This window comes from Temnothorax curvispinosus, unplaced genomic scaffold (genome assembly GCF_003070985.1).
Source record: "Temnothorax curvispinosus isolate PA1 unplaced genomic scaffold, ASM307098v1 QBEX01010053.1, whole genome shotgun sequence".
NCBI lineage: Eukaryota > Metazoa > Arthropoda > Insecta > Hymenoptera > Formicidae > Temnothorax > Temnothorax curvispinosus.
In genome coordinates, this window is record NW_020219833.1 from 175,925 (window position 1) to 245,456 (window position 69,532).

A 69,532-nucleotide genomic window follows, 5' to 3' on the forward strand; every position below is an offset into this window, starting at 1 on the left:
CTCTCTCTCTCTCTCTCTCTCTCTCTCTCTCTCTCTCTCTCTCTCTCACTTTTTTTCTTGTTGCTCCGGTTCGCTTAATTGCTACTCTCTTGCACTATATACATACGACTCTCCCGAAGAGATACGCGGAGGCATCATCAATTTCGTCACGTGTCGTTACCTGACGCGCGATCAAGTTTCTTGATGGTCATCCCCGGCGCCGCGCTCTTCTTGATTGCCGAAATGTTGGAGGAATCGAAGTGCGAATGGTGCAAATATTTGACGGGAATAAGCTAAAAGCCTTTGTACTATGCCGGTTAGTCTCCTAATCTAATACCTGGTCAAGAGCGGTTTTAATTATTCGCGATAAATTAACAGCAGTATTAAACATGATTTTTCTGAGTTCGTCGAGTATATCACATGTGTTCAAGGACGGGAACCATTGTGACTTTTCTTCGTGGAATTGACTTCCTGTCACTTCTGTACTTTTTATATATCATATGGTACATTAGCCGCCACCGCATGCCGTTTCCTTCTTCAAAAATAAAATCTCAGAAATCGTTATGCACTGTAAAGCGTATTTTCCTTCATGTTCTTAATCTGATCTTCTATCGCCGAAATATTCAAGATGTTTTATTTCGGATTTAATGGTTGTATATATGTCACAATAAATGTGTTATTGCAGTAAATCTATACACTTACTAGTCAATGTATGCACATACATATTGATAGTACAATTTATATGGATATATCTATATATATTGACATACATATTAATAATATAATAAATATGAACAAAAGGTTAAAGCTCTCGAGAAAAACAAGTATACGAAAAATAAGGCAAATGTGAGCTACACACGTTAATCGGACGACGGTTAATATTAAAAATTAATACAAAACTATAGCAAACGTTTCGGCCCCTATTTATATTATATTATATATATATATATATATATATATATATATATATATGTAGAGCAGAAAAATTATGCATTACACAGGGTGATTCAGATATACTTGTATAAACTTTGGGAGTGAGTTCTCCACACATATACAAAAAAAGATGTCATATACACATATGTAGGAAAATGCCTGTGGTTTATAAGTTATAATCGAAAGATCACATTTCAGGTTTGCACATTCGCCTGACCTAAATCCATTCGATTTTTATCTTAAAAGCCTTTTATGCAACTAAAATTGCAAATAAATAGATCCTTCACCAACGCATTGTAGATGCCTGCGAAATCATCCGCAATAATCGTGGAATCTTTGGAAGGATGTGACAGTCCAATCTGACGCGTCTATATGTTCACTGAAGCAGGTGGAGGACATTTTGAGCATTTGTTATAAATTATAAGTAAATAAACAAATGAACTAAGGATGCATTACATTGGTCATGTATCATTGTAGATGTATTTTGTCAGTTTTTGTCGAAAGTAATCTTTCAATTATAACTCATAAACTAGGCATATTCTAAACATATGTGTATATGACATTTTTTTCTTGTTTATGTGTGGAGAACTTACTCGCAAAAGTTTGTGCGAGTATTTCTAATCATCCTGTATATGTTACATACCTTATATACCAAATATGTTAATATAATGCATAATTTTTCTGCTATACTTATATATTATATTATCAATATGTATGTGCATGCATTGGCATAAGTGTAGGTACAGGGGAGACCGGGGCAAAGTCGTCACTACAATTATCTCGAAATCTATGTATTGTGTGAACTCGCCATTAATATTGTAAACGCTACTTGTGGTGCCCACGTGACCAACGAAGTTTAGTGAGATTATACGCCATGTTGTAATTTTCATTAAGACAAACGGAGGTCAAAAGTGAAATTTTTTGCGCGTCGAAAATTTTTAATATCTTAAATATTATTGTGTCTCCGAATTTCGAGATAAGTGATTTTGAAGATTAATGCATGCTGAACACGAATCCAGTAAAATTTTTTTATTTTCGTTAATTTCTGATATTTTATGAGCGATTAAACTTGAAATCTGTGTCCGCGGCAAAGTCGTCAACAAGCCATATCATGGAGGCTTCGGGCGAAAATCAAAGTCAAAGAAGCAGCAGTGGTCGGATTCCGGCGAGGACTTGGATAATATGTGCTGTGTGTGTGCTTAGAGGTGACAGAATAGAACTGACGAGAAACAGTGCATTTCGTGCGAGCGTAGGGCACATAAGTGTGTGCGCTTTTCTTGTAATTATTTTCCGCCATCGTGTTTTTAATTAATGTTTCCATTTTTCTATTAAAAAATAATTAATAAAATGTATCCTATCATTTTTCATGATTGGAATTATAAACTTTTATTTAAAATCCAGTCTAAGAATGAATTGACGACTCCGCCCCGGCAATTTTGACATTTTAATTTTTGCACCTTTGTCGTTTTTACTCTATACCGATTGAACAAAGCGACGTAGACCAAAAATGCGCTTATAAATTTTGTAGCCAAGGGTTCACCCTTTACAACGGTATACCACATTTTACTAAAATTATTTGTTTTGTTGTTAAAAATAGGCACCGAAAAAATAGTGACGACTTCGCCCCGGTCTCCCCTACATTTACTGAATTAACACATTTGCTGTATGTCTTATATCTTTATTATATGTTTAAATATATATTATTGTGTATCTTATTAACATTATATGATATGATGAATAATTAACAGTAAAGACTTTTTAATCGATCTTACTGACTATAATTTTTTAATCGTATGACAATACGACCATTAGTTTTGGTTAATTAATCATTAAGACACTGAGAAAAGAAATTTGTCAAACTCAAGAAATATTTAGTCCGATACGTTCAACTAAACATTTTAGTTAGTTAACTAAACGAAAAAAACTAATATTCTTCCAAATAATTATGACAAAATATATAGTCTCCTATTCGTATTATACTAAATATCTTGCGATTGACAAAGACCTTACCTTGTTTAACGTCAGTTGGAGATTTCTGATGTCTATCAGCCAATCTTCTAGGCAATGAAATTTCTGCAGCATTTTACACGAATTTTACTATCTGCCAGAGACGACCGACACGACGGTAGCGATAGGACTAACCAAGGAAACTTTGTCTGCAACTCTGATTTATAGATGAGCACGGAAAAGCTATTGTGTAACCCTAAAACCTGAAAGATCGTTGGAGTTCGATGTCCAACGGTCACCCCCCAATGGGATTCAGTATGCAGTCCAGATCTATTCCGCAATAACGAGCCATTTAACTCCATTATCGTACGTTACAATCGTACTAAAATTTCTCGAAGACTCAGTTTTGAAAAAAGGCTTCACCCTCATTTTTAACTCAGCGCGAGGTCTAATTTTTCACGACTTTACGTGGGAAAAGGATTATGTTACATTATAAGTCGTTTCCGTTGATGGCACCGCAGAACTTCTTTTGGACTGCTTTCTCATCATTATTAGTTTTACCTGCGTTCCAGGCAACAAAATGTTAATTTTAACATTAAATTAGAAGTGTAATAGCAAACACAGGCATATCTACGCATCGTTAAATGTCTGTCTCATAAATGTTTCATGAGATCACAAATAATTATGTTAATATTCATGTTTGAACTCGCCCAACTGTTCGTCGTTGATGGGATAGTCGATCTTAAAGACGAGCCAGTTATGCATGCATACGTCAACGCGCAAATAGTAATACGATCAAAAATATTTACAGAGAAAAGTAGGAAAATAACATCGGTACATCAGATACATAGAAGTTGGTTGAAGTAGTGACATTAATAATTTCGGAGAAGTGAGGAAAATTATTTTCGCCAATTTTATAATTAGTTCGTCTAATTAGTGATACAACGAGAGCGTTTTGTCCATGGCGATTTAAAATTCTAAAGCATCACTGAAAGTTTTAAATATTTGTTTTTTTCCCGATGCCTGAAAACGGATGGCACCGCTGCACGACGTAAAGATCGAAGCGTGGCCGGAGTGCATACGAGTTATGGTCTGCATCGTAACATCTGCCACGAGGCTAACAGTCTGACAGTCCGACCGCATTTGCGCAACTGTCGCGTCGGCGCTTAGGTCACGAGACAGGAAAACCATTTAGATTCCCGATGATAATTACCGATGATCGATGCTGATAATAATATATATCTTTACGACTCGGACATTGCAGCTCCGTGACATATGACGCTTTCTTCGCCGATTACGTGATACAATAGAAACGACGTAATAGAGCACATCGGGATTTTTCGAATACTTTTTATGCAAATAATCTCGGCAATCTTTCTCCGTTGGATTTATTTTGTTTATTCCTCGCGACCCACATGCCTATATATCACTCTTCAATTTCGACGAGAAAGAAAGCGTGGGGTGGTTATAAGATCTCGCGACAAGAGAAGGGCTGAAAATGTACGACGGGTGTCTAATGGTGTCATTTGAGATCATAATGGACAGTGTCCGAGAATAAAGGCTTATTTTTACCGCTAAGAGACGAACTCGCGTTATAACGCGCAATAAGAAATAAAGGCAGCTTCTATTATTGTACAGCTGTGAACATCGACTACGGCTATTTTTTTCTCTCTCTTCCTCTTTCGCGCCGGAGAAAAATCGGCGCTTCGGCGCTGCGGGCCGAACGTCGACGGCGCGAAACGCGGTCTGCAACCCCGACAAGTGGTCTCCATTTCCATACGTTCACCGCGGCGCACCGCGGTCGAATGTTTTCCCTTCAAGTATGGTTTCCATCACGGCGAAACGTGCGAGGATAAAGATATGTCCTGACTTCCTGCGCGCCCCGAGGCTTCTAACCAACCCGCTTCCTTCGCGTATGGCCCGAGTCCTTTGGCACTGCCCCGTGTTTCCCTCGGACACTTTCCTTCCTTTCCTCCTTTTCCTCTCTATTTTTTTGTCTTCCTCAAACTGTCGTCAAAGAAATTAGACCTGCGTCGAATTTCGACCATACGAACATCCGGTGGCTACGAAGAGTTACGCCTCTTCGACCAGCTTGCCCAGCCTCGTAGTTACGACATCCCGTTCGATATCGATGAGTATAAAAGATGAATATTGTATAAAAATCGCCGACAAAAAAACCGCTTGGCCAATTTAGCTTAAGTTCAAGTACTAATTTAATCAGTCTATTTTCTTTTAATAAAGTAGGTCACATACGTGTTTATCATCACGCTCGTGAAGCTAAGTAACTTATCACCTTACGGATATCAATTTTCAGATAGTCTTTTCACAGGAGTCGCGTACTTGTCCTATGGAAACGCACAATCGAGCTCCTTCGCCGGAAGACTCGTCTTACGATTTTTCGCGCTAAGGCGATGATATTTCACCAGGGCGGTTGAATGGCCGGTGGCTCCCGTCGTAAATGTAAAGATCAAGTGAGCGAGATTGTCTCCTTTTGCCTTCGCCTCGCAAATTCTCACTCTAATCTGTGAGTAATTGTCCCGGCACAAAGGCAAAAACGGTGCCGAGGCTCGGCGACCTGCCCGCCCTCCCGACAACGTGCCTTTTCCTTTCAATGCATTTTTTTTACTTTGGCGATGAGCTCTGACACCCACGCCAACGATTAATCTTCAATTATAGCGCCGCTGACAGCCACACTCGTAACACTTTTATGACTAGCCAGGAACGCACGGGAATCCAGAACTACTACGTACGATAACATATGAGATTTTTCCGGATGAGAGCAGAATTGGTGGCGTTGCACACCTTTAGTACGATGCCATTTTTAAAATTCCTTCGAGTAGAATAGTCGACTTTTGGTAGAAATATTTAGTTGATACAAGTTTATATTACAATTATAGGTAATTGGTAAATATTTACTTTTAAAGGAACACCTCAGAACAACTTTGACTTTGACATATATTGTCAAACTCATGCTGCTAAACAGTTTTCGCTATAAAAAAGCCGGCGGCAATTGTTTAAACTTTAAACAAAAATTATAAATTAAATAATGATACACACAACTATAGCTGCTTAGAACATAAGATTGCGTACGTTTCCGCAAAAGTTTTCACATTCTTTTTTACTAGTCGGACGATGAGAAAGATCTTTTTGTAATTTAGTAACTGCTTAGGCGGGGAAAAGCCCAAGGGAAAGAGCCTCTCCCTCGCCTCTCTCCTTGCACCCTCCCCTGAAAAAAACTGACCTAACTCAAACTTAATCTTAATTTTAATTTAGAAATAGGTATGGGTAGATTAGTTTTTGGAGGTTCAAGAGAAGGGCTGGAGTCTCTCTCCCATTCACGCGTTTTTTCCAATGTTATTCTCAGTCATAATCCCAAAATATACATACAAAGATTAGAGAAATTTAGATTAAACAATTGCTTTTTTATAGCGGAAGTTGTTTAACAGCATGAGTTTGATAATATAGGTATGTCAAAGTCAAAATCATTCTGAGATGTTCCTTTTAAGGTAAATATATTTATCTTTATACTTAATTAGTTAATTAATTTTAATAAAATTTTACATTATAATTTTAATTAATTTAATTAATACATTTATAATTTACAGATAATTTTGTATTGTTATAAATGTATTAATTAAATTAAGGGGTTAGACCACCTTGGATGGGTCAAAATCACTGTCATTTTTGGAATTTTTTTTTGAAGATATAACAAAATAAATACAAAATTGAAAATAAAACATTTATTAAGTAACTCTTTAAAGAAAAAAAATATTTGTTTTTAAATTTTTTAAATAAAATGGCGGCGCTAAAGCCGAGACACTGAAAGCCCTTTTTTGACTAACATAGTCTTACGGCTGTAGCATTGGACCTAAAACAAAAAATCAAAAATTTTTATTATCTAAATACCAGAAACTGAAGAAGTACATTTGGATATTTTGAAATATTCATTTTTGTGGAAATGGTAAATATTATACTTAAAGAAAAAAATTTTATTTTGTTGCCTAAAAGTTTCGTGCAAAAATATTAATTGCAAAAAAAAATTTTTAATTAATTGCAAAATCTATATATATGTACTTCTTCAGTTTCTAGTATTTAGATAATAAAAATTTTATTATGTATTCAAAAAAATTCCCGAAATTTTGACCCGTTCAAGATGGCCTAACTCCTTAATTAAAATTATAATTGAAAATTCTATTAAACCTTCTAATTAAGTATAAAGGTCATGGCCCCACCAGAGGTCATGGCCCTTTCACCTTAGCGAGGCTACACATTCCTCAAGACTGCTTTTTCGACATGACGCGATAAAAGATGGCGACCCTGTTAAGGGAAGGGTATTATTTCGGGCCTGGCTTTAACAAAAAGTCCTTCGGGGCTCCAGAGACGATCGGGTCACGGATGATCGAAGGATCGCGGAGCAGGTATTGGTTTTTCGAGAAGGTGTCATTTGTATCGAGCGAAAATATGTGGCAACCGACGCGAGGATATTGATGTGCATCAGGAGGGGTTGTCATTGTTGCGCGCCACCCCCTCGAGGCACGCTCATCCGGCGCGGCCCGGAGCCCTCCCCGTTCCTTCTCGCGGGAACGAAAGAACTGCACTTGATATATTGGAACTTTTGTACCCTCTCTGAACGTAGCTTCACGCAACAGCAGCCGGCGTATCCTTTTATATACACTCCGAAGGATCGCGATCGCCCGGATAACTCACCTGCCCACCCCCGATCCTCAAGGAAGTCGCTTCGCCAAAAAGCTCAACAGCGAATTAAGTTTACATCGTAAAAAGCGTTGACTGCGCTCCTCCGCGTGTGTCGTTTCTTCTTTTTTTTTTTTTCTAAAAATAAAATGGCGGCAATTTTAAAGACGTGAGGTACTATTAACTGAAATTCAGTAGCGCGATCTATATAGAATACGGAATAGGATTCAAGAGAGAATAGTCATTGGACCAGACCACCGCGGTAGTTCCCGCTTTGGCAAATGAAGCCTACATCTACTTTTCCTCTTCAGATTAATTCCGTCTCTTCGCTTTATGTTCGGCTGCCGGCAAAGAGATAGAGACAATAGCGAAAAAGATCGCCACGTGACTAGTCGGAATGCCGGCGCGTGAAAAATAAAGAAGGAAAGGTAGGCGAACTAGGGCACGATGAGAGAACTGTAAATCATTTCCAAGATCATTACGGCTTGTTCTGGCTCACTCCTCCCGTACGTTATGGTGGCGGCGTTCGATGAAACGAAGGCAACGGCGGTTTTTGCGACGAGTGCTTTAACGCCGGCATAAAACGCATCGTTAACTCTCGAGGGAAAGGGACCGAAGGGAAAGATCGAAGGAAGAGAGAGAGAGAGAGAGAGAGAGAGAGAGAGAGAGAGAGAGAGGAAGAGAGAGCGCCACCGCCCTTTCCACACCACACACAGTCTTTACGCGGCGTGGCGCTCACCCCCACCCACACTTGCTGGACGCTGGCCTAATAACTCTCGGCAAAAATGATGGATGTTACTTCGGTGGCCGCGGCGTCTCGGGGCGTTATTATGAGGCGGTTTCGCGAGTCGGCAGAAAATCGTGGAGTCATTCGCAAAGCTTAACGGGAGCCGACCTTAACGGAGCCTCACGGTCGACATATGGCGCCCCGCGGCACCCCGCGATGCCGAATATAATTGATCCTCGCTCCTCCCTCGTGGGCATTTCTGCTCAAAAATTATCGCCGCGAAGGGTCTCGTAGGTGTGGAATCGGAGAAGATAATTAATTTCATATAGGCGGTAGCCAGACCGACCAATTTCGTCAACAAAGGCAGTTACAGAGAAGTAGATAAAGTCATCGACCTTCGTTTATTTATTTAATTATTCTAATTTATATTTATCTGATTATTTATGTATATAATCTTCGATCAGTTTCCCAACCGCGATGAATCCATGATGGTTCTTCAAAATTCACCGATTCATCATCGAAGAGCGAATGTTACCTTCCTCGAGTGTGACGATATCTCTCGAAGCTACGAGAGGGGGGAGAGGAGGGGGGAATCGTGACGATCGTGACGCATAAAGATTTTGAAAGATTCGACAATACGCGATGCAGCTGGCTCCGGGAGCCGTGTGGGTGCGTGCAGATTCGAGTGAGCGACGTGCGTGACGGGACGGAATAAATAAAAGTACGCGCCTCGAGTCGAGACTCTTCGCGACGCGGCGTGAGAGATGCGCATTGTGGCGCGTGCATGGCGAAATTCACGTGTGCTCGATTCATCGTGTTTTCTTTTTCCTCGAGGAGTTTGCTGAGACTTCTCTTCAATTCGGATCGGTCGATTCGTTGATCCGCGATGAAGGATTGCTTGACTTCGCCGTTGGGAGAGAAGACTAGGACATTAATATCGTAACATGAGCTTCAAAATCTGCGGTATAGAACTAAAGACAGGAATTAAAATATATCGTAACTAATAATTGACTTTAGATTCTCGCACATTTATTTCGTTTGTTTATTTTATAGCGCATATCTCTTTTTGGAAAAATCAAGTTTTGAAGTTGAATTGTCCATCGAATGCCACTAATATCACAGCTGTCTCGCTTCATCATCGTCTCGATCATTGTTCCGAGTTTAATCGATAATTATATCAGTCCACTGAACCTATTCGCAGATCTTGCGGAGACCGATGCGTGTTCTTCTGATGTAATGGTGATTATTCACAAGAGAAACTTCGAAAATGACTGGAACACACATCAATAAGCGATGTGATCCAATCTCGGAAGAAGAAAAAAAGAAAAGCTTGAGTAAGATCGCTCGAAAGGGTCGAAAATAGGCAATTATATTTCATTCGTCAATAAGGTCGAAAACGTTTTAGATATATTTCAAGTTAAAACGTCTATCGTCAGTGGGTTGTCTGTCAATCACTCGTACAGTACGGTTGTTGGCAGGTAACTAACCTAATGGAAACCAATCAACGGATTAGCGTGAAAGTTAGAAATAGCGTTCGGCGCCATTCCGCTGGTTCTTCAGGATCGGCGATCAGGTCGAGATCTTGCCATGAATCGCTCCGTCAACTTTCATTCGATGTATAATATGAACATTGTTTTCGATTTACATAGATAAAGGCATGGAAAAGGTTAGAAACCTCTCACACAAAATGGCGTAGTTGCATATATATGTATATATATATATGTATATATATATATATATATACCCTCATAAAATGCACAGTTGTATATGTATAAGATCGCCTGGACTAATGAGCATCTAACAAAGAATAGTCAAAACTTTAGCTATAAATGCTCATTAGTTTTGAGGCCCTGTTATGATATATATATATATATATATATATATATATATATATTGTATGTATATGTATGTATATGTATGTATGTATATGTATGTATGTATATGTATGTATGTACATGTATGTATGTACATGTATGTATGTATGTACATGTATGTATGTATGTACATGTATATGTATGTATGTATATGTATGTATACATATATATATACATAGCATAAGAGGGCCTCAAAACCAATGAGCATTTATAGCTAAAGTTTTGACTATACTTTGTTAGATGCTCATTAGTCCAGGCGATCTTATACATATACAACTGTGCATTTTATGAGGGTTCTTAGACCCAATCATGTTGGAACTCAAAACATATTCAGAGAAACTTTGCTCTTTTGTCTACCGCGGCGACGAGGAACACAAATACGAACTAATTGCGTATCACGATAAATTTTGAACTTACTATTTTGTATTGATATCCCTGAAATTTTTGGTTCTATCTGCAAACTCGCGGACGGAGCGTGCTAATTACGTTTTTGTAGTAAAAAATTGCTATTGACGATATTTCTTAAACCGCGTTTAAAAACCGAGCTTCGTAAGAATATCTTTGATGATATAATAGTGTTTTTCATTTGTCATTAATATACGTACTAACATTTTACTTAATTAATCAGGCTTATATAAAGTTAAAAAATTTAAATTTAAAATATTAAAAATAATTTTGTAGTTCCATATTATAATGTGAAAAGAATTAACTCTCTTTTCAGAATTCTAAAGAACACAATTGAATTATTATCGTCATACATTTGATAAAATTTGTGGATTAAATAAATAATATATCGTGAAAAATGATATGTATAATTCTTATTTCATATCATTATCCTCTACTTAGAATAAAAACATTTTTTTATTTATAGATTATATATTGTATTAATTCTGTATTCCTCGAGGAATACTTATGTAGCATCGAATTGTGTAAAATACATTTTTTCAATTCCTCTCCTTCGTGAAACCTTTTTCTGGATTGCCACATCTTTCAAAAACCATTTATCGGAAAGGAGAGCAACTCAAGCGAAAATAATATACCTATTCTATCCGTTTCGCGGAAGCCATCCCCTTACGAGATTCCTACGCGCTTTTTCAACTCGAGGCATGCCATTCTTTTATCGTTTTTCACTTTATCGTGCTCGAGGACTAATCTTATTTAAATACGCGTTAAATTTTCTAGAGTCTTAGATATATTTGGCTTATTGACATTACCGGAAGAATACCATGCAAAACGATTCTAATTGTAAGTAACGAAGTTCCTTACCTTTTTCCGCGCGGCGCGAAAGTCACGGTGCTCGATCCTGCATGAAATCACGAGCGACTCGAGGAAACGAGAAACGAATTTAATCCGACTCGTCCGGAGGAGTGGGGCCGAGACTTTCGAGAGCAGATGCGTATCCCGGAAAGATCCGAGATTCCAGATATCCCGCCAATTTCTCCTGCGGGTTGTCAATATCTGTAAGGACCACGACAATGGCTGAGGGGTAGAAGCGGCCTCTAAGATACTCGTTCAAGCCGAACAATAACATATTGCAGAATCTCCAGGGCGCACCTACGTGCGTGTGCGCGCCCGTGTGCGTGTATAAACACGCACCCTCGGACGCGCGCGAGGGTGGCGAGCGGCTACGGCTTCTCCTCGCCCGTCCGTGTGCGGTGCGGGTCTTCGTGCCCGCGTGTATATCTCTTTCCGCTCGAGCACCGCTGCCGAGTAACCGTCGCGCATGACGAAGGAACGAGGATAAAACACCCTCTCGAGTTTCGCTACGTACGAGTGGATTACGGCGTCCGCGGTGTTACCGAGCGGCCTTCCATTCCTTTTTAGCAGTCCGCGTACATCCGACAGACTCGGCCGCCGTGACTGGTTTTTTTTATAAGAGAATGATTATGAAACACATGCCGACTTTCAAAGCACTTATCGGATCAAGTGAACGTTCTCTTTTTTTTATGTCGATATATAAAATAATTATATTCTTGGAAAAATTATTGTAGCAAAGGTTGAAGCAACGCTGAGAATATAGCGTTTAATTACTAGCATAGGTAATCTTTTTTTTGTTATTGGTTTTAAGCAATGCAACCTTCACAACAAGGATAATTTTCACAATATTTAAAATCGACTGCATTTTCTCTTCGGCAAGGACGAATGTTTTTAAACGATTATAATGGCATTCATATTCGACAGTTTTAATTGATTTATTCTTTTCAGAAAATAATGGCATTTACATCTGACATTTTTAATTGATTTATTTTTTTCAGAACACAGAGAAAAAAGTTGCCATGAAGCAATCTATCTGCAGAACATGACAGGGTTTAAAAGGTAGGGTTTGTGTTTGGTATGGTATCGCAATACCCCTGCAGTATATATTCCATAAAAACGTTGAACGTTTTACTCTAGTTTTACGTAACTTGCAGATTTATGACCTGGATGCGTTAAGGGTTCTGTCATTCGCTGGCGGAGAGAGAAAGTCCTTGCACGAGATTGCACGCTTGGAATCTGTATCCAACCAACACCGTCAGAATCCCCTAAATCACATGCTTGGAAAATTTACGGCATTGCTCTAGTTTTGGTCACGGAATTGGTCCGCACCTGCATTCCTTGTTTGCTAAACATCGTCTCCCCATGGGGGGTGGAAACCAAGGACGGAATATTTTGAAGCGAGAAAAATGTGATTTTCGTTAAAAAAAGTTGTAGTTTGTTATCACGTCGCAAAGAACTGCTATCGCAAGTTACTCCGCTGTGGTCACGGATATAAGAGAGAAATATATATAGGGCCAAGAGTTTGCGCGATGCCCTTTTTCTTTTTACGCCATACGGTCGCCAGACCGTGTATCAAAAATGTATTACAAGTTTTTCTTTTCGGGTTGTCACAAATTTTGTTCGAAGGTCACATTGACAATGTAAGTGTAGCAAGAGCGAAGATACGCAACGGACTTTCTTCGAGGGATCGTTAAGATCGCGTTCTCGACTCTTCCTCGCGCGCGGAGGAGTAACGAGGAGCTTGTCAGGGGGTCGAGGAAGTCGGAGGCGACGAGAGAAGGAAGGTGCGGAAGAAAAGGGGAAGATTGTTGCGAAGGAAGAAGCCGAGAGTTTAATGATATTCCTGATTACGGCGGCACGTAGAAAGAGAGAAGGAGCAGAGAAACGGAGAGAGACGGAGGTATAGGAGAACAGAGAGGGTAGCGGTATGGAGGAAGGGGTATGATGGTGGAAGAGCGAGTCGGGAGACTGCTCCACCTTGCCGTGTCAACCCCGTATTCATCCGAACCGGCTCGCCCTTCTTCCACCCGCGTTCAACCCCGTCGTCCCCGTGGCTTCTCGCATAAAAAGTATTGATCTGAGCTTCTTCTTGGCCCGTGAGGCTCACGAGCCGAGAGGGTTGAATCTACCCTAACTGCTTGCCCTGCCTTTATATTCATCATCCCTCTAGCGCCCCGAGTGCGGCGACGGCGGTAGCGGCGGCTCTGTCTTCCGAGGGTGGTCGGACTTCCTCCCTTTTTCTCTCTCTGTCTCGCTATCCTGCGGCTTCCTCCCGCAGCCGCCCCCGCGACACCCTTTTTACCTCATCCCTCCTACACCTTCTGAGAAATCCAAGTTGCGTTTCGGGAGAGAAGCTATTTTTTATGCGCGTCTACGTCTCGAATGCCAATGAGTTCCTTCTGCTCCTTTCTTACCGTATCATCTAACGCGCACCCTTGAACTTTAATTAGCATCCCGGGCGGAGGCGGTTGTGGTATTGGTTTTTAGATGAATTTACTTGTTGTAGTGTGAAAAACATTCGTAGAAAGAGATATCTGTTTAGCACAAATCTATATTTCTGTCAATATTTTTAGGAAGAAAAGATTAGAGAAACGCGTTTTTTTCCCACTCAAATTAAAGACGAAATGAATGAATAAAAGACTGGGTAAGAAAGTCAATTCGATTTCACTACGATGGGCCGCGGAAGATGTCGGAGATTTGAAGGATGGGAGAGCAAACAATAATTAGAATCTACAGAAAGTGCATTTGCCTAATTTGTTTTCGCATTCTCGTTAATTCTTTCTCTCTTTTCACTGCGAACAAACTCGATTACTACGAATTCGCATTACTCGCCAATGAATATTTCATCGGTTTTGTCACGGCAGCTGCATTGAACTAACGCTTTGTAGAATCGAGTGTGTCGAAAAATAGATTTCCTAAATATATTGATGCAACTAATGATAGAAATTGATTAATAGAACAATTTTATTATTATTCAGATGTGTCAATAGGGATTTACGTGTTTGTGTAAAGCAAATTTTTTCATTAAATGTGATAATAAATTATGATAATAAAAATACAATACAAGAAATACATTTGCCATTTGCGTTTAAGTAAATTGTTTTTTTTTTACTCAACAAAGAAGGGTTTGCAAAGTTCTATCTTCTATGGCAACCGGATATTATCGATGCAAACTTTTCTCAACTTTCGCACATTGTACCTTAACCCATCGTTCGAAAGATCGGTTGTATTCGAAGATTAACGACGAACCCTTTTTGCTCGTATAAGAGCATCGTGGCACCAATCTGACGTCCGCCCCGGCGCCGACTATGGTATCTCTCAAAACATCGGAGATCCACTTAAATATTTCCGAAACGAAGAATCGTCCGCGAGGCCGGCCCCGAATCCTTTCGAACCTCAATCTGTTGTGACAGGTCATCTAGAATCGTTCTCGTTCTATCAGATTGTATGTACGTTATTTATTTAAGATACATTGTGCCATTGTGCTTTTAATGCATTCAACAAATGTCGCGTGATGAGATTTTCGATATCAAAACGAATTCATTTATGCATAAAAGAGATGTATATAAATACGTGTATGAGGAAAACGATGGAGAAAGAAGCTCGAAATGTGTTTGTCAGTTGTAGCTATACCTTCGCAGGTAGAGTCCCAATGATGGATGCAGACCGCGGGGAAAGTAAAAGTGATGAGGTTTCGAAAAATGACGCACAAAATGAGCCTAATGAAAATTGAAAAACGATTTGTCTTCTGTCGGAAAGATAATCTTCTCTCGTATACGCTTGAAAAATACAAAACGACTCTGCCACCTTAATGATTGTAGTAGAATGGCTTAACATGTTATGCAAGAACGGGAAAAGCATTGAAAAGGAGAATAGTATATTCTATAAAACATAATTGACTCTCGCTAAGATAAGAGATACACAGTAAAAAATTTTGTGTTAAATTTAACACATTCTATACATGTCTCAATTTATCCACTCTAATTTTTATGTTAATTTAACAGAAGGCAAATATGTAAATAAATAACACAAGTAATATGTGAAAAATAAACACAAAATTGTAACACATTGACGCTATCTGGAAGCAAAGTTTATGTTAAATTAACATATTTATAATGTTAAAAATTAAAATAAAATGTTATTTTTAATTAAATGTTATACTTTCTTCTCTTTTTCTTACAGAAAACAGTGATACCTCTTAAAATATATAATATAAGAAATACGTCGAACTCTTATAGAGAGGAAATTAACATAATTAGATGTTCATTTTAACATATAAAATATATCACCAAGAATTCGTGCATTTACACATAAATTGTGTTATTTTAACTTAAAAACGGTGAATATTAACTTAATGCAGAAAATGACAATTATGTTACATTAACACAAGTATATGTTAAAAATTTAACACAAAAATTTCTACATGGAATTCACACATAGAAATCCACACAAAATGTTTTTTACCGTGTAGAACAAATTCCTGTATTTATTGTTTTTAAAATAATTTTTTAATTTTCGCAATTTTTATGGCGATACGTCATGACTCTATCACGAGACTTTATAAATAGAGCGGCATCAATTCTGAGAAAAAGATAATTCGATTAGTTATAGTTCACGCTAGAAAGTAGGATTAGATTTCTCGGGATAAGAGATATATGTCATTTTTGGGGCTTCGGATGTATCGAATATTTTTGATATTCCGGAAAAGTTTTAATTAATTGTACTTATCTTTTGCATCATATAATTATTCTTGCATTAATAACATCAACTGTATAATTTGATGTAAAAGTTAACAAATTATTATCGTCGACGTGAAGACGTGATATACACTTTGCAACAGTATTTTGAGTAGCAGGTAAAAGGCTGTTGCCATTGGACACTGCTCTAAGGAGATAAAAGCAGGGTTTGTTGCTATGGTAACGGGGAAGGGTTAGCGCTCCAACCCCTTTCCGAATTCCGGACGGTGAAGGGTTAATGAGATTGGATCCCATAGTCGGCAAGATCTTCCCCGGCAGACATTTTGTTCCTTTTTTATTGACACCATAACTAACATAGGCTGCGATATTCACTGCCAATACTGAAAATCTATAATGTACATTACGTGCGATAGATTTTTAGTACTGGCAGTGAATACCGGAACGCAGCCATAATATCACGTTTGTTTTGCTACCATGCTACCAACGATTATACTTACGTCAATTAAGTAATAACCAAACTTCCTGCAAGTAAAAAGCATATTATTGATTTATACTAAAGAAATTTTTGCAATGCCACTTTGAACTTCACGGCGATATGTGGATACCGGTCATTGATGTCGAGGTCTCTTCCTTCCGATCGAAAAAAATATTTTCGCCGTGCCCGATTCCAATTGTACCTGCGGCTTCGCTCCTATTCACCCTCTATTTCCGTCTCCCTCTCGCATGACTGCCTTTTGAAGTTACGCGCACGAAAATAGATCGTGGTGTGCGCGATTGAGACGCGCGTGTGCGTGCGCGTGGGTGTACACTATAGGTGCAGGGGGCATTCTTATTTCCATACAAAGACGTACGATTTCACTGGCTCAACCTTTGAAGGACGAGGACGAGGGTTTCTCAGGGTCCTTTCCCTTCTCAGCGCACCTATGACGCCGGCAGGTTGGGCAAGTGTTGCAATTTTTCCGAATGTTCGCCAAAGCCCTGGGAAAATTATGTAAACGTCGCGATTCCCACAATATGTTGAGAGACGGGGACGTGAAAGGGGTGGCGGAGCGCGCGAGCGATCGAAATGCGACGCTGCACCTGACAGACGTCAAACATTTGTAATTTCACTCACAATCAGTAGAAATCTAAAATATTATCGTATATCGTAAAACGATTTATTCTTTGTTCTTAAACTCGTTGTTAATGTGAATCGATAAAAGCATCTCACGAACAGTTTGTGGTGAATCGTATAAATATATAAATGACGAAGTCATAGAAACTGAGCCCGACAGGCAAAAACGTTTCAGACAAAAGTTGTATAGTTTGGAGGGAGACAAATAATGATAAAGTTAATTAAAACAAAACTGATGTTTTAATAAGGTTACATGAAGATTATCATTTTTAACTCTTTGCTACATAGTATTTCTATATGGGACCTACACGGAAAGAATGGTTTTAGGTACTGAAATATCTAAAAATTTAGCTAGATACAGATTTGAGAATAATTTTGTTGCACCATCAAAATAATTATGTAAAACATTCAAACTGATTGCTAAAATGTCAACATTTTTTACAGCATTATAGATTTCCATTATTTTATATTTGCAATTAGTAATTCCAAAAATCCCTATGTAAAATTCGATAAAATATGTTTAACAGAAAAATTTATGGAACAAAGGGTTAAATAGTATAATAATATTTTTTTACACAATTTGACTTTTTTAGTTATTCTGCGAAAGTATTAAAGTAGAATTATCAAAAAATTAATACATAATTTATAAAATATTTTATATTGTGGCATATTTTGATATAAGATACCTTATAAACTATATTAATTGTTTGATAACCTGATATCTTAATACTTTTATACACAGAATAATAAGATGAATGAATTAGCGTAAAGAAAACACTTAGTTACTTTTCAAAAAAGATTTGTAATTACATATTGCAAATTGTATAAATACAATTTTTACTGAAACATTTTTGCCTGACCGTTTCAATTTTCACACCCACACCTTAGATATAAAAAGAGAGAAATAAGTAATTGTTTTTCATTTTATACGCTGTATATTTGCTGTTATATATTTTTGTATCTTTCAGCATTAATTGTGCACATAATTAAGTTTCATTGCTTCTCTTAAAAAACTTCTCTTAAAAAAAGGTACAACTGATGAAAATCACAAAATAAGTAGTAGGAGTCTCTTAAGTAAGTAGGAGGAGATTCCGCATTCAGTTGAGGGTTAATACGTTTAACTTGGGTCTACGTTTCTCACAAAGAACAACTAATCCTCACTAACTTCGACTCTGCTGTCGCAAGTCATAATTATACAGGGCGGTTCGAAGGAGAGGCTTGGTCTTCTTGACGTTTTGCAGGGCACGCCGCTGCCAAAGGGACCTGAAGGATTTTAGAGGCGTGGTAAACATTTAGCGACGGACTCGTCGGCGTCGTGCGACACCGTCCGACTACCCTCTACCCAGGAATCGTGTTAACGCCTCTGGTCCTATTCCAGTTCTACGTAACAAAGACTAACTGCCGACCCGCCATTGTCCCACTCTTCCGGTCGGACGTGCGCTCGTCCCGAAATCTGGTTTTTCTCAATTTTCACTGAACATTCGATCGGCACATTCGTCGCCGTGGTGAACGCGCGCGGCAATCGAAAGGCGCGCTGCGAGAAAGGGTGTAGGGACCTAGCTACGCCCTTAACTCCGTGACACTTTGTGTCGTCTGCAGTTAAATAAGGAAATAATTTTTCTAAAAGAGCGACAGCTCGCGCGCGGGTGTCAAAGGCGTATCTATTATTATAAGACGTCTTAATGTTCCGGAACCAAGATCGATCGACCTTTCGAGAGTTTGCACCGGATTGTCAGCACTTCAAAGGATCTGCGATATTCCTTGGACGATTTCGTTCACGGCGCCCTTATAACGTTCTCGTTAGCACAAATCTGCCGGATGCGAGGAGCTTCGCTGCAGCAGAGCACAAAAGACGTGATAGCGGGCGAATGTGAGCACGAGCGAGATAAATCAAGTGAGAAATTTTCCATTGCTCGTCGAGAGATGGACGCGTGCGCGATTCAATTTTTAAATTCTTAAATTACAAAATAATAATATAATAGATCAGGGTTCGAAAAATAAAAACAAAAAAGATAAAAGAGGTTAACGAACCTAGATATACTTGCTAAGAATGTATTACAAATTTAAGTAAATAATGTGAGAAACGTTTCGACCTGCAATAATATCATCTTCAGTGCGTCGTAACAATTACTTACAAATTAAGTCGATGACATCTAGTCAGATTATAAAATTCATAAATCTTGTATATCGTTTATGTGGAATTAATATCAACATTTCGATTAGACCTTTTTGTAGAGTTTCAGAATCGTATCTTCCATAATTTTCAACTCCTTACCTCCCTGCTAATATCCCTGCCTATCTCATCCTACTCCCCCCCCTTCCAAAAATGTTTCCCTACCCTCTCTCTTTCCCTCATTCTTTCTAACAGCATGCCTCCGCTGCTTTCTACACTTACTTTATAACAATAGATCGACACACATGTCTGTCACCAATTCTCGCCACATATATATTTAAATAAATAAATAAGTAATTGTTTAAGTAAAATAAGCTAATTATTTGTGTGAAGCAAATACACTTCTTTCAGACATTTTCTATGAAGCATTGTTATTGTTTAAATGAATATCAAAGTATTATTGAAGCCAAAGAGAATGTGTCTTTTGTTTCAAACAATTTTTTTATTTAAGACAATAATATATTCTTTGAAAAATCTAATAAACATATTTATCGAAACATTATAGTTTGTTTGGACCATTCCAATGATCAAATTTGTTTGTTGAATGCAATAAAATTTATTAAATCCAAAGAAATCCTTTTCTCTGTGTGTGCCAGTATTTCAACTTTAATATTCTCTTTTTGTTCCTAACAAAATGCCCGATCTAATCCAGACACTTTGGTAATGCACTGAAGATGATCTTATTAGAGATCGAAACATTTGTCATATTATTTATTTAAATTTGTAACATTCTTAGCCTGGCTTGGTTTGTTAGCCCCTTTTATTTCCTTCGTGTTTAAATTACATTTCAAGAATCTTATGACAGGCCAGCTATCGCGAAGATCGAAGTTTAATAAACAAGAAATATAAACCGAAAGAAATCGTAACTGTTAGGTAATATTCTACAGTTCATTTACGCATGTTATTTCATCCTCAATCAGTTTTCCACTCGAGTTTAATCAAGTTCCTCAAGTTTCTCACTCTCGTCGTGGATGCATCGCGCGGGCGAGGAGAAAAATCAATGATCCGCTATCGCAGCCGTATTCCATCACATCTCTCGATGTCATATTTTTATTACCGTCCCCATCAGTAAACACATTACAGGTTTCTCACATTAGACGCGGCGCAGGAGCAATGGCGGTGGTGGCGGTGGTTGTGGCGGCGAACGGGGAGAGAAAATCAGAAAGACGGAAGCGGCAAAGTTGCGTGGGCGAAGGAGGCTGCGCGCGGCCTCCTCTCGAATCGCATCTGTCTTCCCTCGCGGACCTCTTGATCATCCGTCGTATTTGCCTTCTCGAGAGCTCGCCCCTGCGTCCTTCGAGACGGGAAATCTATAAGCTTCGAGAGTGACCCTAACGAGAGGAAGAATACCGGAAAGACGGACGCGGCACGGTGCTACGAAAAGCCGTGAAGATGTTATAAGACAAACAAAACGGTAACGTCCGAAATTGGGGACCTCATCTCTCGATATGAGCGAATATTACGACGCTTCGCTATATTTACTTTTGTCATTCTATAGCTTTAATTAGCAATCAACAAAATAAATTTCACAGTACCGATCGATGTCATGGCCTGAGTTGTACCCGCGGTATCATAATACACTTAGCGTTGTTATAAAGAATAATCTTAAATAATGCTAATTTTTATAAATTATTTTATAGCTATGATTCGATTGCTCGATTCTTATATTTTTCAATGAACTGGATCTCGCCGGAAATCAACCTGCCATGCCCAATGACCACGATGGAATTATGTAAAACGAGAATATTCAGGATCCACCTTGCTTGCCATTGAACGAGGCAAGAATGAAGTTTTCTGCATAATACAAGCGGGGAACTCGAATGTGACGGATACGGATGGGAAAGAGAGGCACGCATATGCCGATTTATACGACGCGATATTCCGTAACGCTAAATCGCGTTGGGACAGCGAGACTCGCTTCGTTATTGCGATCTATTGATCTATAATCTGCAACTTTTATGTAAGCCAGAAATACGCGATGTTCCATTTATCAAAATGCTAAAAGGGTAAGTGATACGTTCCCGATACACGTAATGTTTATAAAAGCGATTGAGTTGCAGAGTCTGGACTGTTATCATCGCCCGACGTCGAAAATATCTCGCGATGCGCTCTCTCATCATCCTCTCGTCGGCGAAACGTATAATTATGCAAGTCCTCAATTTACTTGGGCGCGATCGCGAGACGCAGCTGCTCTCGGAGCGGGATAATAAATCCACGTGCCCCGGTAATTAATTTGGCATAGATACACGTGAAACATTTAATTAATTAAATTTTATGGCTCGTTTCGCATGCGCTTTACGTAATGACGCTCATCGCAAACCAGGCTGAGCTCGAGTGGAACTTTATATCTTTCCAGTTATTACTTATATTAAACAGGTACAAAGTGATTTCAAGACTCCGTCGCAATTACAGAATTAATTACATGCAGGAACTTATGCAGACTTTTCTCATTGCAAAGGCGACTGTGTTGCAGCTTGTGTATCATCGTAGAGATAAACAGTACAGTTGTTGGCTTCTACAATAATTGGCCACATCTTAAAAAATTAAAGATAATAAAGAAATACTATTAAAATGTTTTTAATTATAAATATAAAATTATTTAAAAAAATTTATTATAAATATTTATGTATTTATAATTAAAAACATTTTAATAGTATTTCTTTATAATCTTTAACTTTTTAAGACGTGGCCAATCATTGTAGAGTGGCCAACAACTGTACTGTTTACCCCTATTAAGAGCCACTGCGGAGGTAAAATGTTACTTATCGCGCGTCTAAGAATAATGAGATCACGCAGGATCGTGAATTACGTGCGTAAAAAAAAACCGTGTCCGCACGCGCCATTTCACGGCGCTGCGCTGTGCAACCGGGCAGGGAAACTGTAAAAGCGAGTATCACGATCGGAGGTAAAAGAGGATAAAAGAGACATGTGCCGCCTGTTGCTGTCAGCAATGTCGCGGTGTAAGTGCCGTGAAAAGGAAGAGACGATATCATCGGCGGCGAAGGCGGCAGGGGTGGAAAGATGTTTACGAGAGCGTTATAGCTTCGATCCTTGCCGGTAGTTTATTACGAGCAACTGACTCCGTACTGGATGCGTATCCGTGACGACATATAAAGCCACTCTCGTTCGTCTACCTCGATATACAAACAATTTCTCCTTCAATAACTTGTTCACACACGAACGAAGACTAACGCGACAGTGTGAGTAAAATTGTACTTTAAAACAACCAGATCTATGCGCGCTTTTTACATCCCCAAATGGATTCTATTTAAATAGAAGTGGATTATTTCTCTTCGATACGACATGAATGTCTTAAATTGAATGTCACTGAATTTTAGGGAATATAAGACTAATTATCGCAATACGCCATAAATAATTTTCCGAGTGACGTGAAATCGTTCTTAATGAACTTCGGAGGCATATTCCACTCTTTGGAGATCCGGCTGTCTTAGGAGTCTACCGCATCCCGATAATGGGGCCTAGCGCACACGTAAAACTATTAAAGACTTTTCCTTTCTGCTACCGAAAACTCTGAAGGCCCACCCATACGGCCGATGTATAAATCAAAACGCGCGGCCGCGGTATGATTTCCACGGTAGAAAGGAAGCATCTGTTCAAGGGGTTCATTCTTTTTAATAACTGTCACCGATTGGACCCAAATGTGGACTTTTACATAGTTAATTTGATTTATGCGCGCAGTGACATTTCCTTTGAATCCGGCAAAAGTTTTACAAGAGGTCTACCCTAATATGAATATATCTTCCGGCACTACACCGTCGTCCATGCATTATTATGAAAGAGTGCATAAATTCACATTAAGCACGATAAATATTAATATTATCGTAATATCGCAACACCATATATTAATTAGCGATTTTACTTTCTTATTTACAGAATTGTTCCGGCTGCAATTAAAACTTATCGAATCTCAATCATTAGCCGAAGATGGAACTCTGTGGAACGTGCCATAAAGTAAATTCTACTGGATGACAAAAAAAGATTCGTTGGAGATCCACCACCTGAATGACGATAAAAATGACCGTGGCGATGTTTTCAGCACGTGCGCGGAAAAATAGCTGCAGTTGCGCTGCGAGGTGGAAGCGTGATGACGTGAAAAAATTTGGTTGAATAATTTAAATCGTCTTAGCCGCGATTTCTTTTTTGTTGAAAGGGCGGAGGGATATCGGCGGCAGATGCAACCTAGACCACGCTTCGACGATTATCTTGCTCCGCTCTACAGTGGACGCGTGCTGTTACGGATTAATTTTTTTTCTCTCTCGTGATCTCTTCTTGCCTCGCTAAAGGTGACGTGGACACGTGTTGAAAAATCAGAAAGATAGTAAATCTCTCGTTCCAATATATGTTCTTATATCGTTTGCGTCTCATAACTTTTTTGCAGAGAGAAGAAATCACTCTCAAAGTTTCCGTCCTCCAATCAGGATGCAGAGTAATATAACCCTTCTCTCAATGCGCCGCGTAACCACACCCCGTAATGGAGGATGCGGAAAATTAATCAATGGGAGTAGCTGTGGAAATATTATCTTGCCTAGAGGTACTGTGTAATCGTGTAATCACACTTGCAAAAGTTTAATAAAAATAAACTTTATATTGTTACTCTACAATTAGAAAATTCTAACTAGCTCAAAACCAGACTTAATATTAATGATACATTTATAATTAATAAATAACCCATAATAAAGATAAGTTTATGAGGTACAAAATGAAATTTGTAATAGTAATTGTAACGCGGTAGTTGATAGCGAGTGAGCAAGAGAGAGAGTGAAAGTGAGAGTGAGAGAGAGAGAGAGAGAGAGAGAGAGAAGCGGGCAAAGTTTGAAGTTGATCAAATTACGCTCGGATGACATCGTCTCATCTCCGACCCTCTCGTAGCTTCCTACGAGAGTGGAGGCTAATGAAAGAATAAATACTTGATGCCGTGTGCCTAATTATGTCGCGGCTCTTGAGTTAAGGCGTAGGTAACTACGGGAGATGAATCAGAGGAGAGTCTACGGGAGAGAATTTTAGAAAGAAAGTTGCAACGGGGCGCGGCAGTGAAAGAGGGATCCAAGATTGGTGGCTTGATCTTGAATAATTGATAACGGCTCCTCGCGTGCGCTTAAAAGCCTTTGACTGCTTAATCTTTCACGTTCAAAAGTGCTGGCGCTGCTGCTGCTACCTCGATTCTTGTAATTCAACAACTGAAAAAGCGCTTTTCAAATAAATTATAGCTCAAATAGATAAGAAAAATGTGTCATATGTAATGATCTTTGTTGAAAAAAATTTTCAATTATAGCAATAGAATATTCTTTCAGTTTTTCTAGCTTGAGAAAATTGTGTTTAAGTTGATTTCTTTTCTACAGTTGATTTTCTTACAGAGCTTTTTGAGTCTCACGTTTTTGTAAAAGACCCCCCCCTCAATATATAAATTTTTAATGTCGCCAACAAAATTTCGAAAAAATTGGAATGATAAACTTCAAACTAATTTTCCTGCAAATTAATTTACAGAACTCCCGATTCTTTTTTCGTATGATCAAAAAGAATATTAGCCTTTGACGGACAAAAGCAATGGCTGCCGAAGGCAGAACACGGCCGTTCGCGCCCTTCATCGTTCCACCATAATTTCCGAGAATGAGATAAGCTACATCTCTCCCCCGGATCGTCGGACGATGCCATGGGGTTTGCAACCCTCTCCTTGTCTCAACCCCTCTCGGTTCTTTGCGCGTTGGGGTTGTATTTGGGGAGCCTTCGTGCAACTGACCAATGCGCCATTGGCTAGCCGTACTAATCAATAAATCGTTCTGTGCAGCGGCCGAACCGACGTTCAGACGCCCTTCGTATCAAAGGGGCGACCTTCCGGTTCACCATCGTCGCACGAAATGGATGCCACGATGCACTCTCTTCATTCTCATCGACCGGCTCTTGCCCGCTCGGTTGTTTGCTCGTAAGATGGAAATAGCGATCACGATGACTCGCGATAAAGTCTCATTCTTGCCTTCGAATCGCTTCATCTCGGTACTATGACAAATGTTCCCATACAGAATGTTCCTGTACGCAGATAAATTTCTTATGAAACGCTAAAACTTTTTTTTCGTGTTTCTTAAAATGTCTAAATATGAAATTATTTTATATTGAGCATTAATAAGTTCGCGAGTTAAATCTCAGAAGTATAGAATTAGTACAGAGGAGAGATAATATATAATAACGAGTGCATTATGTTTGAATTTAATTCTCTAATAAAGCTTAAATTGTGTATTAACAAGAATGTATTGTAATAAACGCAATTCTCAATACTGATTGTGCTGAAAATAATAACACATTTATTGATAACGGGCGTTTGCGGAGGACTGCTCGACTTTGATATTAAGGGACTTCATAGCATCCCCTTTTATTTCTTACGTCTTTACGCGAAAAGTCCGCGGTGGCCATTGATCGATGGAGACGGAGATGCGAATAAACAAAAGTTCGCGCCGGAAAGAGGGTGCCTCGCGTCATCAGTCATCGGTTTTGTCATGTGTGTGTGCTTCTGATGCGGACGGTAGAGACGCTACATCCTACAGATCGTAGCTCCGCGGAAGCCACGAGGAAGGAAGAACAAGGATGGGCCATAACGTATACGATCTGGGCGGAACTTTCCTTTTTATTTCCTTGCTTTCGTCGGGAACAGTAGGATCGCCAGTGTGTTAAGATTACGGCAAAATTTACGTCGCTATAAATGTAGAGTTTGAATAAGCGGTCAAAATACATCATATTATGTATAGAAGAGGTAATTTTGCTTTGTTAAAAATAACTGCAAAAATTAAAAAATGTGAAAAGGAGCGTAAGAGAGATTAATGCAGTTACACCTGTTGGACTTACGCGAAAATTTATCGTAACGATAACATGAGCGTGCGACCGCGCGTTCGCAGTTTTCCGAATATTTCTGAATTTAATATTCTCGCGGGATCGGTAAGAGGGAGGGTCGCGGCGAGAGAGGTAGATCCATCAACATCCGCTTTACGGTTACACACGTGAGCCGGGCTTGCACAATCGGCTGCGTTTTGGAGGAAAGCGAAGGGTCAACAATAGCCGGGGCTCCTGGCTACACCCTACCCTGGCAGGACCATTTTGAATACGCATAACGATCGTTCATTGTGATCTTCGCTACGGTCCTACGGTGCTCCTTTGAAGTTTCTGGAAAATTGCGGGAACATTACGCGATTCGGATTTTAGGCTCGATCGAGAGAAAAGAACGAAGAGTGAGGGTGAACCTAAAGAAATATCCCATAGCGATACCACAATCGATCTGTATCGGAGCTGATAAATAATATATGTTGGCTGTTAACACGTATAAAACGTATAGCTTTAAATATATATAAATATAGCTTTTTGCATAGCCAGGCATAAAAAAAAAGAAATTTTAAAGACGCTTTAATTTATGTTTTCGCCCAGTTTACACTCACTCCAGCCGATCCTTTAATTAAATCTTTTCATTTCGCGTTAACGCCGAGAAAGACGTGCTACAGAAATTTAATTTGCCGAGAAATTAAATCGCGCATCCTCTGTATTAATTAACAGAAACAAAAGGATCGTCGGCGCCTTTCGACGCGCAAGAGGCGAGTTAAATTACTCGTTGCACGAGGCACGGAAGATGACCCGGGGCGAAACAGTAATCCCGTGCTGTAAGTAAATTTCTTCTTCGCCTGTTTTTCCTTTCGACAGCACTCCCGCTTCCCTCTGGGCATTACACGTTGTTCTACCAAGTCGAAGTTTGTTCCGGCAACTTAAGAAGACATCTAGAAACGCTCTCAGGGCCGCGGAGGATGAGATAGGGTCCGGTTGCCCTGGATACGGGCTCTCGCGTCTTCTTCCCGCGTTTACTTATCCGTTTACCATCCTGTCGAATATGAAAGTATCACGTTATCATGCGGTTATAATGAACGCCTGCTCACTCAAATATAAGTATAATAGTCTTGTACTCTGAATCGACGTTTTCTTAACTTTGTAAACAGAAAGGAGATGCTAACGCTTTTGCACCCCAAAATTTACCCGCTTTAACTAATGCTCTTCTCATTTTGCATATTAAATTGACGAACGTAAAATAATCTCATTCACAAAAATAACGTAACGTGTTTTTTTTTTTTAAGAATTATTGTATATAAGTGGCGAGATTAAATATGTACATGCGAGCGAATGGTAATAGCGAGAAATTGTTATGGATAACTAGCTTGACAGGATATTACCTACGCAAATTAAATTAGAAGAAGCCAGAAGCCCGTGACCTACATATGCGCGTCGAATATCACACGCTGTGTTAATTCCGATAACGATCAAAACGTTGCACTTTTACGATTTCCGGACGTACGCGAACGTGGTCCCTTCGAGAATGACCTATTAATATTAGAGGAGCATGCGTCATCAAAAAGATTTGATATAAAAGTTTCAAGAGGAACATCCCGAAAACTGCGTATACATATACATATATATATATATATATATATATATATATATATAGGGACAATGCGATGCATTTATTTCAATGAAGCAATTGGGATTTTTCGTTGAGAGACAGCATTATGCATATTAAAAACAAACTATAATAACATATCGTAGTGGAAATATAAATTTTTCGTGAAGAGGGTTGTCGTATAAAATTCATGTGATAATTCGGAAACTTTTTGTATGTACATACAGACCGTTGATTACAAAATTGTTTTTGTCAACCGAGCACTCAGGTCGAGCTTGATAGGAATTTAATGAAAAAATAACAAAGGTAATTACAGTGGTTGACTTACGCGAATACGCAATCGCACCCCAGCGAGATCTGCTTACCCGCGAAATCGCTTATCTCACTTGATGTCTCTTCCTCCCCCCTCCCACGCTTATTGAATTTACGCCGTGGTATCACGCGGTGTATACGTCGTACTTAACGCTGTTGAACTTCATCGAAGATTTAAGTGGTTACATTCGAACTCGGACGTAATGGTACTTTCGCTCGACAGACCGGCCTTATACTTGTACGAGAGCCCGGCTAGAAACTACGCCCCAGAAAATATCGTTGAACTCAAATTAAAACTTCGCCGGACGATCAGGCAATCGCAGATTGCGGACGACGATCTTCACTATGCCCGAGAATTTTCCCCCTGATGCACTTTGCGATAGGAACGACCGCGCTGTACTTATATCCTAATTACACTCGGACTTCTCGGGAAGAAATTTTCACGAGAAGGATTTAGGTAAACTTTTATAATTTGCGTATTATTAAACGTTAATATAAATTCTTTTTACAAGCGCTACGTACATTCTCTGTAAATATAAGTAGATTTAGGAAAAAAAATATTTTTTCCTAACGTTTTTTTCGGTCAAAATTCTCCAAATTATTTCAGCATCCTTTATTGTTATATCCAACGTCAAACTGTTTGAAAGGTCGATTTTCCGATTATTATCCAAACGAATTCACGTCGTGCGTAGCTCGAAAGCATTCTATACATCTGCCCGATCTTTTACTCCGAAAACGTGCGATTGTAAAGGGCACGCAACTAATCGGTCACTCCGCTAATTCTGGTCCAGTCGGTCAGTGGGCAACGTACTTTCCTCTTTTTTTATATATGTCCGGCGACTATATCGAAATCTATGGATCGGACTACCGTGAGCATTGTGAGCTTCGGGAGCGCGCAACTGCGGAGGTCACCGGTTTAACAGCTGCAGCAGGAGGAAAAAGCTTTTATCTGGCGCTGACCGGTCAAGACTCGTTTAGGGTTCTCTCGGCAAGGGGAGAGAGAGAGGGGTCATAGAGAGAGAGTCGCAACCCCTACTTGAATGCATCGGAGGGTTGAGCGCTACATGAAGGGTAACGCGACCGGAATTATCGCACGTGCAATGGCTGACTGACGCCATTGCGGTTGTGTCCTGACGTGTCAATCTTACACTATCTGATCTCAGTTGGACACATGGGCGAGACTGGAATCGAATAAGATGGGATCGAACGCCTCGTGATACAGTTTGATCGATCGAGGGGGATGATATAAGCCGATACAAATATTTCGCGGTCAGGCCGTTCCTGTATAAAAGAATTCATTATATAATAAACGTGTGTTTTGAATACAGTGCTATTTAATACAAAGGCCATTTTCCTCTCAACGACATTTCGAGACTCAAAATAAGATAGGTGACAAGAATGAAATCTCCCACTGTTAAAAGGTATCTGAGAATATAAATCAATCTGATACAAAACAAGATTATTCTCTTTTTCCATTTGTTTCGTATATTATAAGTACTCGCTGTGAGCGATTGCGACCCTCCTAACACGCATTCAATTAACAACAAAATTGAAGACGTTTCCCCGTCGTCGCTACTACCCCAGTCTTCCCGCTTCTTTCCTGTATCTTTAACCGACTTTTTCAACGCCATATCGTATGGATTACTCGTGCGGAGATGATATTTATGGCGATCGCGACGACCCTTAGAGGAGAGATACTGTCCCGAAGAAAGACGTACACATTTTCTATATATGTGGAATAGACATGATGTTTGTATAACGATACGTTTCCCCCATGGATGTCACGCAAATGATACGCCGCGTGTAATTATCACTATTTTAGTCGTAAAAATTATATATATGTGCAAGACTATACGTACTATCGATTACCACTCAATCGCCCATTCATCCCGATTGTCGTTTCTCACGCAAATGAATCATTTCGAGATGCGTATAGCGTTCTCACGCGTCTCTCACGCGATACATTTTTAATGGTCAATCGCACAATTTAGATACGTCCGACTATGCCAGCATGCGATGCACAATAAGGCACAGATGCGAGCTCGAGCGCAGTGCGGCACGATAACGCTAACGTTGTTTTCAGGTACCATTACTGGCGATCGAACGTTGCAGATATGAAATCGCAAGCGGCATTTCCTTGACGAGCTGATACACGTGCGGGAAAATCGTAACGAACTTTCACAAGCGAGAGTGTGGGAAAGACGCTGCCCGCCCCACGATCGTGCGGTATTTTCCCGATGTGTTGTTCTTGAGGCTTGGCCCCCTTGGCATTGACCACTCGATCCCTCGGCCACCGGACTTCCGCCTACAAATGCCATCGTAATTCGAAAGGACGAGCTATTTAGTTTAACGAGAGAACGCCAGAGTCAGATTACGTGGAGAGTTTTGTGATATACGGGCAACCGTTTCTTATTTACATGAATAATTAAGTTATGTGAATAAAACAACGTCTTCGTTGTCTTACCTCTATGTAATAAAATTTCTGCATTTCGTCTCCTTTTCTCTGCATTATATGTATAAACTATCTGTTTTATATTCTTTAAGAAAATATTTACAAAATTGGCTCAGAAATGAGATTTCAAAGCGACATCTCATGTTCGGAAATCATGTGTATACGCTTAAATTAATTAACTTTCGCAGTCTCGACGGGCTGCGTCTCAGATCTTGAGAAAAGAAAAAAAATCCAATTACATATTATAATGAACGTATAATTGATGTTCCGTCGTGTAAAACAGATTCTAAGCTCGCGCCCTCCCTATCGTTCTCTCAGGAAGTTCACCGCGATCGCCGGGTGATTGACGATCGAAGGGTTACTCCTCCCGACACTTGCGGCACAGAAGACGAGCTCAACATGTGATTCCGCTCGTCCGTGAAACCACCTGCGGTCTGAAAATAGATCGTAGAAGTCGGTTACGCGCAGACACGGGCGAAAACTAGCAACGTATGTTAGTCTACATAATGTTGCATTCGCAGTTTTTAAGTGCATTCTTGACGACTATTGCTATTCGCAAGAGGAAGACTAATCACCGATGGTTGACTAATCCATTTGGTTGGTCCGCTTGAGCATGATATAAATTTGTATCTCCAGAGATCATGTTGCCTCTGACAAAGGGTTAAAGACTAAACAGAGGAATTTAGATAATAATTTACAAATTAAATAGTTAAAGAAGAAATAAGAATTTCAAAAATTGGACAGCGTAAGTATTGATCTTCCGTTATTCTTGCGCTTATTTTTTATATATATTCATCGTGCGCAAACAGATCAAAGTCGGTAATTAATCAATCATATTCTTTTCTTGTCAGACAGTTAAAATGATTAATAATCAATATGGTTAACACAAGAAAAAGTGGCATTTTCACGCGTATTTTTACAGCGAATGCTATTAACATACGAGCCGAGCTTGTTAGAAGAAATTTCACGTTACTAAGAAATCCTAATGGACTTCATTGAGCGCGCTGCATACGCGGAACCTGCTGCGTCCAAAGTAGAGCGAAACTTGTCACGAAATCCCATTTTACACTCCAATATCGGCGCGACAAAGAGATTGGTACAGCCCGGCCGCAAAATTACGCGTAGATGAATGCCGGCTCCCGCATTCGAGGACGGCATTGTCCTTGTGTCATCAGGAGCGCATTACGATGACAGTAAGAAGCATTAAGGAACGCGACACAAGCATACGCACACGCGCGCATACACGATCCCTTCCTATTTGGCTGTGCGTGTTCCTGGTTGCCGCCGCATTTGCAGCGAGTGCGAGACGGCCGTGAATGACCAAGGTGGACGGCGTAATCCGTGATGACGCCACCTTTCTTCCTTGGCAAATCCTTGTTTGGGAAAACACCGGTATTCTTAGGAGGCACTGGGGCCGCTTCGCTACCGGGCGTTGCGATTGTTCTTCCATTATTGTCGGCCGCCAAGGCATATACTCCTCTTACACCTAATCCTTTAATCCTTGGGAAATGGAGCTGTTTGCAGACAAACGGATTGTGCGCGGTTGTCATTGTCCGCCTACGTGTAACAGATGCAAAATCTTGAATGCTCGAATGTCGGCTAAAACTAGCACGGTCGTTATAGTTTTAGCTACCGGTTGTAGTTTTAGCTACCGTCTTACCCTTAGAGAAAGAAAAACGTGAGAGAAGTGAGATAGTTGCCGAAGAATGAAGATTGTATATATTAAACTATTTTATTGAATGTAACAAATTATAACAAGTAATAAAGGCTCACAAGATTAAAAATCAATCAAAAAATATGGAGCATCGAGCCGTAACTGAGTGTTGGTGTTAAAATATTCTATATTTAACTACAGACGTTTCGAACTTTTATAGGACCATCCTTAGTGCCGCATTACAAATATGTCAGTCGGTTAAAAAGTTAATATATATTACATAAAAATTAAATTAATGCAACAGTTGAATCGCTGTTGGACGATACTGTAAAATTGTAATGCTTTTATCTATTTACAACAATTCTGTGAGGTTTTAAAGAAAGTAAAAAATAATAAGTACATACATCAAAATTTGTTTCATTCTGTGAATTATGTTGTAGGGTCGACATTTCTGTTACAATGCAGTGTTCTGTTATTTAAACAATCACGATACAAAAGAGAATTTAATTGCAATATTCTGCAGAAATTTTTACTGCTGTTTAAAATTTCAAATTTCTGTTCACCATTCTTTTGCTGCTGTATTTAGATCGAGAATGAATTTAGCTTGTTTAAAACTGTTGTATTGATTCAATGGAAATAAGAGCAAACAGAAAACACACATAATGTTCATTAAAAGTTCGTGCAAGTCGCTTCGTCTCTCGTTCTCATCCGAATAGTCTGTCCGATCGTTGCCCGATCGGCCAGTGAGCCGTTCGAAGACCGAAAAAATAGAATTTGATCCCGGCTTAGGTCAGTGTCGAGCATCCTGGATCTGTCAATGCGTTTTTACGTAACGCGCGGAGGGAGGCGAGTGAGAAAGAGAAAGGGAGGAAAGGGAAGACTCTAGATAGCCGCTCGAGATATAGGTCTCAGATACATTGTGGGCGGAAGGAGTTTCCTCTATTCACCAAAAGGAGCAGTCACCATTGTTACGTCACGGTCTTGTATTTCTGCGAGGCCGGTTGACGCCGATTGGCTATCGCGCTATATGCCGATTCCGAAAGTAAGACGAGAAGGGTCCGCGGTTTCCCAGGTACGCCCTGGTCCGGTTCTGAAAAATCCGGTAACCACCTGGAAGGCAACGGTGCACGATATGCATCTCCCGGTAGAAATAATGCCGATTTCAATGCCGCCGCATTTTGCCCTGAGAAATTACATAGATCAAGAAAATTCTTAAAATTAATTTAACATTTTTTTAGAGGAGACCTAATCGCGCGGAAACATATAGTCGATTCATGCGAAAACATTAAAGATAAAAATTGATCATGCATATATTGGTAAATCTAATTTCAATTAATTTTAAAAAATTCTGAAAATCGGTTATTGTTTAAACTCTCAGATATCGCTTCGTGCGATCTTACTTAGCGAAATCATACTCTTATTTAATAATAAGGGAAAACACGATCGTTATATGATATACAATTAATTAAAAATAAACAAGTCAAATACAGTCCAAGCTTGGATGTTAACAGGCTAGTAATATTTTTTTGTGTACACGTAGATTTCTGCAACCTTAATAAATTGCGCGCCGACTAACTTGTCAGACTTACGACACAGCTCCCCGTTAGAGTGATAAAAATCCTTCTTTTCCCCTAATTAAATCGATTTGATTTAACTTATGACGCTAAGCATTTAAATAACTGTAAAGAATTTAGAAACTCTTATTGTAACTGATTATGCAATAAAAAGTGTTCTTGAAGAATTCTACGAGTTTCATCGACGTTGCGTTCGGAAATACATATATATATATATACATATATATAAAAAGTGTTTCTTATATAATCGTACTTACAATTCTGATGTAACCCGATACGGAGACCGGCGTAACGTTACCGCGTGTGAACCACAATGAGAAAGGAAAAGCAGAAACGCGCGGCGAAATCAATTTGAATCGAACCGGCACGTAAGGGCCCTTAATTTTTTTGCGTTTCCCTGAAAACTTGTTTTACACGAGGGCGAAGAAAGAATCCACTCTGAAGCTTGGTGGAAACTCATCGCAGACGTTGATTGCGTTTGACAGCTTCCGCGTTTCTCGGCCTCTCGTTGTTCTCTCGTATCCCGAAGTGGTGGTCAAGGGATCCGGATGAGTTTTTGAATCGGCACGGTGTAAGATGTGAGTTTTCACAGAGTACCTTACCTTCTCGGGAACCTTACGTTTTGGATGACTCGACTGGTGGGATCGATCGTCGACGTTCGGAGCCGCTACCAGAGCACGCGGCGGAGGATTCATTACCGGGGATGGTTTCGCAAATTATCGTGACCGTAGTGGAATCACCGGCTGGCATATGGCGCGCGCGTTCCAGAAGCGTGTCGGTGATTGCCTGCGTGTGCGGAAGGCCGAAGGAGCTACACAATGTTCTGCGAAGCGTGAACGATAAGCACACCGACGGCGAAACAGCCAATTTGCTCCGCGATTTTCGTGAAGAAATTCGTACTGCTTTCGCGTGGAGTACATCAGAAATGAATTATATCAGTTTCCGATAATTCCCCTGACAATCAATCGCGTGTTCCGTTAAAAGGCGGATGATCGGCGGCGTGCAGGTGCTTTGTGTATTGGCTTATGCATCTCTACTGAAGCGCCTTGTGTATTGGATCAGCTCGATCGAGCGATCCGGACCGCGAAGATCGTTTGTTATATCGCAAAAACGACGAAGGAATTTAAGAGAAACTCCAACGGACGGTCTACCAATCGCATTGGTTGTCGAATGAGACAGAGGACTGTTTGCTCGCGCCGAAGAAAGGGAAGTGCAAGCCTTTCGCTCGCCGTGTGTCCAAACATTGGTATTGTACGACGAAAGATTCGGCGAGGCGTGCACTGATTTGAAGAATCAACGGCACCGTCCATCTTTCCAAGAGATCACTCGTACCGTCGCGCAAATCCTAGCGACTCCTGCGACTCTTCGCGACCATTCTTTCGCGTCCTTTCGTAAGCACAATCCCGAAGAGCTTCGCCGGTCTAAATGAAATTACCAAGTAATCCGAGGGCCGGTGACATCAACAGGATTTAAGGGCAGATATTTGGATGTGCGTTTACTTCCAGCTCAGTTTGCTTTCAATTGAAGAATTCTCAAAGGAAATGTTCGATTTCTCTCTTGTAAACATAGTTAGAAGTTGATAAATTAAAAAGTAATAGATATGTAAATTATTAATTTTCAGATAAGTAACTGCCTACTACTACTTTAGATCATATTTAGATAATAATTTACACTATTCCATTAATGTAAAGTATGTTAGCGATAAAAAAGATCTTAACTTGAGTATCAGCAAAATTATTTGGACGTAATGTAGCTTCTATGCGGTTTCTTTATTTCTTAAACCATAAAAGCATCATAAATTTCATGAAATTTCAAGCTTAAAAAGGTGTATCCTCGTTAAATTATAATGAGGATGGTCTATATATGACCAGCTTTAAAAATGTAAGAGGTCAATGACTAGCTGACGAAAAGGTAATAAAAACATAAAAGCGAGGTAAAAAAGTGTCACAGAAGAGGAAAAAGCTTTCTTATGTTATATATATATATATATATACAGGGTGTCTCAAAATTTGACCGATAATCTTTGGGCAGTTATAAAAAATTATATAATAAGCATTTTCAATACAAAGTAGTGTCTAGTAGCGCGCTTTGCGCGCGCCATTTATTTTTGACTATTATATTTACTTATTCACGCATCAAGATAACCAAAATAAATTTGTAATAATCTATCATTTATAAGTTGTCAAAGAATCTTTCAGTACGAAATGAGCCAAGCGAGAGAACTAATTAGCATCGCGGAAAAGAAGTTTCAATAAAATTCTTCGATAAAAAATAAATTTACTGGTAACATGTCTTTTTTAAGAGTGAAAACCCATGTCCGCAAATGACCTATTTTGACATTATAAATCAAGTGAATCAAAGACTAGTTGTTTATGTCTATAGCTAGTTGAAATACAACATTATTTTCAGGGTCCGTGAATTCATAAATCGACGTTGCAATCTTTATATGAAAGTAAATAGTCACCATTTTGAATAACTACTGTAAATACTTCAATTCAAAAACAACTCTAGTGTCGAAACAGTTTATTTGCGGACATGAGTTTATTAACAATAAACGTTTGTTATAGTGTCCTTTATAACTACACGAGTAGTTATAAAGGTCTGAGTTTGGGACACCCTGTATATAAAATATAAGAAAGCTTTTTTCTTATTATTTTATTTCTTATTATTAATTTATATACTAGTTAATTTATATATATAGAAAAATCCTGTATCGTTTTACGATTATGACAATAAATAATAAGTTATTAATTAATAAAGATTTTCATGCGTTCACGCGATTCGGAGAGAAAAGACAATCCAGCGTTTACGTTGCTACGTACGGGGCGAGGTACTGGAAGAAGTGCTGTGTAAATAATTATTTATACGCGGGTGTTATACTTATTATCCGATACTCTGATATGTGTGTATATATACAAGGTGTTCATCATAATGGTTTATGAGACCTTTGTGACAGTTCAAAAAAAGTCTATTTCACGCAAATTATAACTTGCGGTCTGAAAAAATAAAAAAAATCTTATTTTTTTCATAAAAAATTTAAGGTCACTTTGACTTTTTAAAATAAAATTATACGATTTTTTCATAATATTATAAAGAGTATTTTATTCTAGCATATTTTGATATAAAATACAAATTATTTCGTATTTATTAATGTTTTGATGATTATATCTTAACACTTTTATGCATAGAATAATGAGATGAATTAATTGGTGTAAAGAAAACGCATAGTTGCTTTTCAAAAAAGATTACATAATATATAATTCTTTTATTAATTGTATCATTAATTTTACTATTATTTGTTCCTCTTCAGATTATACAATTTTTCTCCGAACATATTTTTGATTTGACCTTATCCTGCAAAGATAAAAGGAGTAATAGATTAAAATGGAACATTCTCTATATACGTTTCCAACAGAATCATGAATACGATATAATCTCACACTTTAATATTTTACAATAAATTTTGCTTTGTAAAGTTATTAGCTAATATTACAACTGATGATTTAATTAGAATCCGAGGATTAAAGGGACAAAACGTTAAAAAGAAGTAATGGAGCACAGCTCGTTTCACTAAGATATAAAATTAGAGATCAAATTTTCTTTTTATTTTCTTCGATGTCTAATTATTTCTCTATCTGAAACATTTTTTGTGCCTGTTCTTGTTACACGTTTTTTCACCGTGGTCATTCTTTGTCTAAAGAATGCACGACTGCGTTCGTATAGGAAGAAAGGGAAAAAATTATACGGCAACAAAAGGCTCGTAGGCAGAAAAGGAAAATTTATGTACGTGTCATGGCGCAACGTCGCATCTGCGTGGAATTTTGTCCGGTCCGTCAGTTCGCCGTTTTCCCAAGATTTAGGTCAACCGGACAGTTGCGGGAAAGCAGTTCGCCGGGGTTGAACCCGGGTCGTTTGTCTAATGATCCCCGATTTCTCGGTGAGTTATAAGGTGGAAGCCTTTAACATTCGCCGAAGCGTCGTAAACGCGATCCGATCCCCATCGGCTGCGGCAGATCGTTGTTGATACCGGTATTGTTAAATGCTCTACTGCAGAAGTAAAAGAATCGCCATGTAAGTAAAAGAAAAGAGGGAAAGAAAAATTATCACATCGCGCATTCTTTTAGCTTGTACAGAATATCTGCAATTATTGAAAACATCGTCGACGATTATCGTTGGAGAACGCGGGTAAAGGAAATCGTGTGGACGATGCATGTGCGGAATAGCATGAGGAAAGACGAGGGTCTCGGCGAGTCTCTCGAAGATTCTCTTGGTGTGTAACACCGGCAGGACATTTATCTCGAGTGTCACTTCACTCAACTTTCACTGACACAATGTCACTCCGTTCGGTCCTCCGGCCCGTTCTCCACTCCCTTCTACGGGCCTTCCCTACGCGCAATCGAGAGGGTTTCCTCGAAGATGCTCGTAATGGGCTTTCATTCAGGCAGGACACAAACTCTCCATCTCATCATTTGCATCGCTCACGATTAATCTTCCTGCTGGATCGTTCATTCGCAGTCCGCGCGCAGTGGTATCCCGGCATCCATTATCCGTTGTGTCGACACAACAGAAATCAGTTAGAATTCGTAAGAATTCGTGAAAATCGTACGACACGCAGAATAACACCATGTCGAGCTATGACAATTGCCAAAGATCATCGTTAATATACGTCAGAATTCTCTTCTGTCAGAGTGCTTCTTGCAATACTACTTTCGCTTTTTTTATTGATACTATTTGTCGAAAAAGAATAAAAATATGAATTATCAAGAAGAGAGTACTATTTTGTAATAAAAGAGCGTCGATTATGATCGCAGGAGCAAATAATAATTAAACTTTATACTTGTCATTTTGTTCTTAGAAGATAGAACATATAATATTATCGGAATGTTTAGTTTTTGCAAAAATATATAAATAGGAGAATGTTTATTTTCTTCCTTCAAACTGTATGGTCCTTCATTGATTATGCCGACGTTTTATTATTAAATTTAAGTACAAGTATACTTTTCACACAAGTAATTGACAATGTTAAAAACTTTCAAATCCGTTTAGTACCTCTAAGCATTCTTTTCAAGAGGTGCTGAAGATTCAGCTTTCATGCATCTTTTAAAAATCTTGCATTACAAAGAAATTGTCATAATAGATCGCTCTTCAGACATAATGGCAACTTCTAACGTCTTAATCGAGAATTGGAACTTAGTACCTTTCTTTACTGGTGGTCAAAAAAGGGTTTTGACGAAAAAGTAAGAAGTATCCACGGAACGAATTATCTAACGCGTGTCGAACCGTGCTGCCGGTCATGTTCTCGCAAAAGTAGCACAATGCCCGGACTGCAGCTACCTCTTCATAAGACGAACGATATATCATTACAAAGTGCCCGCGACTAAACGACGCGTTTGACAATCTGAAGGAGATCATTGTGCCTGCCTCTGCTACCATGGTTTCCCAAAAGAGATATCGCGGCCGCGAGAAAGAAATTTCACATCCGAGAGAGTCCTTTCGGTCGTTATCGTAGCGAATCTCTGCTTTAAATTTCCCGGTGCACAATCGGACCGCGCTACGGCGTCGGATTCTCTGCACGAATTACACTTCGCATCAAGTTCCAGAAGTGTTTTATACTAGAACCCTTATACTAACAATAAGATAAAGAGAAAAGATATTTGCAGCTGTTGCGCACGCAATTCGAGGCGCAATTAATTAATAAGACATCTTGCCATCGACATCTTGTACACTTACAAAATGTCAATGTCCGCGATCACAAATCTGATTCTCTGTGAATTTTCGATCCAACCACACACACATGCACACACGCGTATACATTATATTGTGGTAGTTTACATAATTTCCCCGCGCGAAAAGGAAAGCTGGGCTAGGATCAATGGGAACGAGGGAGGGATCGAAGTCGCGGTGTGGGCAAAGGGACCCTCGTCCTGCAAAATATCAAAGGCTCAGTAGGGAAATTGAAAGGCTTTGTATGGAAATAAGAATGTATCGACTGCCCCCGAACAACCACTCATCCGGGGACAAGATTTTCGAATCTTATACATTTAAACGCTTCGTCGCGAGAGATCGTAAGGAGAAAAAGAGAAAGAGAAGGAGACGGGATTTCTTATTTATTCTACCCGGGATGTAATTTTTGTCGAAGCTATTGCGCAATCTAGCTGTCATTCCGTATCAATAACCGTAAAATATAATGTATATATAATAAAGCGTACAAAAGAGAACCAGATTGAAAGTCTTTTTTATTATCTTTCTTTATTATATTCTATTAAACTGAAACAAAAATATTTTCTTGATAAATTTAGGTATTATCATAAACATTAAAAATTATTGATTTAAGTATTTTATTTACATGTTATAAGTAATAAAGTCACTAAATATATACAACGTACCTTATACATATACATATATGTTAACTTATTGGTACACACTTGGCAACATTCTTTAATAATTGAAGATATTTGCAGATATTTATTATTTAATTAATAGTGTCATTAGTGCAGAGAAGAAAGTATGCGATTTATACAGTAATTTTGCAATTATTTTATATTGTAAGACTATATAAGAATTCATATATTCTATAATAATTTATAAATAGCAATTATTTTTAAACAATTAATTCGCAGTGTATGGCGTATTGTCAATTTCAGATGGTTTTTTCTTTTTACCTGATAACGCCAACTAGGAGCAACCTTCCAATCTGGAGAGCATAACGTGTTAGCAGGCTCAGGCGTCTCGGTAGTCGATATAAAATAGCGTGTTCATGTAAATGGTAACTTACCGACCTTACTGGATGCAGTTAGAGGAGAAACTTGTGCGATTTATACGATAATTTTGCAATTATTTTATACTGTAAGACTATATAAGAATTCATATATTCTAATAATTTATAAATAGCAATTTGTTTAAAACTATATATACTTTTATAAACACTTATTTTACGTGTTATTATCAAACTGATTTGAGTTAAACATAAGCCTAATTACGTTATGTCTTATTAATTCTAATTTATACTCCCTATTTATATGTATAATCCTAATCTTATCAATAATAATCGTACAATTATAATACTTTATGAAAGTTCTTTATCTCTTCCTAATTTATTATTTAAAATTCTAAATAAAAAATAATCATTAGGGGTGTGATGACGTAAGAGCTATCAGCATACGAGGGTGAACAATTGAACATAGTGCTATGCGGACTGCGTGACGGTTTACAAGTGCGTTCGATCGCAGCAACGCATATTTTTCTCGAGCGGTGTATTCGGACGCTTGAAAACATAATTTAATATTTTCTCCATGAGTATCAAATACATTCGCCGGAAATATTCGCGAGAAATAAGAGTTTTCTCCAAAAACATACGCGCATTAAAGGAACGCGTGTTAAAACTATGCGTACAGAGTGCTGATAAAACTTGCGCGGAATGCATAAAGCCATTTTTATTACTGTTCAAATTGTGCGGATTGTTTGCCAATAAAGTCACGGTGGGTCAAGTGAAGCGTTGCTCCTGGTCCACTTACGGCATTTGCGTTTTTTGGATAGGCCTTTTCGTCACGTGTATATATTATTTGTTCCTGTATCTTGTGAAATTAAAACGTATTTATTTAGAGATAACAGTACATTTCGCAAAACATTTCTTAGGATGCATAAGTCTCAGTGCCGATGTCATTACTGCTTACTCTTCGCAAAATCACTTCAGCAAGGTGAGGAAGATGGGATAAAGATACTCTTTAAAAGTCGAAGAGTGTAATATCACTCAAAACGAGTGAAAAGAAGAAAGAGAGATGCAAGTGTAAAGAAAAGTGCAAGTGTAATGAAAATTGAGCCTGTGCACTTTGAGCGATTCGTCACCTCTAAGAAACAGTAAAATTGCGCTCTAAAAATTAGAATAAAATCGCACTCCATTTGAGTAAAAGGGCACTCTTTTCGAGTGCAGTAGATCAGTGTCTATAGGAGTGAATTATATCACTCTACAATTTTAAGTGAAAAATTTCTCTCTATTAAAGTTATTTATCTGTCAATCTTTAATGAATCGTGATTCACTATAGCTTTAGAATAAGATCGTATCACTTCAGTAGAGCAGTTATTCTAAAAATTTAAGTAAAAAATTCACTTCTACCTTATGAGTGCCCGCATTTATTCAAATTAGAATGACAACTCTCTCTTTTGGAGTGACTATTGCAATCACTCTAATATATTAGTGGCGAAACTACTCTATAAGAATTAGAGAGCAAGACGAGTTTCCATAGTGAATCACAAATTATTCTCTCTTTCTACTTTTCTCTCATTTTGCTTTTAATATTTAATTTTTCCACAGTTTTTCGACCGATTGGATGGTTATGACTACAAAGTTGCACAAATAAAAAACAAAAGGAGAGACAATTTATGGATACCCTGGATCGTTGCACTTTTATTAATCTTTGTTAGTCTGTTGCTTGTAAACGTGATGAGACTTACGGAGTTGGTGGGCGACATATTTCTGTCATTACTGTTAGATCTTTGTATGATGATCATACAAATGTATAGTTTTCTGGAAAAGTTTCTCTTGTTGTACCTCGTACTGATACGCTTCAGACATCTGAACAAGAATATCGCGCCGAATGTGTCGTGGGACGAAGAGCGACGTGAACCAAACGCAATAGAAATATCGGATGTACAAATTATGTATTTGATGCTTTACGACGCTCACAAAGCTTTCAATGATATTTACAGATATCCTCTATTTTTATCGTTTTCATTTCTCATGATGTGCGTTGTTGCGAACCTGAGTATCTTTCGGAAGGGAAGCGCATCGACAGCCTGCTCGTTGGTCTGTCCTCCGATGATGCTAATACTAATTATATGCATAATTTGTCATTGTACAACGGAAGAGGTGCGAAGTTTTTAATTCCTTTTATCTACAAAATTCGTTTTATTTTTGAAGAATTTTAGATTTTTTACTTACATTTAGTAAAAAAAAATAATTGTTATACAAACGGTATATTTCAGGCAAATAACATCACGTGTGTCTTGAACAAAAGTATGACCATGCTTGTTCATTCAGGAAAAACGACGGTGATTATCTAAAAAATGTGATTATCTAAGGAAATGTTTTGTATAACATTAACTTGTTTTCACATTTTAGACTAAAATTAGTGCTTTAACGTATTTTTTACACAATTGCGTGTCTTTCGACGCGGCAGGATTTTTCACGATTGACTTGCCTTTATTTCACTCCGTAAGTAATATTTTCCTTGAAATTAATTAAATTAATTTATTATCATTATTACTAACTTTTGTTTAAACTAAAATAGTTAAAATTGAATTTGAAATTAATATTAATTTATTTTAAATAAAAAATTAATAAATTAATATTATATATGGAAAGAATAATTTTATAAAATAAATACTTGTTACATTTTTACTACTAAATTTTTTTATATTGAATTATTTTCAGATTGTTGCGTCATTAGCAACTTATTTCATAATACTGGTATAATCTTCTTTATTAAAATATTTATGATGTGGATACCTATATATTCTAATAAAACAAATATAAATAAATATAATAAAAAAATTCATCGCGTATCGAGACATATATTATGACAAATATGTGCAAATGTGTGTACCATGCTTAATCATTAGTCCGCAATATAATAACCGACGAGTTGATAGTATCTCTTTGACATAGATTCCGAACAAGCTTAATGCATGTAACAAAATCATGATTCTTTATCGACTCTATATCGACGCCGACACTTGCGTCGCGTGATTCAATGTGGAACAGAAACCGTAACACGCGACACGTATCTTTAAGTAGACGAATGCCATTGCCATTTTTTATTATTAGTTGACGTGTCGTAAATGGATATGCAACGTTAGGGTACCATGCGCGATTTGACGATCGTTAATATGATTGTGTCGGTGCTTTGTCACAATCTTAATCTCCGTTTTTTATCATACTAATTGCATCGGAAAGTATGGACGTGCGTAACGGCAAAACGTGATTCGACGAAGATATAAAAAGGAATAAAAATCGAAGTCGATAATGTCTACGTAAAATTCAGTTGCATGGCGTGACGGCAATCGTTCGGTCGTTATACAAATCGGCTAGCTTAGCTCAATAAATTTATTTAATAATATTTTTACATTAAAGATATTTTTTCTATTAAAAATAACTCTCTCAAAAGCAATTATCGTGTCAAAAATCAATATCAACGAAATCAACGCAAAAAATGCCTTTTCGAAATCTAAAACTCTTAATAATGCTCGAGAAAGCATTAGGTTTATTTTCGTGCAATTTGGTGAACGGCCGATTGAAATTGAGCAGTACCTGGAGCTGTTGTTTTTGTATAATATGGATCTTATTTCATTGTTTATACATGGGTATATATTATTATGAGAGGTACATCGATACGCCTATTGAAAGAACTAAAAAGGACAAGGTACTTGACATCCTGCAGTCTAGTATGGGTTTTGTTTCCTTCGCCCCTTACTATATCGTGGCAGCCTTTTGGAGCGAGAATTTCGTTAAGGTAAATGAGTCTTTGATCTCGTATATTTCTCGTATACAAAACGTGTATTGCCATAAATTCGATAAAGATAAACGTTTTTTAAAGGTAACTAACATAGTTAGGATGTGTGAAACAAATGATATGCAAATTCAAATCATAAATAAATTATCACATTTTGCGCGTAATTGTTGCAGTTGTCTGACAAACTTCTGACATACGACGAACAGGCGATAGCATTAGAATATCCAAGGAAGGACAAACATATATTCACGTATCTGTTTTTCGTGTACACGTTTATCATATTAAGTTGGGAGTCTTATTACGACGTCGGTAATGCTATATTGGAAGGAAGATCGGAAGGAATATTGGAAGGAATATCATTCATGTTGAGAAATGTAGTTCCTAACGTTAGTGGCACTTATCGCATCTTAATAATGTGCATGTTTCTGGATCTGATACGCCAACGTTTTCGTCACCTGAACGAGACGATAGTCCCTCACGTTTCGGAGTTACCGGTAACCGGATCGCTAGGCGAAATCACGGTTTACGACGTGCGCTATTTGCACGGTGTACTTCTCGATAGTGCCGAACTGATAAACGCATTATACGGGATAGGCGCTTTGCTCACCCTCATGTCCACATTACTGGGACTTATTTCAATTACATACACAATCATAAAAAATTTGCAGCAGCACAAAAATATACAAGAACTCTTTATAGATGTACTGGATTTATTGATTCAAAATATTTATTTGTTCACAATGTATCACTTTACGACCTATGAGGTAAAAACCGAGAGCTTTATTGTAATATCATTTTTCGTGTTTATTAAAATGTTCGACTATTTGATATTTTCTTTAAAATAAACGAATAAACGAAACCAAACTGTCGCCTCTCGTGTAGCATGTTATTACTATCGTTTCAGGCAAATCGCGTGGAAGAGCGCGTGATAAAATATGGCTTACCCTTTTCGAACAAGAAATGCCGCATGGTAAGTTTTACATTTTCCTCAGCCGGATTGTAAGTAACAATTTAACAAAAGCAATTGGTTTCAGGACAAAATCGAAATGATGTTATACTTTTATCATAGGAGATATTCTTTCACTGCCGCGGAATTCTTTGAACTGGATATGACAATATTCCTTCCAGTAAGATGAGATTATGGCTGCAGTCCATTTGATGTTATACAAATCATCTGAAGCGTTCTTCTTCTTCTTCTTCTTCTTTCTTCATTAAAAAAAAGAGGAGAAGAAGAATGCTTCAAATCATTTTTGTAGTGTTAAGTGGACTGCAGCCTATAATTCTTTATATCATTATTAACAACAAGAAATAAATTCTCATTGTATTTCAGATCGCTACTGTGGTAATGACGTATTTAACTTTAATAGTATAAAAGTCATGGACTCTTTTTGTTTAATATAGTTGTCACGACGTTTCGATTATTCGACCATTGGTCTTTTTCAAGTGTAAATCTATAAATGTATAAATCACAGTTCAATAATTAAAAAGCATGTAAAATTATAACTGATCACAAAACTAAAAGTGACGGAGAAACGTTATAATACAACCCAGATAGCAAGTTGTCCGCAGGTTGCTTTCAATTTGCTTAAAACTGCTCTGCTAATAAGTTGCCTTCAATATATATTGAGGAAAGCGGCTTCCAATTTGCCTATTGGATTGCCGACTTTTATTGCCACCAAAACGGTTGCCAACAGATTGTGCAATGGCAACTTTTATGGCAATAAGTATGCTACGAGCTTTCCGCTTGTTTGCGTAAGGTAATCGTTGTCTGCATAATGCTTTTAAGTTGCTCTAAACGAAATTACTGTTGTCCGGTGACAGCAATATGATGACAACTGAAGGGAAACTTATACCAAACACTATTTCCTTTTTATGCCAAGGAATGCTTGGCTATCTGGTAATACATTGTGAATATAATAAGAATATAAAAAAAAAGGTTTCTAAATACCTAAGTCATGAATAAATCAATAAAAAGTATCCACAAATATATCTCTCTGGTCACGACATTGTGCTAAAGCAAGTAGTATAATGAATTTGAAAGCTGAATTTAAGCTGATTAGACCAAAATAATTAAGATAACGAAACCAAAGTTAACATAAAAGGCATGCGTGTTTTATAATGTTCATGTCGCCAACAAAGAATCGTGTAAAATAGTCATTTAAAGATATTATGTCATTTCGTTACGATCATTAGAAGCTTATAGCTATTTAAAAAATGTAAAAAAAAAAATCGTGCAACAACACTGCAAAACTGAGTTAAAAAGGAAAAACCATTTATAAGTTAAACAATAAGGAAAATATGTGTAAAATAAAAAAGTCAAGTTCTGGAAGAATATGTTCCTTTATTTAAAATTGTTTTAATATAATCTAACTCCCATACTTTTTTTTGTATTGTAAATTACACGTCTCTACAACTTAGAAGTACTTAGAACTGTATTCATAGTCCATCTTATATTTCAGACTATAGAAAGGCTCGACTTATCTGAAGACATTGCAAGGTCTGTTTCATTACTATAACATCTTGTAACTTAAAGACGATTTTAAATAGAACGGAACTAATGCTGCACTTAAGCTGAATTAGCTGTTTTATTCGGTATTCTTCGGACGCCAAAGAAAATAAACATGCATATTGTGCGTTGTAACTGTGAGCTAGACAATAACATACTACTCGTATAGAGATCAGCATAAATAACAATATTTCTATATTAGTATCATGTATTTTTTATGTGTCACTAACGTTACTTAGCTACAGTTAATAAATATATCCAAATTAAAATGCAATTAATCTAAATTTAATTTAAAACTACTTTTTATTTTTGTGGGAATGCAAAAATACAGTTCAAAATGATCAATCAATATCATTCAATTTATAATAATTTACATTGATTACATTATCTATTTTGAAATTGACACAAATCTGAAATAAAATGCGAAAGCGAATCGTCCCCTCGCCGCAGAGCCGACGGCGACGGCGGAGAAACCGGAGTAGGAGATAAAGCGCTGTGGGATAAAGAAACCCGCAAGATTTAATTTAAATTTGCGACATGGTCGTAGTTCTTGTATCTCTGATAAAATAAGTCTCAAATTTCGTTAACTTTTTATGAATAGTCAGATTAGTTTCTGAATTATAGGCATTTGAAAGTCTCCTTTACAAGACCGTTCGTACTTTTTTTCGAGACCTTTATTTCAGCTGAATTTCTTGCACGGTTTACCTTTTCTCTTTTTCTTTTCACGTTGGAAAGAAAAACTGGTGTAGCATTTTCCAAAATACGTAGTCGTCTTTTCCTCTGACCAATCAGAAATTTGTCCAAGATATAAGAAGTAATATGGCTTCTCGCATAATGTGACAGGACAGTTTGTGTCTATTTGTGTTAGCCGTTGCACACATTTCTTAGATGGTCGTAACAAGTTCGAAAAAATATCTCTCGCGATCGTAAAACATTATAAAACAAATAGACTTATGCCAAATATATCAAATTTATTAGATTTTTATTAAATATTACATACTGTATTTTGTTCGCGAAGAAAAGCCATGCCAACGTTGTGCAGTATTAAAAATTGCAAGAGTAATACGCATTATACTACGTCGAAAAACATTAAACTTCATAGGTTTCCAAGAGAAATAGCTGTTCGTCAGAAATGGCTTAATGCCTGCCAAAGGAAAGAAAGTGATATAAAAGTTGATGCGGGTAAGTTAACAAGAAAATGATGGTAGGTTAGTGTTTTAACTTCCAACTCAACCCAATGTCATTGTTACTTACATGTGTTTACTTACATCACAATCATGATTTAATATATTTATAGCAACAATATGCAGTATCCATTTTGAGGAAAATTGTTTAGCGCTTGTGAAGACAAAACCACGATTAAAAAATCAACCAGTCAAAGAAATGTTAAAATTAATAGAGGGATCTATTCCAACAAAATTCTTAAATCTAGAAAAGAAACCAGTACGTCGAATGTCGCAGAGCAAGAAAATTAACAAAAAAATTAAAGTACCGTAAATATTTTCTAGATTGTTACGTATACAGCTGTATTATATATTATACTGTGTTTGAATTTAAGTATCAGATCACTCGTGCACACGTAAATTAGGTCAAATTGAACAAAAGTTCTCTACTATTTCGCAAAGAACCATGTAAAATATACTTACAAATGTACAAATGAAACTAATACTTTACAATATTCTTTCAGAGGAAAGTCATTTGTATCTACAGAACTTGTATAATATGCATGCACAACAAAAGCAGCGTTTATCACAAAAAGAAACTGTAACAAAAATAGAAACAGATGTTGCACAAAATATGGAAGAAGCTGTAAAGAATATACATAGAAAGAGATACTTTACAAGGTACGAAAGAGAAAGTTACAAAAAATATGGAAGAGCAAAGTAAAGCGATAAAACAACAGGTGTAGGTATATGTAGCTAAATGTTTCTTTAAAATTATTATTATATATATTTCCAATCACAATCATATTTAAGTTGTTAGTATATATTGTTATAGAAAGTATTTTACAGAAAGCAAGGAATTGACGATAATTTAATGCAATTAAAAATGCCAAAGCAACTGAACCTAAAACTTTTAGACAAAAATAAAAATCTTGAAGAAAGGATTCGAGATTTAAGTACACAAGTTTCACAGTTGTAAGCAGAAATTAAAAACATGACGAAAAATAAACATAAAAAAGCGAAAACAATAACCATCGCTGCTTTACGTAAGATATATATATCAAATACTCAATAAAATAATCCGTATAACCGTTATCTCAAACTGAAGCAGATGAAATTAGCATTGTGCATCATCATAGTTGAATGTCAAGAAGTTAAAAAACAGAAAGTGTTATACAGAAATAAAGAAGAAAAGTACAGAAATAAAACGAATCAGAGAGAAAAATAAAAACGGCCACGCCGCGCGCCGGCGATCTAGCCGAATCTAGCGAGTTCTGAAATTGTGCTAATTCGCAGCGCCTCTACATCCATTTTATCATGAAAGTAGAACTACGTAGCCAAATTCGCCAAATCCACTTTTCGAGATGATAAAACGCTATTTGGTTCATATCCGTGCTATAATCATTGTCAGTGATGTCAGGACTGCAGCATCGCACACGAGCACAATGATCACATCCATGATATACTTACACACACGGGCCACTATTTCTAGCATCTGTTAATTTTTAATCGATCGTTAACTTTTCAGAATAGTCAATAGAAGTTGGCTATTTCTATAATTAACGGTCGGTTAACAGACGTTAGAAATAGTGATCCTACAGCTTACAGGACTCTAGTGGCGTTCCAATTGAGGGCTCTCACTTCACTCACACACTCACATCCCACGAAATTGCAGCACTGGTGCCACTGGTTCGATCAGTTCAGTCAGTTTAGTGTATATTGATGTATATCTGTGGTTCGGTGTTCGGTCTGCCGTCTGGCATCACTGTGCATGCACTGGTTAAAAATTGGAAGTTGGAGTCGGTTTAAGTCAGTTTAAGAAGTCGAGTTCCTAATATAATAAGGGACGTACCTTCTGTGACGTGCAACGTTAAGGTATGTACCTAATCTCAATAAAAAAAACTTCTGATGGAGAACTCATGTTTCGCTACAATCTGATAAGGATTCGTTAAATAGCGATATATTTACTTGATCTATTTACTTGATATAACATCAGATTGAGTAATTCAGTGTAATGATCCGAGCTTTCAGTCGATTATATCAAGAAACGCGCTTTCCGGCGGATTTCCCAACCTTCTCACGTGGCGAGAAGCGTGTTTACTCAACTGCTCTAAAAACAATGTCGAAAAAATCGACCGTGAGGATCGGCACGCAGGACGGATCTTTTTATTGCTCTGGGGTTTTTGCCTGTGCACTATTAAAGCTGCTACCACAGTACAAGGATGCGTCTATAGTGAGGTAATCATCCTCAACTGAAAATCAACCGTAATAGAAACAGATTTATATATAAAATTGTATGACAAAATCTGGATAATATTTGGAATGTTGCAATTATGGGTCTGTTTTCTATTGCTGAACTAGTTTAGAGTTTATCTTTTTTACTCCACATTGGAAGGAAAGTGCAGCCAGTTCAGCAATAGAAAATAGACCATATATGTTTCAATATTTGCAACAATACTTGTAGAAATTTACATCATTGTGCAAATATTGATAAATATTGATAAATATTTACACAATGATGTAAATTTCTATTGATAAATATTGATAAATATTGATAAATATTTGCACAATGATGTAAATTTTTACAAGTATTGTTGCAAATATTGAAACATATAGGATCTATTTTCTATTGCTGAACTGGCTGCACTTTCCTTCCAATGTGGAGTAAAAAAGATAAATTTAGAAATAAATTGTGCAAATATTTATCAATATTTGCACAATTTATTTCTAAATAATATTTCAGCAAAAGTTGCAAGTTGCTTGACTAAAAGCCACAAGAACCAAGCAACTTGCAACCTTTCTGTAAGAGCAGAATGTGTGCATACGTTTCTCTTCCGAATAAATTCAAGAATTGAGCCCCAGTATTACGTAATTAGTATTCTGTATTTGCTGAGTTGCCGTTAGATGGTATCCTTTTTCGTATGTAAAATATGATGAACGATGATATATATGGAGGAGTAAAAGTTATAGTGATGTAAGTCAAATTTTTAAAAATATTGCCAATTTATATATTGTATAGATTGCATCTATGCACACGAACCAATATCTTAAAAAATTTGACTTACACCACTATGGCTTTTACCCCTTCATATGTAACTGTTATGTATCGTTTATATTTGCTTCCTAAATGTCAAAATAATTGTGCAAAATTTAAATCTAAAATTGAATTTATCAATTTTTGTACAAATATTATTCAGAAATTTTATGACAAAATTGCTGAGTTATGGCGAATTATCTTAGTGCAATAATTGTGAAATTGCTCTTAATTGAATGATACAATTATTGTGTACAATATTTGCGCAATTTTCCTATCAAGTAAAAGTTTTAATGCATTAAAATCCAGAAAGGGAATTGGCATAAATTATAATATCGAAACGAAATGAATAGGAAATATTAAGTTGCAGAATTTATAGATATGCAATTAAATTTTTAGATCTCGAAATCCGAGTGTCTTAGATGCCTGTGATATCGTGGTGAATGTTGGCGGCGAGTATGATCCTTCCAGACATCGATACGATTCTCGCATGAAGTAAAATAACATATTTTTTAATGATATAACATTAAAGATAATCTCTCTGTTTTTGTCATATTATTATTTTTTTTCTTGCATCAGAGAATTCCAGGAATCGCTGAGTACCATTATGAAGAACCCAGGGTACAATTGGACAGAAAAACTAAGCAGTGCGGGACTAATCTACTGCCATTTTGGTCATGAGATATTGAGGAGTGTACTTCCGGACATAACAGAAGACAGAGTCATTGATGAAATCTTTAAGATTACTTATGATACGCTAATCAAGGAAATCGATGCTATAGCTAACGGTGTGCCGATGTACGATGCAGAGTCATTGCAAGTGGACCCTTGTGATGTTATATGCTGCGCAGTACGCTTCTCCAGAATTATTGCATATCCATTTGTTTTAGGTATCGATCAGTTACCGATTTAAGCTCGCGCGTAAGCAGACTTAGTCCTCAGTGGTACAGCCATTTACATCATGGGTACAATCAGGATGTGAATATCGAGAGAAAATTTGAGAAAGCCATGGCTTTGGTTCGGGAGGAATTTTTAGAAATTGTGCGCGGCACGAAAAACATTTTGTTACCGACGAGAAAAATCATGCGACGCGCCGTGGAGAGTCGATTTGAAGTAAGGAAGACCCTCTATTTGTCTTTTCGTTTTGGATATATTTTCGATTATCATTTAATGTAAAACATTCTTGTAAGATTGATTCGAGCGGAGAGATAATAACGATGTCGCAACCTTTGTCGTGTAAGGAGTATTTGTTTCATTTGGAAAAGGAGATGAACGTGTCGCCATCAATAAAGTACGTCATTTTTGAAGTTAGACCCTATTATTGGATTGAGTGCATGCCGGTAGAGTTGAACAGTTCCGAGTACAGAATGTTATTGCCGGAAGCATGGGGCGGTTTGAGCAATGATACTCTTGTGGAAGCTTGTGGAATTGAAGGCGCCATACATGTGGTTTCTGGTCGGTCCGTCGGCGGTCACAAAAATAAGGAAGGTGCAATGGCCATGGCGCGGAAAGCGCTCAAGATTGGGAAAACCATGCAAGATGAAAACCGTGCAACCACGAAAATCATCATAAAAAATGACGATGTCTAGACTTCTAGACCATTGATTTTTTTTAATTTTTATGATGGTTATTGAACATTTTTCAAGAACATTTTTTTTTCTAATTAAACGCAATTCGCTTGCGTACATTTTGTTCTATTTAAAGACTTCGATCGTTTAACATTCACTGAGTCCCATTATAAGAAAATCATTTTATTTTTTGAATTGTACGTTAAATACTTTTGAATATATTTGTATATTCAATAAGACTGAATCAAATTACATACTTATTCCAGAAATTAAAAAAAAAATGTATATGACTCATTTATTGTCAAAGTGTCCTCACATCAGATCCTCACATAAATGTGGTACAAGTTTCTCCGCATGTTCTGCGATCGGGAAGAGATAGCTTGATTTTATCGATACCGCAATTTTCGATGGTTGCTTAAATTCGTCAATCAGCGTTCTAAGCGGCTGCTTGAGCGTGCGCAGCCAAATGTGCGGCTTTAGCCTGAGCCACTTCGGGAGTGTCGATTACTGTCGATTATTCGGCCGTCAGGTCTAACTTATTGGAGCGTAACTGCAGTAAAGTGCAGGCGTAGATGTATATGCCAGAGCACCTTATGGAACCAGTCCGATCGTCTTGGCTACCTCCTACGTACACGAACATTTAATTAAATTATTCATCGGTATATTGTGACGCAAAGGAATAACAAAAAACTATTATCGAAAGACACAACGTTATATTGACGGTTCTCGACTCTTAATAATGAAGGGCAGTATTATGTTGAATATCGGTCACGAATAGCTATTGCCCTGTGCGTAATCATATTAAACCCTCAAAGGACTCGTTTTCGTCCACCCGAAAAATACGATCCTGAATATCTTTTGAATCCGGAACAGTGGCGACATATATTGTGTACGTAAAAAAACTTTAGGGTAGGAGGGTCCTTCACGCGCAAGGACATCTTGGTCTGTCAATTTGTCTCCGGATGCCAGCGAGAACAAAGCTCAAAAGGTCGAAAAGGACCCGACGGAGTCTTTTACGTAAGTAAAAATGCACTTTTTTCCAAACTTTTTTTTTCTTGAAAATCACCTAATTTTCATAGTTTTGACGCATTTTCAAGCGTCAAGCGCGATAAAATAATTTCTTCCTACACGGTTGCACGAAAAACGAACAGATGGCATATGGCATTAGGGAGATCTTAGGAATATCAGATATTGAAGTCAACTATGCCAATAGATCTGATAAATTTTATTTGCTTATAATAAAAATTGATGAAAAACATGCTGTTGTTCTCTTACAGCCCTTATTTTCCTTGAAATAACGTGAAAACGCCACTTGAAAATTGCCAACTTTTAATCAGTGAAATAGGATATCTGGTTTGATCCTACGCTATTGTGACCGTTACCATCGGAAAGAGCAACTCTTTTCCTGTAAGAAACTGTATTTGAAAAATTTTTTAACTCACTTTTATATTTATTATGAATTAAAAAAAAATCACTTTTTTTCAATTTTTTTATGCTAATAACTAAAAAAAAACTATTAAAGAAAAAAATGTTTAGAAATCAACATCACAGCTTAAAAGAGGAAAGTTCAAAGAATATCCATGAATTTTGCGGAATTTTTTTGAATAATATTTAATATTATTTATAAGTCGAAAGGCAAAAAGGACCCGACGCAGTACTTTTAAGGTGTCAAAAAGCACGTAGTCTTTTGAGGGTTAAACCAAGAGTGTCTTACTTGGACGTGAGTGGTGAAATGGGTAGTTTTAGCCTGGGCAGCGCATGGTGTGCAGTCTACCACCCAATTGTCCGCGCCTGGGCGTCATACGTAATCTCAGATGCATGAACAGCAAGCATGTTTCCGTAACTATGCGTTTCTGGCCTTGTAAACTTGAGTGGCGAGATGCGCTTTTGCCTGCATTACTTCCGGCGTGTCCAAGACTTTCTGGTCCAGTCTGTCCGAGCGGTACACCGACGTGGTATGTCGAATAGGCCGATTTTACTGCCGCGATAGGGTAGAATGCGAATAAAACGATCTGCAAAAAAGAACTACATGCGTAGTTACATTTTTTGCGTAGTTCTTGTGTTAGGCTGCGTTCCGATATTTATTGCCAGTACTGAAAATCTACATTAGTTCACGTACACTACAGATTTTCAGTACTGGCGATAAATATCAGAACGCAGCCTTAGTATCTTGTCCTAAAACATTTGTGAAGTATTTTCTCAACAAATAATCTGACCCCAAAATTGAAGAAACTTAACTACGGAAAAAATTAATGACAAAGAATATCAGCTTTAATTTAACTTTACAACTAATAAATCGGTTTGGCTATAATCTAGTAAATCTAATTGATCACGGAATAAACGATTGAATGCAATTAAATTTTCGTCCGTAAGATTATCTTCGAGGCTTCCCTGCCAATCGATGATACTCAGCCTTCATGTCTTGTTAGTGAGGTCAAGCGCTGCTGGATGATTACCAATACTTATCTTAAAGTATGGACTGCTATGTGGTATTGTGTGTGTGTGTCGAACATCGGATTCTCTTTTATACATGTATACATGTACAATCATTCTTTTTTTAATACAGGCTGCTCCGTTTTTATCGAATCGTAATTGCGATCAGAGAAAATTGAAAATTTTCTACACAAACGGTATATTTTTAATAGAGTTTGACTGAAATACATAGATACTTTAGCAACGATAAGTTTTTTTGGACAAAATATTCTGTTATTTTAATATCTAGATATAATAATAAAGGAATTAAATATTATGATAAACATAATGTTTTATGCTCATTAACAAGTTCTTTTGCATTAAATATTTTATTATTCTGTCCAGTACGATAGAGAATTAAATTTATGTATATTAAGGTGTTTGTGGTGAGTGGGGGTAGTGAAATATATGGTGTGGATGGAAGTCAATAAGGGTGTGAAGGGTGCTTGGAGGGGTGTGTGAGGATGTACGCGAGTATTGAAATGTCGATTATAGACATCGAGACGACGACGACGTTGATGGCGTTTTTTAATCCAAATTACTCGATTTTAACATATATATGAAAAAATCTTCCTTAATATTTGATGTAAAAAAAAAAAAATAATGACACTTTTATAATATAACTAACTGGTTACCCGGGCTTCGCCCGGGAGTCGTTTTTCTTAAAACAACTTCACTTATGTTTCAATATCCTTATTGTAAACAAACATAAGGAGTGTTCATGGATTAAACATGTCGTAACCAATCTTTTTCTACTCGGTCAATTATTTCCAGAAAAATTGGAAAAATTTCTGATACCGGTTTCCAAAAAAATCGATAACGAAAAATTATACACTTTATGGCACTCCCCGAGAAATTCTCTACTCCTGTTTCATATACAATTCTTTAAGATTCGGTCAATTATTTCCCTAAAAATTTGAAAAATTTCTGATACCGATTTCCCAAAAGATCGGTAACGAAAAATTATACACTCTATAACACTCACCGGAAAAATCTACCCTTATTTTATATACTTTTGGTAAAAATTCGGTCAAATAGTTTAAGAGTGTATAGAGATTTCCACTGTCCCTATCTACTATCTAGCGAAACCACTGCCAAGGGAACGGGCTTGGAAAAATTAGCGGGGAAAGAAGACCCTGTTGAGCTTGACTCTAGTCTGGCACTGTAAGGAGACATGAGAGGTGTAGCATAAGTGGGAGATGGAAACATCGCCGGTGAAATACCGCTACTTTCATCGTTTCCTTACTTACTCGGTTAGGCGGAGCGCGTGCCCCGAGGGCTTCGTGCCCTGGCGGTCACGGTGTTCTAGAGCCAAGCGTGTCAAAGTGGCGTGAGGCCTCGCGGCCGATCGCCGTTAATACTCCCGCGTGATCCGATTCGAGGACACTGCCAGGCGGGGAGTTTGACTGGGGCGGTACATCTGTCAAAGAATAACGCAGGTGTCCTAAGGCCACCTCAGCGAGGACAGAAACCTCGCGTATAGCAAATACTTTGAACTTTAAACCTTAATATCATCTAAATGGTTATATTTATGAAAAATATATAAGAGACCTTTTTTGTAGATTGTTAAATTTTCTACAAAAATATGTATTGATTATTTCATAATTTTTGATAGTCGATATGATACAACATTCATAAGAAGCAAAAACAAGTTTTATAAAATTTATCAAACTTTAACTTTGAATATCTTTTGAACGGTTGAATTTAATGACACACCCTAATATATATATATATATATATATATATATATATATATATATATATACATATATATATATATATGTATATAACGTTTTTGCATTTGTAGATTCCAAAGAAAAAATTAGAGAGTTGATGGATAAGAAAAGGTCGCAATCTGTTCCCTCGCATTTGTTGATGTCTGCACCAGAAGAAACTAATTCTGATACTGATAATGCGATTGAACAATCAAAAAGTTTACCACTACCAAATACTGAAAATGTAAGTTAATTTACATACCTTTGCATTTTAAAACTTTTAACCATTTCTGACACCGGAGTGCTTCTGCATGGATGCTCAGCTAAAATAATATTTGATAAAAAATAGAGTTTGTCTAGAGGTCTGTAGAAAAATACCGAGTTAAATGACTGTAACTTGCTGTTTATTGAATTAAAAAGTAAACCATTCCTAACTTTTTTGTGTCCGCTATTCGGTTTTAGCGTACGCTATCTACAGTCTCTTAGACTGACTGTCAAATAAATGAAATCTTTTGTTACCTTCAAAATGTTATTGACTTGAAATTAAAATTTAGCTTATCAAATTAGCGCCAAGATACAGTTACTAAGGCTATAAGAACAATTTAACATGTTTTATCTAACAAAACTTGAAGGCACCCTAGGACGTTCTTATGCTGCAAACGGTTTAATTTAATTGATAATTGTTATAATGTATAGAATAACGATCCGATAGTATCTCGTATTTAATGTAGAAATGTTAAAATTTTATTTTTCTCATAATTTTCATATGCCTAAATGATATATATATGATTCAAAATGTTGATAATCCAAACATGGGTTTAATATTGTAATACCACAGCAGTCTTGCATCAATATTGCAATATGAAATATCACATTGCAATATTGTTGAAGTATTGCTGTGATATATTATATTATAATCTGAACCCGCGTGCACTTTAAGGTTGCAGTAATGTTGCTGTAATATATTTAAAAAATCAGTAATATTTCAGCGATATTTTAATGTTGCAACAATGTTGCTGCAATACTAGGTGCTATATGAGACATTGTCATTATCATGTCTAGTTCAAGCTCAATATGTAAAATGATTGCAATATTTGATTAAGGAGTAAATACATAATTTTTCAAATTGCAGTTGCAGAAATTGCTTAGTATTAAGTTGGAGAGATATGATACTCAGCCAGAACTAACCAAAACAAATAGTAATACAAAAGTGAAATACAGTGTTCTAAAAATTAATTGTATATATATATATTTATATATAAATACTGTGCGCGAGCGCGATAGAGATCTCGGAGTAAAGACGAGAAGAGAGATTAGACGGAATTATTGTCGATTTTAAGTCTGTATTCAAACGTCTATATTATGTACAATAATTACAGTATTTACAGTCTCTATACCGCGAGCCACGGAAATACGAGTGACTTTATTTTCTGGATGTACGTTCGCCGAAATACTTATATTAGGTCGAATGCGGACTCGCGCGCGGAGGTCCGGGGTTTTATTCCCACGACTGTCGAATTTTCGCGAACCCTGCGGACTCTCGGTAACGAGCCGAAAATTCAGCTGAGCTAATCAGCTATCGATACTCCGACAAATTCGTATTTAACGAATGTCACTGATCTCGAAGCCGACAGCTGATCAGCTGTTTTGAAACACCGCTCGCTCGCTTTGTCCCGGGTGTATGCCTCGCACACCGAGTCCCCGAGACAAAGGAGCGAGTCGGGATGGGCAAAAACTGAGCTTTGTTTTTCTGCCCTTCTAGCTTACCAGGAAATATACCGATATTTCCGCGAGCGGATTTATTCTTAACATTGAATTTAGACAACTGGTAAACTAGGAAGGCAGAATAATTTGGCAGAGATAATTTAAATTAATGATTATTACTTTAATTCGCGGTATTAATTGACCGACGGTTTTAGGTTCGATCGCGAACAAAAACCTATAGTTATATAGGGGGAGACCGGGGCTAAAACGTCTACGGGGTAAATACGTCTAATCAAATATCTCGGAACTTGTATATTGTGCGAACTCGCTATTAACATTGTAAACGCTGCTTATGGTACCCATGTGACCAACGGAGTTTCGGCAGGTTAGCTGCCGTGTTATGATTTTTACAAAGGCAAACGTGTTTTCGGAAGGTGAAAGTGAAATTTTCTGCGCGTGGAAATTTTGTAATATCTGCAATAATATTTGCTCTCCAAATCTCGAGGTACGTGATTATAAAGAGTAATGCATGCTGAACACGAATCCAGTGTAGTTTTTTCATTATCGTTGATGTCTAATATTTCGTGGGCGATCAAACCTGAAACTTGTGTTTGGGGTTGACTAATCCGTCTGTAAGCACGCGGGGCTAATCCGCCTGTCCCGTCACTGTGGCGCGCCAGGCGCACGACTTCAGCTCACGGCGATTTCAGGTTAGGTTTCCCTCGAGCGCGATTCCGTCTTTCCTTGCACGTGCATCAGTTTGTATGGGAAGGAAATGGTACGCACGTATCGTCGCAAAACGGGTGTTTTGGCCGACAGAAAAGATGGCGGATCGTTGTTTTCGAGATCGCTCGCGCTCACGGCTCTGAGATTCCGCGATTTCCGCGCGAGAGTTGACATGCCGCGCGCGTGGTAGATCGTCCCGGCCGCGGTAGATCGTCGTTGTTGGTCGTTGTGTCAGTGTCAGTGTAGTGGTGGTGGTGTCGGTGGTCGTGGCCGTCGTCTCGTCGTCGTCGTCGTCGTCGTCGTCGTCGTGCGCTCGTCAGGATCTGTATTCACGTGCCTTAATTGTTTTATGGAATAGGTAAAACAATTATTCTTTAATAATGTTTCGCATAACAATTTCAAATAAATTTTTATATTTTTTTTTTCAAAAACAATTATTAAAATGTATCCTATCATTTTTCAGGATTAGATGTACGTATATGCATTGAAAATGTAGTGTGACGGTTTAGCCCCGGGGGGTAGACGGTTTAGCCCCGGCATTTTTGAGATTTCAATTTTTGCACCGTTGTCGTTTTTGCTCTATACTGGTTAAATAAAGCGACGTAGACAAAAATTTCCTATATAAATTTTGTAGCTAAAGATTCACTCTTTACAGTGGTATACCACATTTAACCACAATTATTTATTTTGTTGTTAAAAATTGGCACCGAAAAAAAACGGGCCCCGGTCTCCCCTATCTTTTTTTTGTTTATTTTATAACTTCCGTAATTTTTTAGATATTGGGATGTTTTTTTTTTAATCGATAGAGTATCATTCAAGGAAGGTTGGTATTGAATTTGGCGATGATCGGTAAAGGGGTTCTTTTTTAAAAAAATTTTTAATTTTTTTAGAAATGTCCGTGGTTGCTCTAACTTCCGCAAATTTGGAGATATCGATCTATTTTTAATTTTATTATATTTTTTTAGTCTTTTCTACCCCTATTTCATATATAATTTTTTAAGATTTGGTTGATTAAACCCAGCTTTATACGCGATTAAAGGTCCATAATTTTGCTCGCATATAAAGCTAAGTCTAATCAACCGAATTTAAAAGAATTATATATGAAATAGGGGTAGAAAAGACCGAAGTAAAAATTGTTTTTTGAGTTTTCGATGCCAATGTGTTGCCAATCAGAGCCAATCAGAGAGCCGTATTAGCATCTTAAAACATCACTTCCTCTATGAGGAAGCCAAGTGCAAATTTCTAATTTGCACCATTTTTTATTTTCAATTGTGTAATACAAAATTTGAAATTATTAGCCTTATTTTTTAATTACAAATTATAATTTTCATAATTTTATTTAATTTTTGATTTAATGATTAAAGTAAGAATCGTAAATTTATGATTTATGTTTTATGTATACTATAATTTATTTACAGTCATGATAGAAAAATTAACAAAAAGTACCACAGCTAAGATATTGTACCAAGATAATTTTCCATCGATTGGATCACTGCGCACCATCGATAATTGTCCAAGGGTGAGCTAATTTTTTGTATGACACTTACTTTCCCTCCATTATATATTTAAAAAATGTCATAATGGAAAATATTTTTATTTTAGGTACATATTGGTAGAGACTAAAATGGATAGATGATAAATCGTACAATAAAATACTAAATAGTTCTAGCACTCTACGTCAATGTGCCTGTAATATATTGACAGCAGTTTTTTTAGAAGAAACATTACTGGTCAGTACAAGAACAGACTTAGAGAGTAATAGAAAAATAAGAGGAAGAAAAGAATGCCCAAAATTAGATGAGACGAAATACGGTGCGTGCGATTAAGGTAAGAACGTGCAATGCAATCCCCCTGTGAAAAATGTCCGATTAAAATTGATTGAATCGGTATTCAAATGCTAAGTAACTGGTTCTATACTTGATTTTAACATTGAAAAATTGATGTCCGAAATAAACAACAATCTGCGCAAGCGCGCATCAGTATCTTTTACAAAAATGCCGAAAAACTGGGTAGTTAGAGCGTTTCATTTCTCCAGGTCTCTCATTAATTGTTTATTTAATTAATTGGTCTTAATCGGGTGTTTTCAGCAAGGTTACACGCAACACACACACACACACATACAGGGTGTCCGAAAAATCGCCTACTCCACTTTGGGAGGTGATTCGGGACCCAAAAACAAGCAAAAAAGTTCATACAAACATCGGTCCAGAAATGAGCCGTTTCCGAGTTATAGCCACTCGCGGGTGTTGACGGGTGGCAGTGTCCTCGAATCGGATCACGCGGGAGTATTAACGGCGATCGGCCGCGAGGCCTCACGCCACTCTGACACGCTTGGCTCTAGAACACCGTGACCGCCGGGGCACGAAGCCCTCGGGGCACGCGCTCCGCCTAACCGAGTAAGTAAGGAAACGATGAAAGTAGTGGTATTTCACCGGCGATGTTGCCATCTCCCACTTATGCTACACCTCTCATGTCTCCTTACAGTGCCAGACTAGAGTCAAGCTCAACAGGGTCTTCTTTCCCCGCTAATTTTTCCAAGCCCGTTCCCTTGGCAGTGGTTTCGCTAGATAGTAGATAGGGACAGTGGGAATCTCGTTAATCCATTCATGCGCGTCACTAATTAGATGACGAGGCATTTGGCTACTGTTAAGAGAGTCATAGTTACGACCGCACCGGGGGGTCTGGGGGGGCGGTTAGCCCCCCCAGAATCCTCCCGTGGTCGGAGTGCAATCAACGTCAGCAGTACTTCCCTTCGCGCTAGAATCGGAGCCGACACCGGGGATTTCCCCCTTACAGAGCCCATACCTGACGATTACGTACTCCCGGACAAGCCGACCCTTCAAACGTAGGGGTACGGTTTCCCGTAACGCACATATGACTCACTATTGTACCTGTGGTGTTCCCCAGGTAGCAGGGTTAAATCCTGCAGCGAGCATGACCTACTCGGATTAGATCAGCTCCAATGACAGGACCGGGGTGCCAAGGCACCCCACTAACAGGTAATGCGCAACATGAGCTTCATAGCGCTAACCCACACTAGGCCCTCTATGCCGCTCACTCGGCTTTGCGAAACCTCTGCCCCTACGAGTCCGACACCATCTGGTAGGGCACCGGTAGCCTCCCGGTGGGGCTCCCTACCCCCGTAGTACTCGTGTCGAGCGATCTTAGCTCACGTTTGACGAGTTGCCGCCGCTGGTGCCATGCCACCAGCTACCACGTAATCGCACGAGTCACCCCGTACTGTTAACGCGTCGCTCATCGGTTGCCCGGGGATCCGGGATTCGGCAGCAGTCGACGCGCCTTAGGAATATACGGCACGTGGTGCGCCATATACCCCGCTCGTTTTGGGCACCTCCCACGCACGAGCACGCCGCGCTCGCCTCGCGAAACGCTACCCTGTTCAGTACTACCGGCTGCATCCGTTACCCAGCTACCTGGGATTGGGCAGCAGCCCAGCAGTTTTATGGGTAAAGGGCACAGGGTGCACCGTTTACCCGCGCTTGCTTGAATTTCTTCACGTTGACATTCAGAGCACTGGGCAGAAATCACATTGCGTCAACACCCGCGAGGGCCATCGCAAGTTGTTGCGCGATGCTTCATTAGAGAAGTCGTAAAGGCGCTGCGAGTTTGGCGAGTCGGTAACAGCGATAGCAACAGGGACTCTCACACACACCTCTCGGAGACATCGGCACGATTGTACACGTGACGAGCAATAAAGTCTTTTTATACATTACACGAGATATTCCTTGCACCCGAAAGCACAACATGGTGGCAGCGTGGTAACGTGCGAACCCGTAACGAATAAAAGGGACAATCAAAGTCAAGTGCATAATCGCAAAGCAGCGAAGAAAGGTGCAAGATCCGTGTGAGAGGTTAAGTCGACACGATGCCGGGCGGTGAAGGCGGCAGCTCACAGCCCTCGATATACATGGCGGCAGCCGTGCAATTACCTCCTCCGCCAAATTTCAGTTTCCGATCGGAGGATTGGCAGCGATGGTCCACGAGATGGGAACGATACCGACAAGGCAGTGGCATTGCAAATCAGTCAGAGGAGACGCAAGTTAATCAATTTGTATACTTAATGGGACCGCGTGCGGAAGACATTCTGTTATCATTTAAACTCAGTAATATAGAAGCAAAAAGCTATAAGATAGTACATAAAAAGTTTGAAGAACATTTCGGAGCTGGCGTAAATATAGTATTAGAACGAGCACGATTCAATAGGCGCACGCAACAAAACGAGGAAGCGGTAGAGGACTTTATCGCAGATCTCTATCGTTTAGCGGAAACATGTAATTTCGGTACATTAAAAGATGAACTTATTAGAGACCGAATTGTAGCAGGCATTCAGGACCAAAAGCTATCGGAAATATTGCAATGTGACCCTGAGCTCACGCTGGAAAAGGCTGTCATGAAAGTACGAACAAAAGAAGAGGTCAGAACACAACAGGCAGTCTTAAGAGGAACGGAGGTAGCAGCTAACCTCGACAGAGTCAGCAGTTCCCGCGGAACACGTGGCAAACAGTACGCGAAAGGCTTCCAGCGACAGCATAAAAAGGACGAGGCAACAACGGCGAAACGGTGCACCCGATGCGGCACGACACCGCAACATGCATTTTCCTCGTGCCCAGCCAGGCAATTTGCATGCAATATTTGTAAAAAGACAGGACATTGGGCGGCGATGTGCAGAAAGAAAGCGGTACATGAAGTGAATAAAAATGATAGTAAGAATGAAGCAGAAAAAGAAGACGATAAAGAAGATCTCTACTTGGGCGGCGTACAAGCAATAATAAAAGAAGAAAAAGAGGGACAAAGCAAAACACAGAATACCGAAGACAAGAAGCAACAAAGAAACATAGATAGAATAAGGACGAAGACAGCGCACTCCGAACCGCCATGGATGGCGCAAGTAAGCATCAACGGAAAGGACGTATCAGTCAAGGTAGATACTGGAGCTGACGTGACGGTGATAAGTGAAGAACTCTATAGGCAGCATCTAGTCGGCATTGCATTGACAAACGCAGGTAAAGGACTGCAAGTGGGAGACTCAATACCTCTCAACGTGCTGGGTAAGTTGCAGGCTAAAATAGAGTGGAGGAATAAAGCAGCTATCGACCACATATATGTCGTCAAGGAGAACATGCAGCCATTGTTAGGCCGTCCGGCCATTAGAGCGTTAGGCATGTTAGAATGGGTAATAGACATGGTCATTGCTGAAGTAAGTAACGACAAACCTGAAAGTGAATTCGGTAATGTATTTGAAGGGTTAGGATGTCTCAGAAAGTGCAAACCTTACCACATTTGTTTTAAACCAGATACCAAACCGTATGCAGTATCAGTGCCTCGCAGAATTCCACTGCATCTGAGGCACAAGGTCAAAGAAGAGCTAGAGCGGTTGGAAGAGTTGGGCGTGATCAGTCGAGTCGTCGAGCCGACGGAATGGTGCGCACCGATGGTTGCCGTGCTCAAGGCCAACAAGAAAGATGTGAGGATTTGCATAGACTACACTGAACTCAATAAATGCGTTGTAAGAAACCGTCACATCATGCCGAGTGTTGAAGAAAACCTTGCTCAACTAGGAGAAGCCCGCTGGTTTTCCCTTCTTGATGCGAACAAGGGATATCATCAGGTGCCTTTATGCAAATGTTGCCGACATGTAACTACTTTCATCACGCCATTTGGTCGCTACTGCAGTGATAGACTACCGATGGGTTTGTGTCCCAGCGCGGAGCACTTTCAAGAAAGCATGTCTACAGTATTGGATGGACTACAAAATGTGGTGAACCTATCGGATGACGTTCTTGTTCATGGAAGAACTCTTGAAGAACATGATAAATGTCTGCGTGCAGTATTGCAGCGTCTATCAGAAGCAGGTCTTACGTTAAACAAAGATAAGTGTGTCTTCAGACAAAAGCGCGTAAGATTCTTGGGATACATTGTATCAGCGGATGAAGGCGTGCAGCCTGATCCTGAGAAAGTGAAAGCTATAACCAGCATGAAGAGGCCAACCAACACTACGGAGGTGAAAAGGTTTTTGGGAATGGTCCATTTCCAGTTAAAGTTTATAGAACATCTTACGGATATCACCAAACCACTGAGAGAACTGTTGAAGGATAGCGTCGAGTTTATGTGGGAATCACCACAGGAAAAGGCCTTCAAAGAGGTCAAGAAAAGATTGATCGAAGCCCCAGCGCTCGCTCTTTTTAACACAAATAAGAAGACAAGAATTTCGGCGGACTCTTCGTCATATGGATTAGGAGCAGTCCTGGAGCAATTCGATGAAGAACAAGAAGATTGGAAGCCAGTCTACTATGCGTCTAGAGCTCTATCCGAAACTGAAAAGAGATACGCTCAAATAGAAAAATAGGCGTTAGCATTAACGTGGGCATGTGAGAAGTTTGCAGCGTTCATCATAGGAGCACCAGACCTTGTCTTAAGGACGGATCATAAGCCATTGATCTCGATTCTGGGATCCAAGCCTATTAGTGATCTCTCCCCGAGATTACAACGGTTTCGAATGAGACTAATGCGTTTTGCTTATATTGTTGAGTATGTTGCAGGGAAATCTTTGATGACTGCGGATACACTCTCGCGGGCACCGATGTCAGATGCCCGTGACGCTGAGGATTGCTTGTGTGATGACGGCATCGAAAAGTTCGTACAAGCAGTTGTTAAGAGACGGATGTCCGACCAATTTGCGATCAAAATACGTGAGATGCAAGACAAGGACATGGTCATGCAAGAAGTTTTGAAATATGTACGAGAAGGATGGCCGAGGTATCGCAGAGATGTACCAGAGAAGCTATTACCATATTTCGAGGAAAAAGGTATCCTGACGGTGACACCAGATGGGATCCTCCTATGCGGCACGCGGATACATATCCCAAAAGGTCTACGCAACGAGGTGCTTGAGAGGATACATCAGGGTCATTTAGGAGAGAAGAAGTGTCAGGGACGAGCCAGGCAATCTGTATGGTGGCCAGGAGTCAATGCAGATGTGCGAGCACGGTGCTTGAAGTGCACCATATGTTTGGAACATCGTTTGCAAACCAAGGAACCTCTAATAGTGACAGAACCACCTGAACGACCATGGCAGGAAGTAGCAGTAGACTTCTGTGAAAGAGAAGGAAGACACTATCTGGTGATGGTTGATTGTTTCTCTAGGTATCCAGAGGTCGTATACATGTCATCAACTACAGCAGCAAACACGATCGCGAAGATGAAGGATATATTTGGGAGACACGGAATTCCAGAGCAGGTACGCTCAAACAATGGTCCGCAGTTCAGCAGCCAGGAATACAAGCAGTTTGCCGAGAATTTCGGGTTTGCCATAGTTACAAGCAGCCCGAGATATCCACAGAGCAACGGAAAAGTTGAAGCTGCAGTAAAGACAGTCAAGCGCATCTTGGAGAAGGAAACAGAACCTACTCTGGGTTTATTGGCATATTGTACTTCTCCTCTGGAAACAGGCAGCAGCCCGTGTGAATTGCTCATGGGAAGAAAACTTCGCACGCCGGTGCTATGTTCGGCGATGACACTAACACCCAAATGGCCTGATCTGAAAGCGTACCGCCAGCAGTTATGGGCGGGAAAGCTTCGCAGCAAACAGCAGTACGACAAGAGACATCGAGTGCGAGAGCTACCAGAATTGATGCCGGGTGAACTGGTGTGGATAAAGGACCAGCGAGCATATGGCACTGTTGTACGTCGTCGTACTGAACCAAGGTCGTATGACGTACGATACACGGGAGGCTTGTTGCAACCGGAGTTTTCTGGAATCAACCAGACGAGCGATGGAAGACGACGATGAAGATGAAGATGATTGGGGAACAGTAGCTAATGAAGATCAGCCGCGGCAGGAGGCGGATAAAGAACCAGCGCCGGCTGAACAACCGGAACCCTTGCGACAAAGTAGTCGCCAACATAACACGCCGAGAAGATTACATTATCAACAATTAGGGAAACCGACGTGTTAATCAGAGAAAGTAGAGAGGTTTAAATTGGAATTTTGATTTATGTATTAGTACACCAAAGGTTAGTCTCATCGATTGTAGAATAATCGCGATAGTTTTGTTTGAGCTATACCCTATAAGTTTATATTGAGCAATTTAATTTTCGTTATAAAAAGGGGAGGATGTTGCGCGATGCTTCATTAGAGAAGTCGTAGAGGCGCTGCGAGTTTGGCGAGTCGGTAACAGCGATAGCAACAGGGACTCTCAAACACACCTCTTGGAGACATCGGCACGATTGTACACGTGACGAGCAATAAAGTCTTTTTATACATTACACGAGATATTCCTTGCACCCGAAAGCACAACAACTTTTATGTTCAGAAATCGTAATTTAGAATCCGCTTGGCATCCCTCTTTCTTAATTATTTCTTAAATTAAAAATTTTTATTTTTAAATATTTTTAATTTTTTTAATTTTAATTTTTTTATTTTTTTTTAATTTTTCAATATTTGTAAATACGATTACATTGTTTAAAAAAAAAATCAGTTGTTTTCACGGCTACTTGAAATCAGTTGTTTTCACGGCTATTCAAAATCAGTTGTTTTCACGGCTATTCAAAATCAGTTGTTTTCACGGCTACTTGAAATCAGTTGTTTTCACGCCTATTCAAAATCAGTAAGTAAATCACGGCTTTTCAATAAGTTTCAAATTATTATTTAACAACACCTTACTTTTAGGTTGTATCTAATCTTTCCGTATTCATCAATGGATCGTTTAAGTTTTAATAAATTAGCTGATATGCATCTTATATATGGTCTTGCTCAAAGTAATGCTGCCGAGGCAAGAAGATTATACATCCAGTCTTTTCCAAATCGAGATGTACCGGGAATAGCGTCTTTTCGAAATGTAGACAGAAACTTGAGAGAATTTGGTAATTGTAATTTAAAAAAATTTAAAATAAAATATTACGATTTTTGAACATAAAAGTGGCTATAACTCGGAAACGGCTCATTTCCGGACCTATGTTTGTATAAACTTTTTTGCTTGTTTTTGGGTCCCGAATCACCTCCCGAAGTGGAGTAGGCAATTTTTCGGACACTTTGTATATATATAGTTCATAAAAATTAAAAGTAAATATATTGCAGATTTTTATATTTATTGGATGAAGAATATTTATAAACCAAATAAAGATCAGAAAAAGAATTACTTATCAGAGTTAAATAAATTTGATTATTTTGTTGGAAAGAAAATTGATGAATTAAAGAGGCCTGCACGTGAGAATCAGAATGTCAAATCAACTAATAAAACATCAAAGAAACGTCGTAAACAATGTAATAAAGAAATCGATGAAAATACAAGTGATGAAGAACGCAGTAAACGCTCAAAGAAATCCGATGTCAATGATTCCAGTTCAAATGAGGAAGATGCTATGAAAACTTCGAAAAGATCAGAAGAAACAGATGCACTGGGCAATACTAATATAATGTCACAACAAGAAATAGATCTTGAAACATTATCATTATCATCAAAAACTGCTCCGCAACTTGAAAATGATCTTATTCTTGGTCTTTGATGATTCTTATTCAATAAGCGATAATGATACATTCGATGATAATAATAAAAAAGCTGATGATCGATGCAACAGCTGATTAATTCATGGACCAGTTTTTATTTGAACTTTAAAACAGTGTATATAGAAGTGTATGATGTTTAAAGAACTTAGATTTTTGATACTCTAACTTACAAAAATTTATTAAATATTTATAAGAATACATATAATTTAATATATAATAAAAATGCAGTTTATTTTTTTGAGAGGACGATAATTATAAAACAGTTAGTGAAAGTTTGATAATGTACAATTACAATTGTTCTTTGATATATTGTACATTATGAATATTTTTGTTAGTCATTACTTTAAAAAAGCTATTTGAAAAATATTTTTATTAAATTATAAAGATTGCTTACTTCGTTCTTATCTGAAGTGCTTACTTTGTAAAGATACTACAAGTAAGAACGAAGTAAGCGCAATTTTTAATTTAATAAAAATTTTTTTCAAATACCTTTTTTCTTTTCTATAGATTTTGCTAATAAGTCAACATATTTTCGGTTAGTCGTTTTAGGAAATGTTTTCTTACTTAAAATTCTATTTCCTATAATTATGAAACAATTGTTTCGTTATGTTCAAAACACAAAACAGATGTATTGTTTGTTTTTATTTAAATAAATACACATTCTGATAAATTTCTAGACAAAGAATGGAATTATAATAAAGTAGTAAATAATCCTATTTGTATATCCGGAATTCACGGATTCTATCGGTTTGAATCGGTCTTAGTCAATCGGTTTTAATCGT

At 38.2% G+C, this 69,532-nt stretch overlaps 2 protein-coding genes across 3 annotated transcripts; both read left to right on the forward strand.

The window, feature by feature from the left end:
- The first annotated feature begins 44,086 nt into the window (after positions 1-44,086).
- LOC112459664 lies at positions 44,087-45,889 on the forward strand. The gene is made up of 5 exons (XM_025023885.1): positions 44,087-44,336; positions 44,510-44,722; positions 45,241-45,306; positions 45,371-45,463; positions 45,667-45,889. The coding sequence occupies exons 1-5, from the start codon at positions 44,184-44,186 to the stop codon at positions 45,706-45,708; spliced, it is 567 nt and encodes a 188-aa protein (XP_024879653.1). The 5' UTR covers positions 44,087-44,183; the 3' UTR covers positions 45,709-45,889.
- A 3,439-nt stretch (positions 45,890-49,328) lies between these two features.
- On the forward strand, positions 49,329-52,763 carry LOC112459685 (UPF0160 protein MYG1, mitochondrial-like). 2 transcript variants are annotated; one of them, XM_025023933.1, is made up of 6 exons: positions 49,329-49,880; positions 50,030-50,243; positions 51,439-51,534; positions 51,619-51,837; positions 51,930-52,152; positions 52,230-52,763. In XM_025023933.1, exons 2-6 carry the CDS (start codon positions 50,125-50,127, stop codon positions 52,626-52,628), a joined length of 1,056 nt encoding a protein of 351 aa, XP_024879701.1. In that variant the 5' UTR covers positions 49,329-49,880; positions 50,030-50,124; the 3' UTR covers positions 52,629-52,763. The 2 variants fall into 2 exon arrangements, with proteins under 2 accessions (XP_024879701.1, XP_024879700.1); XM_025023932.1 differs by having other exon boundaries at positions 50,037-50,243.
- Positions 52,764-69,532: the final 16,769 nt, after the last annotated feature.

Coding starts and splice junctions, on each gene's coding strand:
- LOC112459685 (XM_025023933.1), top strand. CDS start 50,125: ATGTCGAAAAAATCGACCGTGAGGATCGGCACGCAGGACGGATCTTTT. Junction 50,244..51,438: donor AAGGATGCGTCTATAGTGAG/GTAATCATCCTC, acceptor TTAAATTTTTAG/ATCTCGAAATCCGAGTGTCT. Junction 52,153..52,229: donor CCGTGGAGAGTCGATTTGAA/GTAAGGAAGACC, acceptor CATTCTTGTAAG/ATTGATTCGAGCGGAGAGAT.
- LOC112459664 (XM_025023885.1), top strand. CDS start 44,184: ATGGGTATATATTATTATGAGAGGTACATCGATACGCCTATTGAAAGA. Junction 44,723..45,240: donor TGAGAAATGTAGTTCCTAAC/GTTAGTGGCACT, acceptor CTATCGTTTCAG/GCAAATCGCGTGGAAGAGCG. Junction 45,307..45,370: donor CGAACAAGAAATGCCGCATG/GTAAGTTTTACA, acceptor AATTGGTTTCAG/GACAAAATCGAAATGATGTT.